At 46.5% G+C, this 72,089-nt stretch overlaps 3 protein-coding genes across 3 annotated transcripts; 2 read left to right on the forward strand and 1 right to left on the reverse strand.

Annotated features, from left to right (window-relative positions):
• Nucleotides 1–27,831: 27,831 nt before the first annotated feature.
• On the forward strand, nucleotides 27,832–31,105 carry LOC119267137 (protein usf-like). The gene is made up of 5 exons (XM_037548463.1): nucleotides 27,832–28,010; nucleotides 28,443–28,585; nucleotides 28,754–28,883; nucleotides 30,036–30,227; nucleotides 30,660–31,105. Exons 1-5 carry the CDS (start codon nucleotides 27,861–27,863, stop codon nucleotides 30,870–30,872), a joined length of 828 nt encoding a protein of 275 aa, XP_037404360.1. The 5' UTR covers nucleotides 27,832–27,860; the 3' UTR covers nucleotides 30,873–31,105.
• A 516-nt stretch (nucleotides 31,106–31,621) lies between these two features.
• Nucleotides 31,622–35,562, reverse strand: LOC119267138. The gene is made up of 2 exons (XM_037548465.1): nucleotides 32,116–35,562; nucleotides 31,622–32,008 (listed from the first exon to the last, which is right to left on the reverse strand). The coding sequence occupies exons 1-2, from the start codon at nucleotides 33,172–33,174 to the stop codon at nucleotides 31,928–31,930; spliced, it is 1,140 nt and encodes a 379-aa protein (XP_037404362.1). The 5' UTR covers nucleotides 33,175–35,562; the 3' UTR covers nucleotides 31,622–31,927.
• A 5,566-nt stretch (nucleotides 35,563–41,128) lies between these two features.
• On the forward strand, nucleotides 41,129–42,496 carry LOC119271943 (aspartic proteinase CDR1-like). The gene has a single exon (XM_037553574.1). The coding sequence runs from the start codon at nucleotides 41,129–41,131 to the stop codon at nucleotides 42,494–42,496; it is 1,368 nt and encodes a 455-aa protein (XP_037409471.1).
• Nucleotides 42,497–72,089: the final 29,593 nt, after the last annotated feature.

Consider the following 72,089-nt stretch of genomic DNA (forward strand, 5'->3'; position numbering starts at 1 on the left):
TCCATATTGAATTTCTTCAATATCTTATCAAGGTATGTGCTTTGTGAAAGACCTATGAGGCGTCTTGATCTATCTCTATAGATCTTGATGCCTAATATATATGCAGCTTCTCCAAGGTCCTTCATTGAAAAACTCTTATTCAAGTAGGCCTTAATGCTGTCCAAGAGTTCTATATCATTTCCCATCAAAAGTATGTCATCTACATATAATATGAGAAATGCTACAGAGCTCCCACTCACTTTCTTGTAAACACAGGCTTCTCCATAAGTCTGCGTAAACCCGAACGCTTTGATCATCTCATCAAAGCGAATGTTCCAACTCCGAGATGCTTGCACTAGCCCATAAATCGAGTGTTGGAGCTTGCACACCTTGTCAGCATTCTTAGGATCGACAAAACCTTCCGGCTGCATCATATACAATTCTTCCTTAAGGAAACCATTAATGAATGCCGTTTTGACGTCCATTTGCCATATTACATAATCATAGAATGCGGTAATTGCTAACATGATTCGGACGGACTTTAGCTTCGCTACCGGTGAGAAAGTCTCATGGTAGTCAACCCCTTGAACTTGTCGATAACCCTTAGCGACAAGCCGAGCTTTATAGATGGTCACATTACCATCCGCGTCTGTCTTCTTCTTGAAGATCCATTTATTTTCTATGGCTTGCCGCTCAACGGGCAAGTCAGTCAAAGTCCATACTTCGTTTTCATACATGGATCCTATCTCGGATTTCATGGCTTCTAGCCATTTGTCGGAATCCGGGCCCGCCATCGCTTCTTCATAGTTCGAAGGTTCACCGTTGTCTAACAACATGATTTCCAAGACAGGGTTGCCGTACCACTCTGGTGCGGAACGTGTCCTTGTGGACCTACGAATTTCAGTAGGAGCTTGATCAGAAGTATCTTGATCATCATCATTAACTTCCTCTCTAATCGGTGCAGGCACCTCAGGAACATTTTCTTGAGTTGCGCCTTTTTCCGGTTCAAGAGGTAATACTTCATCAAGTTCTACTTTCCTCCCACTTACTTCTTTCGAGAGAAACTCCTTCTCTAGAAATGATCCATTCTTGGCAACAAAGATCTTGCCTTCGGATCTGAGGTAGAAGGTATACCCAATAGTTTCTTTAGGGTATCCTATGAAGACGCATTTTTCCGACTTGGGTTCGAGCTTTTCAAGTTGAAGTTTCTTGACATAAGCATCGCATCCCCAAACTTTTAGAAACGACAACTTAGGTTTCTTCACAAACCATAATTCATACGGTGTCATCTCAACGGATTTCGACGGAGCCCTATTTAAAGCGAATGCGGCAGTCTCTAAAGCATAGCCCCAAAAAGATAGCGGTAAATCGGTAAGAGACATCATAGATTGCACCATATCTAATAGAGTGCGATTACGACGTTCGGACACACCATTACGCTGAGGTGTTCCAGGCGGCGTGAGTTGTGAAACTATTCCACATTTTCTTAAGTGTGTGCCAAAATCGTGACTCAAGTATTCTCCTTCACGATCTGATCGCAGGAACTTGATTTTCCTGTCACGTTGATTCTCAACCTCACTCTGAAATTCTTTGAACTTTTCAAAGGTCTCAGACTTGTGTTTCATTAAGTAGACATACCCATATCTACTCAAGTCATCAGTGAGGGTGAGAACATAACGATAGCCACCGCGAGTCTCAACACTCATTGGACCGCACACATCAGTATGTATGATTTCCAATAAGTTGGTTGCTCGCTCCATTGTTCCTGAGAACGGAGTCTTGGTCATTTTACCCATGAGGCATGGTTCGCACGTGTCAAATGATTCGTAATCAAGAGACTCTAAAAGTCCATCAGCATGGAGCTTCTTCATGCGTTTGACACCTATGTGACCAAGGCGGCAGTGCCACAAGTATGTGGGACTATCATTATCAATCTTACATCTTTTGGTACTCACACTATGAACATGTGTAGCATTACGCTCGAGATTCATTAAGAATAAACCATTCACCATCGGAGCATGACCATAAAACATATCTCTCATATAAATAGAACAACCATTATTCTCGGATTTAAATGAGTAGCCATCTCGTATTAAATGAGATCCTGATACAATGTTCATGCTCAAACTTGGCACTAAATAACAATTATTAAGGTTCAAAACTAATGTCGTAGGTAAATGTAGAGGTAGCGTGCCGACGGCGATCACATCGACCTTGGAACCATTCCCGACGCGCATTGTCACCTTGTCCTTTGCCAGTCTCCGCTTATTCCGCAGCTCCTGCTTTGAGTTACAAATGTGAGCAACCGCACCGGTATCAAATACCCAGGAGCTACTACGAGTACTGGTAAGGTACACATCAATTACATGTATATCACATATACCTTTCGTTTTGCCGGCCTTCTTGTCCGCTAAGTATTTGGGGCAGTTCCGCTTCCAGTGACCACTTTCCTTGCAATAAAAGCACTCAGTCTCGGGCTTGGGTCCATTCTTTGGCTTCTTCCCGGCAGCTTGCTTGCCGGGCGCGGCAACTCCCTTGCCGTCCTTCTTGAATGTTTTCTTACCCTTGCCTTTCTTGAACTTAGTGGTTTTATTCACCATCAACACTTGATGTTCCTTTTTGACTTCTACCTCTGCTAATTTCAGCATTGCAAATACTTCAGGAATGGTCTTTTCCATCCCCTGCATATTGAAGTTCATCACAAAGCTCTTGTAGCTCGGTGGAAGCGACTGAAGGATTCTATCAATGACCGCATCATCCGGGAGATTAACTCCCAGCTGAGTCAAGCGGTTATGCAACCCAGACATAGTGAGTATGTGCTCACTGACAGAACTGTTTTCCTCCATCTTACAGCTGAAGAACGTGTCGGAGACTTGATATCTCTCGACCCGGGCATGAGCTTGGAAAACCATTTTCAGCTCTTCGAACATCTCATATGCTCCGTGTCTCTCAAAACGCTTTTGGAGCCCCGGCTCTAAGCTGTAAAGCATGCCGCACTGAACGAGAGAGTAGTCATCGGTACGTGCCTGCCAAGCGTTCATAACATCTTGTTCTGCAGGGAGAACGGGTGCGTCACCCAGCGGTGCTTGTAGGACATAATCTTTCTTGGCAGCTATGAGGATGATCTTTAGGTTCCGGACCCAGTCCGTGTAGTTGCTGCCATCGTCTTTCAGCTTGGTTTTCTCTAGGAACGCGTTGAAGTTGAGGACTACGTTGGCTATTTGATCTACAAGACATATTGTAAAAAGTTTAGACTAAGTTCATGATAACTAGGCCGTGTCCGATCATCACGTGAGACATCCCTCCTGTAATCTTAGTATAACATGATCCGAGTTAACTAGGCCGTGTCCGATCATCACGTGAGACGGACTAGTCAACATCGGTGAACATCTTCATGTTGATCATATCTTCTATACGACTCATGCTCGACCTTTCGGTCTTCTGTGTTCCGAGGCCATGTCTGTACATGCTAGGATCGTCAAGTCAACCTAAGTGTTTGCATGTGTAAATCTGGCTTACACCCGTTGTATGTGAACGTTGGAATCTATCATACCCGATCATCATGTGGTTCTTCGAAACAACGAACTGTCGCAACGGTGCATAGTTAGGGGGAACACTTTCTTGAAATTATTATGAGGGATCATCTTATTTACTACCGTCGTTCTAAGTAAACAAGATGCAAAAACATGATAAACATCACATGCAATCAAATAATAATAGTGACATGATATGGCCAATATCACATAGCTCCTTTGATCTCCATGTTGGGGCTCCATGATCATCTTGTCACCGGCATGACACCATGATCTCCATCATCATGATCTCCATCATCGTGTCTCCATGAAGTTGCTCGCCAACTATTACTTCTACTACTAAGGCTAACGCGTTTAGCAATAAAGTAAAGTAATTTACATGGTGTTTCTCAATGACACGCAGGTCATACAAAAAATAAAGACAACTCCTATGGCTCCTGCCGGTTGTCATACTCATTGACATGCAAGTCGTGATTCCTATTACAATAGCATGAACATCTCATACATCACATATATATCATTCATCATTCATCACAACTTTGGCCATATCATATCACAAAGCACTTGCTGCAAAAACAAGTTAGACGTCCTCTAATTGTTGTTGCATGTTTTACGTGGCGGAAGTAGGGTTCTAGCAAGAACGTTTTCTTACCTACGTGAAAGCCACAACGTGATTTGTCAACTTCTATTTACCCTTCATAAGGACCTTTTTCATCAAATCCGCTCCAACTAAAGTGGGAGAGACAGACACCCGCCAGCCACCTTATGCAACTTGTGCATGTTAGTCGGTGGAACCGGTCTCACGTAAGCGTACGTGTAAGGTTGGTCCGGGCCACTTCATCCCACAATACCGTTGAAGCAAGATAAGACTAGTAGTGGCAAGAAAGTTGACAACATCAACGCCCACAACAAATTGTGTTCTACTCGTGCAAGAGAACTACGCATAGACCTAGCTCATGATGCCACTGTTGGGGAACATTGCAGAAAAAAAAATTCCTACGGTTTCACCAAGATCCATCTAGGAGTTCATCTAGCAACGAGTGATTGGATTGCATCTACATACCTTTGTAGATCACGCGCGGAAGCATTCAAAGAACGGGGATGAGGAAGTCGTACTCGACGTGATCCAAATCACCGGAGATCCTAGCGCCGAACGGACGGCACCTCCGCGTTCAACACACGTACGGTCAGCGTAACGTCTCCTTCTTCTTGATCCAGCAAGGGGAAAGGAGAGGTTGAGGAAGATGGCTCCAGCAGCAGCACGACGGCGTGGTGGTGGTGGAGCTGCAGTACTCCGGCAGGGCTTCGCCAAGCACTATGGAGGAGGAGGATGTGTTGGAGAGGGAGAGGGAGGCACCAAAGGCGTGGGTTGAGAGGCCCTCCTCCCCCCCCCACTATATATAGGGAGCCTAGGGGGGGCGCCGGCCCTAGAAGATCCAATCTCCTAGGGGGGGCGGCGGCCAAGGGAGGAATCCCTCCTCCCCAAGGCACCTAGGAGGTGCCTTCCCCCTTTGGGACTCTTCCCTTCCTTATCTCTTGGCGCATGGGCCTTTTGGGGCTGGTGCCCTTGGCCCATACAGGCCAAGGCGCACCCCCTACAGCCCATGTGTCCCCCCGGGGCAGGTGGCCCCACCCGGTGGACCCCCGGGATCCTTCCGGTGGTCACGGTACAATACCGGTGACCCCGAAACTTGTCCCGATGCCCGAAATAGCACTTCCTATATATAATTCTTTACCTCCGGACCATTCCGGAACTCCTCGTGACGTCCGGGATCTCATCCGGGACTCCGAACAACATTCGGGTTACTGCATATACATATCCCTACAACCCTAGCGTCACCGAACCTTAAGTGTGTAGACCCTACGGGTTCGGGAGACATGTAGACATGACCGAGCTGACTCTCCGGCCAATAACCAACAGCGGGGTCTGGATACCCATGTTGGCTCCCACATGCTCCTCGATGATCTCATCGGATGAACCACGATGTCGAGGATTCAATCAATCCCACATACAATTCCCTTTGTCAATCGGTATGTTACTTGCCCGAGATCCGATCGTCGGTATCCCAATACCTCGTTCAATCTCGTTACCGGCAAGTCACTTTACTCGTACTGTAATGCATGATCCCGTGACCAGACACTTGGTCACTTTGAGCCCATTATGATGATGCATTACCGAGTGGGCCATGGAGTGACAAATCCCAATCTTGATCCGTGTCAACCCAACAGTCACTTTCGGAGATACCCGTAGTATACCTTTATAGTCACCCAGTTACGTTTGTGACGTTTGGTACACCCAAAGCACTCCTACGGTATCTGGGAGTTACACGATCTCATGGTCTAAGGAAAAGATACTTGACATTGGAAAAACTCTAGCAAACGAACTATACGATCTTGTGCTATGTTTAGGATTGGGTCTTGTCCATCACATCATTCTCCTAATGATGTGATCTCGTTATCAATGACATCCAATGTCCATAGTCAGGAAACCATGACTATCCGTTGATCAACGAGCTAGTCAACTAGAGGCTTACTAGGGACATGTTGGTGTCTATTATTCACACATGTATTACGATTTCCGGATGACACAATTATAGCATGAATAAAAGACAATTATCATGAACAAGGAAATATAATAATAATCCTTTTATTATTGCCTCTAGGGCATATTTCCAACATAACTGGCATTATCCATGCACTTCTTAAGGTCTTCCCCCCTAAAGCCAGCATTTTGGAAGTTTGCATATATGTGTCTTAAGCAGAATCTTTGATGACTGTTAGGAAAAACTCTATCAACTGCAAACAGTAGCCCTTGGTGCACACAATTTAAACAACTAAGCTACTGTCTAATACACATGTAAACACATATTTAGCAGGCAATGCAAGGTGGATAGACATACCTTCTGTCTGTCTGACATTATAGTATATGGACCATACTGTCCAACTTCTCCTCCAAGACAAATTTTCAGTTGGTGTAGAAACCAGCACCAGTTTGCTTCGTCCTCTTGTCTAACAATGCCAAATGCCAGTGGGTATATGTTGTTATTGCCATCTCTACCAGTGGCAGCAAGGATTTGTGCACCAGTGGTTAGCTTGATAAAACATCCATCAATTACTAAAACAGGAAGTAAACATAACATGTTAAATGCATTTATATGTGCAAGCTATTGGAACTAACAACATCCAAGTAGTGTACAAGCTAAAATAAACTAACCAATGAATGGTCTACACCCCTGTAGAAATCTCTCCCTTGCTCCATTGATGCAGTAAAACATGGCATGGAATCTGGGTCCTGGATGTGGGATTTTTTCAGTGGCTCTTGGAGTTACAGTGCTGACTACAACTCTACTCCCAGGGTTTGTATCCATGACTGTCTGAGCATAGTCTCTCAGCCTTGGGTATTGCTTCTTATGATCTCCCAACACAGCCTCAACAGCTAGGTTTTTTGCCCTATATGCCATAGCCTTGGGCACATCCACACCATACTTTTTCATGCAGGCATCAATAAGTGTGTGTATGCTAGTAGTGACATCAGATATGAATAATGGCTCATATTACTTTGCAAGCCACTTGGCACTTACCCTGGTTGTTTCAGTAGAACTAGGGCAAGTGTGTTGTAATCTCATCTTCTTAATTGCAAATGTGTTTTCCCCTTTTATAACAGTTGCCACAATGCAGAACTTGCATTGTGAATTCTTGAAATGCACAATGATCCTCTTATCTGAGTTCTTGTGATACTTGAAGTCTCTAGACTGAGTGATGTGCAAGCTCAACAAAGCATCTCTGAATTGATGTTGATCTTTGAAACACATTTGCAGTTTTAGTTGTTGGTGTGGTTGCTCCAAATCCTCATTGTACCATACTCTAGGTGGCCTCTTCTTTGCCCTGCTCTTCCTTCTTTCAGGTAGCACAAATGCTAGTGGCTGAAACCCATCATCTTCACTGTCCTTCAGTAAACTATTATCTTCTTCATCTAATGATGGTTTCCAATCAGGTTGCACTTCTTCTAAAACACTGGAATGTGACCTTGTAGTTGGTCCCCTCCTTACTTGCAGCTTCTGCTTTTTCTTTGGTGGCATGGATATTTTTTCTTCCTCTTCTGGAACAACAGGGTCATCATCCTCCAAATCAAATAATTCCTCTACCTCTGTGTCACCCTCATAATGCACTTGTTCTTCCTCCTCTGTTTCTTCTTCTGATTCTTCATCCTCTGTTTCTTCCTCATATTGTTCTTGTACTTCTTCCTCTCTCTGTCTGTTTCCCTCTTCCATCTCCATGTCTTCAGCATCATTCATTTCCTCATTATAGTTAGGCCTTAAATCCCCAATATAATAACGCTTAGTGTCACTGTCATATTGCCCTTCAGATGAAGATGCATAACTGCCATCATAGCCATCTTGTTCTTCTTCCACAACTTCTTTTAACTTTGGATTTAAAACACTCCTGCTCTCTTGTGTTAAAACAGCAGGGCCTACAACTGCAATAGAGCAGCTATTCTGACCTTCATAAGCTACACATTGCTGATCAACAGCATACTCAGGAGGATCAGCCAGATCATAAACCATAGGCTCATAATAAACAATTGCAGCTAATTTTTGCTTCTCTACAAAACCCTTTTGTGGTACACTGACAGCTGGTGGACAAGCCCTAAATAGCAAGTTAAGAACCAAACTCTCCTCATTCTGCCTCTTGATCAACTGTAGTTTAACATTACTATCAACCAATTCCAAACCTTGCTCTCCTGGGGTCTCCATGTATAACAACAGTGAATTATCAATACTATATCACCCGCAAAAAAAATATCAATACTATAGCCTTGTGTTTCCATCAATGCAATCATATTCAGATATATCACATCTGAACAGATTAACTTCCTCTCTAACAGATCATTATTGTCAAAATTATCCTAACATTCCATATGTCTTCATATAAACTACAATTCACATGCAATTTGCCGAATCAGTACACTATAACCCTAATTAGCAAATAAATGAGAACAAGAAAAAGACAAAGACAGAAACAGAAACTTACAGGACGCCGCCGAGCCCGTGGGTCAGCTCGTGGCTACTACTAGGGTTCACCACCCATTGGTGTGACAGGCATACCCGCTGATCCATGGACAGTGCGGGCTCCATGAACTCGTCGTCGTCGCTGGAATACTCAGAGCTCGAGTAGCCGTCGCCGCCCTCGATTGGAAATCTCCCCTCGATTCCTCCTGCTGCGCCGCTGCCGAAGAGGGGAATGTTTGTGCCACCGCCAACACCGCCCGGGGTCGCCGCCGCCATCGCCGTACAGCCGCGCGACAGAGCTAGGGTTCGTCGACGAACAGAGGAAGAGAAGAAAGGAGGGGGAGAGACAGAGCACAGGCTGGTCCGGTTCGAGCCAGACCGCACGTATCAAGCGAGCGGTCGGGGGTCGTTTCACCAGCGTGGCAGCTGACGCGCGGGCCCGGGCGGTCAGTTCCAGCGTCAATACATAGAAATACGAAGTTTAGAGTGATTTGCAACAGTTCGCCCCAAACGTGGTACTAACACGTAAAAATTTTCAAAAGTGGTACCAATTCATCACCACCGCCCCAAATATGGTACTATCATGTAATTAGCTCATCTCTAGGCGACACAGAGCATGCCAGCGGGAAGGAACTTTTCTGGGCGGAGGTTGGCATCAACGTGCTGCTCATGGATGGATCGGGGTGCCCTCCGATTCATGATAGATGGGGGAGTTGGGGGAGAGAAACCGGGGCACGGAGATAATGGGGAGGATGACCGGGGCACTGCTGGAAATGTGTTTTTTTGCATTTCCCCCACAGGCGCTATGAACATGAACATGACGACCAGTTGGCGCCATAATGCTCTGTTTAATGGAGGGACCCAAAACTTGGATTCAGAGGTTAACACTACATAGAGGGTTGTGACAGATCATGAAAACGCAGGAATGGAGGTGGGGTCAACTTCTATGAACCTGTTGGGTAAGCGTTCATCATCTGATTCTTTGGCAGAAAAGTTGGGGCCAAACTCAACTCTTGCATTAATCCCGGTGGAAGGGCAGGCAATGCCAAAGCCCTCGGTGGTGACTGATCTTGTGGATCGAATTGAAAAAGATAGTTCGGGGGAGAATAAGGAGGAGAAGGCCATCACACCTCAATAGGAAGAAACTGAGGATTGTGGATGGTGGTGCAGTAGACAACTCTGATGGTGCTAAGACTCATGAGATATCGGCGTCCTCCCGCGAGGAGGATGTCCGGATGCAATGAAAATCATAGCTTGGAACTGCCGGGGGCTTGGGAACGCCCCGACGGTTCGAGCTTTGCTGGATGTCCAGCAAAGATACCTCCTCGATGTGATGTTCTTGTCGGAGACTCACCTCGATAGCTATCCGGCTGAGGGTTTACGAAGAAGACTGAAAATGGATCAGAAATTCGTCTGCATGAGTGATGGAAGGAAAGGAGGTTTGATCCTCTTCTGGAATAATAATGTGAAGGTCCATAAACTGGCCCTTGATGCGATGTTTATTGATGTAAGGATTGAGGACAGCAATAATTTGTCATGGAGACTGACTAGTATGTATGGAGAGTTTAAGTGGGCAAACAAACATCTAACATGGAGTCGGATGAGACAGCTCCATCAAAATAATAACCTCCCCTGGCTCTTGATAGGTGATCTCAATGAGATTCAGTTTGTGCATGAAAAGAAGGGGGTAACCCTTGTCCTATGCAATATATGCAAGCTTTCCAGAATGCTATAGAGGACTGTCAGCTTCATGATCTAGGTTTTCTTGGGGATAAGTTTACTTGGCGAAGAGGAAGAATACATGAGAGACTAGACAAAGGTCTTATTAATGATGCATGGGAGGATCTATTCCCTCACGCGGCCTTGGAGAACCTAGAATACAACCATTCAGATCACCGGCCACTCTTGGTTAACACAGATTACTATGACGGTATGGGGAACAGTAGTGGGAGAGCGTGCCCAAGGAGGTTTGAAGCGAGATGGTTTCGCGAAAAAGATTTCTGTAATCTTGTCACGGAAGCTTGGGCGGAAGTGGAGGAAATGCCGGGCTTGTCTGGTATAGCTGCAAAGTTAAATTTGATGCATGCTAAATTTCATGATTGGGATCAGCGGGTGCTGAAGAAGCCCAAGAAAAGATTACGACAAGCTCAAAAGGAGTTGGAAAACGTGATGGCTGGTCCGATGGATGATGAGTCAGACACAAAGCGGAAGGAGCTAGCGGAGCTGGTTGAATACCTACTAGAAATTGAAGAGATACAAACTATGCAGCGTTCAAGGGCAACATGGCTTTCTTGTGGTGACCGAAATACAAAGTTTTTTCAAGCCTTTGCATCTGCTAGGAGGAAAAGAAACTATGTTAAGAAACTGAAAGATGAAGGAGGAAGTCTGATCGAGGGTATTCCAGAGTTGAATTTGTTGGAAATATGCCCTAGAGGCAATAATAAAAGTATTATTATATTTCAATGTTCATGATAAATGTCTTTTATTCATGCTATAACTGTACTATCCGGAAATCGTAATACACGTGTGAATACTTAGACCACAATATGTCCCTGGTGAGCCTCTAGTTGACTAGCTCGTTGTGATCAACAGATAGTCATGGTTTCCTGACTATGGACATTGGATGTCGTTGATAACGGGATCACATCATTAGGAGAATGATGTGATGGACAAGACCCAATCCTAAGCATAGCATAAAAGATCGTGTAGTTCGTTTTGCTAGAGCTTTGCCAATGTCAAGTATCTCTTCCTTCGACCATGAGATCGTGTAACTCCCGGATACCGTAAGAGTGCCTTGGGTGTATCAAACGTCACAACGTAACTGGGTGACTATAAAGGTGCATTACAGGTATCTCCGAAAGTATCTGTTGGGTTGATACGGATCGAGACTGGGATTTGTCCCTCCGTATGACGGAGAGGTATCTCTGGGCCCACTCGGTAATGCATCATCATAATGAGCTCAATGTGACCAAGGTGTTGGACACGGGATCATGCATTACGGTACGAGTAAAGTGACTTGCCGGTAACGAGACTGAACAAGGTATTGGGATACCAACGATCGAGTCTCGGGCAAGTAACGTACCGATTGACAAAGGGAATTGTATACAGGGTTTGATCGAATCCTCGACATCATGGTTCATCCGATGACAACATCGAGGAGCATGTGGGAGCCATCATGGGTATCCAGATCCCGCTGTTGGTTATTGACCTGAGAGCGTCTCGGTCATGTCTGCATGTCTCCCGAACCCGTAGGGTCTACACACTTAAGGTTCGGTGACGCTAGGGTTATTAGGAAGACTAGTATGTGACTACCGAATGTTGTTCGGAGTCCCGGATGGGATCCTGGACGTCACGAGGAGCTCCGGAAGGGTCCGGAGGTAAAGATTTATATATGGGAAGTTGTCAAACGGGCACCGGGAAGTTTCGGGGTCATACTGGTATTGTACCGGGGCCACCGGAAGGGTTCCGGGGGTCCACCGGGAGGGGCCACCCCTCCCGGGGGGCCACATGGGCTGCGTGGGGCAGGGAGCCAGCCCCTGGTGGGCTGGGCGCACCCCCTCCCTTGGGCCCTTGCGCCTAGGGTTGAGGGGGGAACCCTAGAGGGGGCGCCCCCTTGGCTTGGGGGGCAAGGCACCCTCTCCCCCTCTCCCCTTGGCCGCCGCACCCCCCTAGATGGGTTCTAGGGGGGCCGGCCCCCTTCTCCCTTCCCCCTATAAATAGAGGGGTGAGGGGAGGGCAGCCGCACCACCCTCCAAGGCACAGCCCTCCCCTCCCCAACACCTCTCCTCCTCCGTTGTGTGCTTGGCGAAGCCCTGTCGGAGTACTGCCTTTCCACCATCACCACGCCGTCGTGCTGCCGGTGGAGCTGTCTTCCTCAACCTCTCCTTCCCCCTTGCTGGATCAAGAAGGAGGAGACGTCTCCCGTCCCGTACGTGTGTTGAACGCGGAGGTGCTGTCCGTTCAGCACTTGGTCATCGGTGATTCGAATCACGTCGAGTACGACTCCATCATCACCTTGCAAGCTTCCGCACGCGATCTACAAGTGGTATGTAGATGCAAACTCTCTCCCTTGACTCGTTGCTTAGATGAACTCATAGATGGATCTTGGTGAAACCGTAGGAAAAAATTTAATTTTCTGCAACGTTCCCCAACAGTGGCATCATGAGCCAGGTTTATGCGTAGTTCTCTTTGCACGAGTAGAACACAATTTTGTTGTGGGCGTGGATTTTGTCATCTTACTTGCCTCTACTAGTCTTTTCTTGCTCAACGGTATTGTGGGATGAAGCGGCCCGGACCAACCTTACACGTACGCTTACGTGAGACCGGTTCCACCGACTGACATGCACTAGTTGCATAAGGTGGCTGGCGGGTGTCTGTCTCTCCCACTTTAGTTGGAGCGGAATCGATGAACAGGGCCCTTATGAAGGGTAAATAGAAGTTGACAAAATCACGTTGTGGTGATTCGTAGGTAAGAAAACGTTCTTGCTAGAACCCAATTGCAGCCACGTAAAAGATGCAACAACAATTAGAGGACGTCTAACTTATTTTTGCAGCGATTGATCATGTGATGTGATATGGCCAGAAGTTGTGATGAATGATGAATTGTGATGTATGAGATCATGTTCTTTGTAATAGGATTCACGACTTGCATGTCGATGAGTATGACAACCGGCAGGAGCCATAGGAGTTGTCTTTATTTTTTGTATGACCTGCGTGTCATTGAATAACGCCATGTAAACTACTTTACTTTATTGCTAAACGTTAGTCATAGAAGTAGAAGTAGTCGTTGGCGTGACAACTTCATGAAGACACGATGATGGAGATCATGATGATGGAGATCATGGTGTCAAGCCGGTGACAAGATGATCATGGAGCCCCGAAGATGAAGATCAATGGAGCTATATGATATTGGCCATATCATGTCACAACTATATAATTGCATGTGATGTTTATTATGTTTATGCATCTTGTTTACTTAGGACGACGGTAGTAAATAAGATGATCCCTTACAAAAAATTTCAAGAAGTGTTCTCCCCTAACTGTGCACCGTTGCTACAGTTCGTCGTTCTAAGCACCACGTGATGATCGGGTGTGATGGATTCTTACGTTCACATACAACGGGTGTAAGACAGTTTTACACAGCGAAAACACTTAGGGTTAACTTGACGAGCCTAGCATGTGCAGACATGGCCTCGGAACACGGAGACCGAAAGGTCGAACACGAATCGTATGGAAGATACGATCAACATGAGAATGTTCACCGACGATGACTAGTCCGTCTCACGTGATGATCGGACACGGGCTAGTCGACTCGGATCATGTAACACTTAGATGACTAGAGGGATGTCTAATCTAAGTGGGAGTTCATAATTTGATTAGAACTTTATTATCATGAACTTAGTCTAAAACCTTTGCAAATATGTCTTGTAGATCAATGGCCAACGCTAATGTCAACATGAACTTCAACGCGTTCCTAGAGAAAACCAAGCTGAAAGATTATGGCAGCAACTATACGGACTGGGTCCGGAACCTGAGGATCATCCTCATAGCTGCCAGGAAACAATATGTCCTAGAAGGACCGCTAGGTGACGCTCCCGTCCCAGAGAACCAAGACATTATGAATGCTTGGCAGTCTCGTGCTGATGATTACTCCCTCGTTCAGTGCGGCATGCTTTACAGCTTAGAACCGGGGCTCCAAAAGCGTTTTGAGCATCACGGAGCATATGAGATGTTTGAAGAGCTGAAACTAGTTTTCCAAGCTCATGCCCGGGTCGAGAGATATGATGTCTCCGACAAGTTCTACAGTTGTAAGATGGAGGAAAACAGTTTTGTCAGTGAGCACATCCTAAAGATGTCTGGGTTGCACAACCGTATGACCCAGCTGAACATTAACCTCCCAGATGAGGCGGTCATTGACAGAATCCTCCAGTCGCTCCCACCAAGCTACAAGAGCTTTGTGATGAACTACAACATGCAGGGGATGGAAAAGACCATTCCTGAAGTGTTCTCGATGCTGAAGTCAGCAGAGGCTGAAATCAAGAAAGAACATCAAGTGTTGATGGTCAATAAGACCACTAAGTTCAAGAAGGGCAAGGGTAAGAAGAACTTCAAGAAGGACGGCAAGGAGGTTGCCGCGCCTGGTAAGCCAGTTACCGGGAAGAAGTCAAAGAATGGACCTAAGCCTGAGACTGAGTGCTTTTATTGCAAGGGGAAGGGTCACTGGAAGCGGAACTGCCCCAAATACTTAGCGGATAAGAAGGCCGGCAACACCAAGGGTATATTTGATATACATGTGATTGATGTGTACCTTACCAGTACTCGTAGTAACTCCTGGGTATTTGATACCGGTGCCGTTGCTCATATTTGTAACTCACAGCAGGAGCTGCGGAATAAACGGAGACTGGCGAAGGACGAGGTGACGATGCGCGTCGGGAATGGTTCCAGAGTCGATGTGATCGCCGTCGGCACGCTGCCTCTACATTTACCTACGGGATTAGTTTTGAACCTTAATAATTGTTATTTAGTGCCAAGTTTGAGCATGAACATTGTATCTGGATCTCGTTTAGTACGAGATGGCTACTCATTTAAGTCTGAGAATAATGGTTGTTCGATTTATATGAGAGATATGTTTTATGGTCATGCTCCGATGGTCAATGGTTTATTCTTAATGAATCTCGAGCGTAATATTACACATGTTCATAGTGTAGATGCCAAAAGATTTAAAGTTGATAACGATAGTCCCACATACTTGTGGCACTGCCGCCTTGGTCACATTGGTGTCAAGCGCATGAAGAAGCTCCATGCCGATGGACTTTTAGAGTCTCTTGATTATGAATCGTTTGACACGTGCGAACCATGCCTTTTGGGCAAAATGACCAAGACTCCGTTCTCCGGAACAATGGAGCGAGCAACCAACTTGTTGGAAATCATACATACCGATGTGTGCGGTCCAATGAGCATTGAGGCTCGCGGAGGATATCGTTATGTTCTCACTCTCACTGATGACTTGAGTAGATATGGGTATGTCTACTTAATGAAACACAAGTCTGAGACCTTTGAAAAGTTCAAGGAATTTCGGAATGAGGTAGAGAATCAACGTGACCGAAAGATAAAATTCTTACGATCAGATCGTGGAGGAGAATACTTAAGTCACGAATTTGGTACACACTTAAGGAAATGTGGAATTGTTTCACAGCTCACGCCGCCTGGAACACCTCAGCGAAACGGTGTGTCCGAACGTCATAATCGCACCCTATTGGATATGGTGCGGTCTATGATGTCTCTTACCGATTTACCGCTATCATTTTGGGGATACGCTCTAGAGACAGCTACATTCACTTTAAATAGGGCACCGTCTAAATCCGTTGAGATGACACCGTATGAATTATGGTTTGGAAAGAAACCTAAGCTGTCGTTTCTAAAAGTTTGGGGATGCGATGCTTATGTCAAGAAACTTCAACCTGAAAAGCTCGAACCCATGTCGGAAAAATGTGTATTCATAGGATACCCTAAGGAAACTGTAGGGTATACCTTCTACTTAAGATCCGAAGGCAAGATCTTTGTTGCCAAGAACGGATGCTTTTTGGAAAAAGAGTTTCTCTCGAAAGAAGTAAGTGGGAGGAAAGTAGAACTCGATGAAGTACTACCTCTTGAGCGGGAAAGTGGCGCAGCGCAGGAAACCGTTCCTGTGATGCCCACACCAACTGAAGAGGAAAACAATGATGATGATCAAGGTACTTCGGATCAAGTTACTGCTGAACTTCGTAGGTCCACAAGGACACGTTCCGCACCAGAGTGGTACGGCAACCCTGTCCTGGAAATCATGTTGTTAGACAACAATGAACCTTCGAACTATGAAGAAGCGATGGCGGGCCCGGATTCCAACAAATGGCTTGAAGCCATGAAATCCGAGATAGAATCCATGTATGAAAACAAAGTATGGACTTTGACAGACTTGCCCGATGATCGGCGAGCGATAGAAAACAAATGGATCTTTAAGAAGAAGACGGACGCGGATGGTAATGTTACCATCTATAAGGCTCGACTTGTCGCTAAGGGTTATCGACAAGTTCAAGGGATTGACTACGACGAGACATTCTCTCCCGTAGCAAAGCTGAAGTCCGTCCGAATCATGTTAGCAATTGCCGCATACTATGATTATGAGATATGGCAAATGGACGTCAAAACGGCATTCCTTAACGGACATCTTAAGGAAGAACTGTATATGATGCAGCCGGAAGGTTTTCTCGATCCTCGGAACGCTAACAAAGTATGCAAGCTCCAGCGATCCATTTATGGACTGGTGCAAGCATCTCGGAGTTGGAACATTCGCTTTGATGAGATGATCAAAGCGTTTGGGTTTATGCAGACTTATGGAGAAGCCTGCGTTTACAAGAAAGTGAGTGGGAGCTCTGTAGCATTTCTCATATTATATGTAGATGACATACTCTTGATGGGAAATAATATAGAATTTCTGGACAGCATTAAGGCCTACTTGAATAAGTGTTTTTCAATGAAGGACCTTGGAGAAGCTGCTTATATATTAGGCATCAAGATCTATAGAGATAGATCGAGACGCCTCATAGGTCTTTCACAAAGCACATACCTTGATAAGATTTTGAAGAGGTTCAAAATGGATCGGTCCAAGAAGGGGTTCTTGCCTATGTTACAAGGTGTGAGATTGAGCTCGGCTCAGTCACCGACCACGGCAAAAGATAAAGAAGAGATGAGTGTCATCCCCTATGCTTCAGCCATAGGATCTATTATGTATGCCATGCTGTGTACCAGACCCGATGTAAACCTTGCCGTAAGTTTGGTAGCAAGATACCAAAGTAATCCCGGCAAGGAACACTGGACAGCGGTCAAGAATATCCTGAAGTACCTGAAAAGGACGAAGGACATGTTTCTCGTTTATGGAGGAGACGAAGAGCTCGTCGTAAAGGGTTACGTCGACGCTAGCTTCGACTCAGATCTGGATGACTCTAAGTCACAAACCGGATATGTGTATATGTTGAATGGTGGAGCAGTAAGCTGGTGCAGCTGCAAGCAGAGCGTCGTGGCGGGATCTACGTGTGAAGCGGAGTACATGGCAGCCTCGGAGGCAGCGCATGAAGCGATTTGGGTGAAGGAGTTCATCACCGACCTAGGAGTCATACCCAATGAGTCGGGGCCGATCAAACTCTTCTGTGACAACACTGGAGCTATTGCCCTCACCAAGGAGCCCAGGTTTCACAAGAAGACCAGGCACATCAAGCGTCGTTTCAACTCCATCCGTGAAAATGTTCAAGATGGAGACATAGAGATTTGCAAAGTGCACACGGATCTGAATGTCGCAGATCCGCTGACTAAACCTCTCTCGCGTGCAAAACATGATCAACACCAGAACTCTATGGGTGTTCGATTCATCACAATGTAACTAGATTGGTGACTCTAGTGCAAGTGGGAGACTGTTGGAAATATGCCCTAGAGGCAATAATAAAAGTATTATTATATTTCAATGTTCATGATAAATGTCTTTTATTCATGCTATAATTGTATTATCCGGAAATCGTAATACACGTGTGAATACTTAGACCACAATATGTCCCTGGTGAGCCTCTAGTTGACTAGCTCGTTGTGATCAACAGATAGTCATGGTTTCCTGACTATGGACATTGGATGTCGTTGATAACGGGATCACATCATTAGGAGAATGATGTGATGGACAAGACCCAATCCTAAGCATAGCATAAAAGATCGTGTAGTTCGTTTTGCTAGAGCTTTGCCAATGTCAAGTATCTCTCCCTTCGACCATGAGATCGTGTAACTCCCGGATACCGTAAGAGTGCCTTGGGTGTATCAAACGTCACAACGTAACTGGGTGACTATAAAGGTGCATTACAGGTATCTCTGAAAGTATCTGTTGGGTTGACACGGATCGAGACTGGGATTTGTCACTCCGTATGACGGAGAGGTATCTCTGGGCCCACTCGGTAATGCATCATCATAATGAGCTCAATGTGACCAAGGTGTTGGACACGGGATCATGCATTACGGTACGAGTAAAGTGACTTGCCGGTAACGAGACTGAACAAGGTATTGGGATACCAACGATCGAGTCTCGGGCAAGTAACGTACCGATTGACAAAGGGAATTGTATACAGGGTTTGATCGAATCCTCGACATCGTGGTTCATCCGATGACAACATCGAGGAGCATGTGGGAGCCATCATGGGTATCCAGATCCCGCTGTTGGTTATTGACCTGAGAGCGTCTCGGTCATGTCTGCATGTCTCCCGAACCCGTAGGGTCTACACACTTAAGGTTCGGTGACGCTAGGGTTATTAGGAAGACTAGTATGTGACTACCGAATGTTGTTCGGAGTCCCGGATGGGATCCTGGACGTCACGAGGAGCTCCGGAAGGGTCCGGAGGTAAAGATTTATATATGGGAAGTTGTCAAATGGGCACCGGGAAGTTTCGGGGTCATACTGGTATTGTACCGGGGCCACCGGAAGGGTTCCGGGGGTCCACCGGGAGGGGCCACCCCTCCCGGGGGGCCACATGGGCTGCGTGGGGCAGGGAGCCAGCCCCTGGTGGGCTGGGCGCACCCCCTCCCTTGGGCCCTTGCGCCTAGGGTTGAGGGGGGAACCCTAGAGGGGGCGCCCCCTTGGCTTGGGGGGCAAGGCACCCTCTCCCCCTCTCCCCTTGGCCGCCGCACCCCCCTAGATGGGTTCTAGGGGGGCCGGCCCCCTTCTCCCTTCCCCCTATAAATAGAGGGGTGAGGGGAGGGCAGCCGCACCACCCTCCAAGGCGCAGCCCTCCCCTCCCCAACACCTCTCCTCCTTCGTTGTGTGCTTGGCGAAGCCCTATCGGAGTACTGCCTTTCCACCATCACCACGCCGTCGTGCTGCCGGTGAAGCTGTCTTCCTCAACCTCTCCTTCCCCCTTGCTGGATCAAGAAGGAGGAGACGTCTCCCGTCCCGTACGTGTGTTGAACGCGGAGGTGCTGTCCGTTCAGCACTTGGTCATCGGTGATTCGAATCACGTCGAGTACGACTCCATCATCACCTTGCAAGCTTCCGCACGCGATCTACAAGTGGTATGTAGATGCAAACTCTCTCCCTTGACTCGTTGCTTAGATGAACTCATAGATGGATCTTGGTGAAACCGTAGGAAAAATTTTAATTTTCTGCAACGTTCCCCAACAGAATTCCCATATTCATGACTACTTTTCGACCCTCTTTACATCTGAAGTGCAGCATACAAATCCCAGCTTATTGGAAAAAGTGCAGACCAAGGTCACCACCCAAATGAATGACTTTCTTTTGGCTCCTTTTTTGGCAGAGGATGTTAAAAAGGCAGTGTTTAGTATAGGGTATCTGAAAGCCCCTGGCCCGGATGGTATCCATGCTATCTTTTTCAAGAAGTTCTGGCACATCATTGGTCAGGATATATCGAATGAAGTGCTGCAAGCACTCAACTCCAGAAAGATACCTGATGACTGGAATAATACTGTCATTGTGATGACCCCGAAAGTTGAAACACCTGAGCTGGTGAGTCAATTTCATCCTATAAGCCTTTGTAATGTTCTCTATAAAATCATCTCTAAGATGTTAGCCTTGCGTTTGAAGAATATCCTGCCGGACATTATCTCTCCCACACAGAGCGCTTTTGTACCAGGAAGGATGATTACTGATAACATTTTAATTGCTTATGAATGTGTGCATAAGATCAAGAATAAGAGAGCTGGTAATGGTCTTTGTGCCGTAAAATTGGACATGCACAAAGCTTATGATAGAGTTGAATGGTCATTCTTGCATGATATGATGACCGCCCTGGGTTTTCATGAACACTGGATAGATATGATGATGGCATGTGTGACCTCTGTTAAGTACAAAGTAAGATTTAATTCTCAAGAGACAGAAGATGTTGTTCCCACCAAGGGTTTAAGGCAGGGAGACCCTATCTCCCCATACTTGTTCCTATTATGTGCGGAAGGTCTTTCTAGTTTACTGCAGTATGAAGAAGAAGCTGGTGGCATTGAAGGAATCAAAGTGTGCAGAAATGCATCGTCAGTATCACATCTCTTATTTGCTGACGATTCTTTGATTCTAGTGACAGCAGATACCTTAAATGCAGCTTCCTTACAGCATGCTCTAGATACCTATTGCCAAAGTTCGGGACAGATGGTGAGTTTAAACAAATCAAGTGTCTTTTTTAGCCCAAAACTTCGGCTGTGTCCAGAACTGAAATTTGCCAAATCCTTAATACTGATACTGAAGCATTATCCGATAAGTATCTTGGATTGCCTGCTATGGTGGGTGCAGACCGAAGTGATTACTTTAGACATTTCTGTGAAAGAATCAAGGAAAGGCTAAAAGGATGGATTGAAAAACAGCTTTCCACAGGAGGGAAGGAGATACTTATTAAATCTATTGCCCAAGCAATACCAGTTTTTGCAATGTCGGTATTTAGTATTCCTAAAGGGATATGCAAGGAGATCACAGACATGATTGCAGAGTTTTGGTGGGGAGATGATGAGGATCATAAAAGGATGCATTGGTACACGTGGTGGAAAATGTGCTACCCTAAAAATGAAGGTGGAATGGGTTTCAGGGACCTGTACTCTTTTAACTTGGCAATGCTTTCAAAGCAATGTTGGCGCCTAATTAATAATCCTGATTCCCTTTGCGCTCGGGTGTTAAAAGCTAAATATTATCCAAATGTTGATTTACTCCATGCAACACTTAAAAATGGGGCTTCGTTCACTAGGAACTGGAGACCTTCAAGCTTGGGTACATATGGCGCATTGGTACCGGAGAGAAAGTAAACATTTGGCAGGATCCATGGGTACCAGCAAGTCCAGACCGTAAGATAATCTCAAGCCGGGGTCAGTCTGTCCTAACTAAGGTGAGCGAACTGCTGGATCCTTATGAAGGAATATGGGATGAAGAGCTGTTAAGATCTATTTTTAACCCAGTTGATGTTCAAAGGATACTACAGATTCCAATTAATACTAGCTCTTTTGAGGACTTTATTGCATGGCACCCTGAACGTAATGGCATCTTCACGGTTCGATCAGCTTATACAGTTCAGTGGAATCGATCTTTCAGGGCACATGCAAATAGATCAGGGGTTCCAGCGGGCTCTGAAACTCCGGAGATTTGGAGGAAACTTTGGAAACTTACGATCCCACGTAAAATTTCAATATTCTGTTGGCGGGCGTTACATGGAATAATCCCCCTAAAATCGATTCTAGTTAATCGACATGTTGGAAGTGAAGACGGGTGCCCAATATGTCATGGAGCAGCTGAAGATATTAAACATCTTCTATTCGGTTGTACTCATGCGAAGGAACTATGGAGAAACTTGGGGATAATAGAAATTGTTGAACAGGCTATGGTGGGGCAGCGATCAGGTTCGGTGGTCCTGGAAAATCTGCTACTGATGGATGATCGACCTCTCGCTCTTAAGCCGGGCTTGGACGTCAAACAGGTGATAGCTGTGTGGGGGGTGGTACCTATGGTGGATCCGTCGTGAGTTAACACATAATGGTACACCTCCTCTACGCCCCAGATGGTCAATGTCTGTAATGGCTATCGCAAATAATTTTCAGGATGCAAATAAAAAACCCCGAGATAACCATATACAGAGATGGCTGAAACCTGATCCGAAGTTTGTAAAGGTGAATGTTGATGCAGCATTTTTTGAGAATGAGAGGGCGGGGGCAACAGCTGTTGTGATCAGAGATGAGAAAGGGAACTTCCTGGCAGCCCAATGTAAATTCTTACCCTATGTTGTTGATGTGGTATCTTCTGAAGCTCAAGCGATGAGGGATGGACTTGTGCTTGCAAATTCCTTGGGGTTCCCTAGAGTGGAAGCTGAATCAGACTCGACAACGGTGATTGAATAGTGCTCAGGCCAAAACAGATGGTGGGATGTGGCAGCAGTGATCTTCGCGGAGTGCGTGGAAGTGGCATCGCTGATTGGGAAGGTTAGCTTTAGGCATTGTGGTCGTGAAACGAACCAAGTAGCTCATGTGCTAGCAAATTATTCTTTTTGTAATAAGCTTAGTAGGAGTTGGGTTAACGATCCTCCTGATTGTGTTATCCCCAAACTCTTGGATGATGTAATTTCGATTTAATACGCAATAAAGCTAGCCATGATGGCCTTTCCTAAAAAAAACGATGTGGGACATAATTGGGTCACCTACAGGACTTGCCCTCATGGAGGGCGCCACATGCAAAGTCGTAGGAGGGGTAAATGCAGATAGTAGGAAATATAGTTCATAAAGAACTTCGTGCGACTAATTTGATGTTCTAGTCGTAAATATATTTTCTATAGACTTGGTCGAACTTAATATATTTTCAATAGACCTGGTCAAACTTAAACAAGTTTGACTTAGTACAAACCCAGAATTTCAATCAGTAGCTAATATTTTTCACTGCCAACTGGTAGCTAGCTCATGGTTAAACTAGTAGCCGGCCTCAGCCCTGGCTTTCTTGTACTTAGTGTTAGTTGCAGCGATTGGAACTTGCAGAGTAGCTAATTAACCAGGACACAACACCTCTAATCCCGTGGAAGATGGTAATTCCAACTAGTGGAACTTACAGAGTATTTACATCAGAATTAGGGCTTCCATTTGGGTTTGGGGCAAGCAAATGCCATGCATTGTAAGTTCTATTGCCTGATAAAAAAACAGCGGAATATGCCTTTCTGTTCTTCAATCACAGCGATTAACTAATAGTGTTGCTGCACGCATAGGCAAGAGGGCAAGCTTCGGATAACCTTCGCTGACGAAGTTGTAAAAGCAACTGAGTTCATCTACGAGCAAAAAAGCTATTGCTGTCACGTACTTCAACCCTTCAAGCCAATCAACCTACACCCAGCGACGATTTGGCAGTTTTAGGATAGGGGTTCTTTTAGATATGCCCTAAGAGTATTAAGAATGTGCAGCACTCTCTCGACCGACTCACCCAGTGCATACAAAGATTTACCCGTGGCAGAGCGCTCCGCCCGCAGCTTAGTAACCTTCTTCTCGCTGGAAGACACCCTTTCCTTGCACAGTTTCAACTTGCGCTTTGTCCTTCGAACACGGAGCTTGGCATCTTTGAGTTGAGCCCGAACATCCTTCAGCTCCTTTTGGGCCGCCATGCAGGATTCGCTCAACGACTCCACTTTCTTGATCAAAGAAGGAACCAGGTCGTCTTCCGCCGCCAATTTGTCCACCTAAAACAAAGGGAGCCCGAAATAAGAGAATGTGTATGTGTATGGCCTTTCGTGTTTCTAGCTTCCATGATTTTGGGGAGAGGATATGCCCAGACCAAAAGAATAGGGATGTCCACAAGCAAAGCCAAATGGTCATCAAAACTTAGTAGGACATAGTTAGTTTCTTTTACAATAACTGTTCTTTTACAATAACTGTTATTCACAAACATGAATCCCTAGCAGCACTATCGGAAAAAAAAATGTTTTGCATCTAAATTTAGTGCTGGCTTTTACAAGTAATTTCAGCACCAACTAAAATGCAGATACCCGTGGTACGAAATATACTTAAATTACTAACAGAAACATAACATAACCAAAAGTCAAATGGACCCAATTGCATTCGGACATCCTTGAGAAAGTCGAAGGATTCCTCTAGGTCCAAACTAATACACCCTCCGTTCAAAAATATAAGATGTTGGATGTTTTAATATGGACTGCATACGGATCAAAATGAGTGAACAAACACATTCAAATGTGTCTGTATACATCTGATTCAGAAAAATTAAGATCTTATTTTTGTGAACGGACGGAGTAGTTTTCAATTGCACAAATATCTTGCCTAAATTGACATTATTCTCGGGGAGCTATTTTGGATCTTATTATGAATTGGAGTAATGCATTCAGAATCTGAGAGACAAAAAGATTGACATACTCTAATATCAACACAGCAGCCATGTTGTTGTTTCAATGGCAGAAAAGAAGTTGCCTCTCAACGTCATATTTGACACGCTGGTAATGAACCATAAGCTTAGCAGTCAAGAAAATACAATATTCACAACCAATGATCATAAATTATTTTTTGCCACATCTCCCCTATATTCAGGAGATCCATTCAATTATTCTAGTTGTTTTTACTCAATGTTTACTTCACACAAAGCTGACGCTATAAAATTCGGTGGAAGATCCAACATTTTTGAATAACATGAGAATCAACATTCTAAACCAGGCTTCTCATTTTGTACCCCGATAAATAAGGAACCATCCCCATTTCTACAAATCGTTAACCAAACACATGAATCAGTAGAAACTAAACGTTGGCTTTGTATTACAAGTCATTAACCAAACACAAAGGAATTTTGGCGGCTGCTCCGGGAGGTGGCGGCGTCTGGTCAACTTGATCCTGGAGGAGTGGGGAGAGAGGGCGGCGAGCTCGAGCAGGAAGAAGAAGGGCGGCATCTGCCATCTGGTGGATGGCGGCGGCGGCTGCTCCTCCACCGAGCGGGACTGCGGGATGGGAGGAAAAGGAGAACGAGCCCGAACGGCAAAACCCAATCAATACGTGAGGCTGGGACCTCGCAGCATGCGGCGCTCAGGAGTATTTAACAAAAACTATCATATTTCGTGAAACCGTGTCTACAAACTACCACTTTATAAATTTGTACCGAAAATTATCATTTTTTGTCTAATCTTTGACTAAAAACTACCATGTCGGAAAAGTGCCCAATTTGCCTCTTCTAAACGCCTTTCTGACAGGATGGACCCATATGTCGGCATTAATCTTCTTCCTCCTCTCTCTGGCATTTCCTCAAACACTTCGTGTGCACTCCGCCGCTCTGCCCCGCCACCTGCACCACCCTCCCTCCTAGCCGAGCCACCTGCTCGCCTTGGCCATGGCGGCCGCCGTCGTGCCAAGGCCTCGCCACCCCCGCTCGGGCGCTCTGGCGACACGGTGGTCATCAAGAGGATCTCAAGCAACGGGTCGCAGGGGATGCGCGAGTTCGTCGCCAAGGTGGCGAGCCTCGGGCGCATGCGGCACCGGAACCTAGTCAAGCCGTGCGGGTGGTGCAAGTGCGGGCAAGACCTGCTTCTAGTCTACGACTTCATGCCCAACGGCAGCCTCGACGCGCACCTGTTCGGCAGTGCCCGTGCCGGTGCGGGCACTGGCGTCGGCGTGTCCCCGTCGCCGGCGTTGCTCACGTGGGAGCAGCGTGTGAGGATCCTCAAGGGCGTCGCGTCCGGGCTGGTGTACCTGCACGAGGGGTGGGAGCAGGTGGTGGTGCACCGTGACGTCAAGGCCAGCAACGTGCTGCTGGGCGCGGACATGAGCGCGCGGCTCGGCGACTTCGGCCTCGCGCGCCTCTACGAGCACGACGCGGAAACCAACCTGCCACGACCCGCGTCGTCGGGGCGTTGGGCTACATGGCGCTGGAGCTCACCCGTGACTGGCAAGGCCACCACGGCGAGCGACGCGTTCGGTTTCGGCGGCCTGCTTCTCGAGGTGGCGAGCGGGCACCGGCCCATCGACCCCATCACCGGCGTGAACCTAGTGCCCTGGGTCCGAGACCACGGCATCAGGCGGCAGGGCCGAGCGGCGGGTGGTGAGGCCTTGGCACGACGACGACCGCCATGGCCAAGGCAAGCAGACGGCTCGGCTAGGAGGGAGGGCGGCGCAAGTGGCGGAGCAGAGCGGCGGAGTGCACATGAAGTGTTTGACGAAATGCCAGAGAGAGAGGAGGAAGAAGATTAGTGCTGACAGGTGGGCCCATCCTGTTAGAAAGGTGTTTAGAAGAGGCGAATCGGGCACTTTCCTGACATGGTAGGTTTTAGTCAAAAATTAGACAAAAAATGATAGTTTTCGACACAAATTTATAAAGTGATAGTTTGTAGACATGGTTCCACGAAATATGGTAGTTTTTTGTTAAATACTCGGCACTCAGCGAGCAAACGTGCCCAGCTCGAGCTTTGAGCTGGGCCATGTGCGGAGTGGAGCGCCCCTGTTTTTTGTTTGTTTTGTTTTTGATTCTTAACTTCAAAAAAAATTTCTCCCAAAAAAAACTTAAGAACAAATGTTAACGATTCCCGATCCGATTGAGACGTTCGGGATTTCAAAATAATGTTCCGAAATTTCAAAAAATATAATGAATTTGAAACATGTTCCTGGGTTTCAAAAATGTTCTGAATTTTTGAAAATGTTCATGAATTTGAAAAAAAATGTTCATGGAGCTCGCTTTTGCAACAAATCTCGCTCTTGCAGTTGATCTTCAAGTGCGTAGCTGTTTTATTGCGTCTGACTGTTGAAGTAGTCAGTGCCATGAACAATGGTAGCCGCTCCCACTATTGCACTATTCTCTCAGAGATCAATCAACGAAAGATGGACTTCACTGAGGTTCGTTTCAACCACGAAGGACAGGCCTCGAATTCGCATGCTCGGAGCTATTTTTATTTAAAGTTAGGATGCCAGTTATGGGTCCTGAACTCTCCAGACATTTCTATTGTGTCCAAGTTTATTGCTCAATAAAACAAGCTAGATTACAACTGAAACAAGCTAGATTACAACTGAAACATGCTCGGAGGTTGTCAATGCTATGAAACAATGTTAGCCGCTCCCACCATTGCACCATTCCCTCAGAGATCAATCAACGAAAGATGGACTTCACTGAAGTTCGTTTCAACCAAGAAGGACAAGCCTCGAATTCGCATGCTCGAAAAAAAATCGAATGCTCGGAGCTGTTTCTATTGTGTCCAAGTTTATTGGTCAATAAAACGAGCTAGATTACAAGTTTACAACTAAAAAAATAGTGCGGGCTGGTCACCCAAAGAACGACCTAAAATTCAATTCTTGTGCTTTTGCTTGTGTGTGAACTCTTAATACTTAGGCCTCTTTTGGTTCATAGGATAGGATTATCATAAGAATAGGAATCTTGTAAGAAACGAGATGACATGTATCTCAAATCCTATGAGTAGGAATAGAAAACAAGACGTCATTTGGTTGACACCAAAGGAATTTTTTCATTGAGTCTAGGCTCTTTTTTATTTTCCTATAAAATGCGAAGGATAGGAATCAATCCTATGTAGGAATAGGAATCCATTCCTATGAACCAAAGGGCTCTAAAGAAAAAAATCCTATAAAAATTCTATCCTCTACAATTTCTATGAAATTCCTACCAAAGGAGGCCTTAACATGTTTTTTAGGGGCAACAACTCTTAATATTTACCTTTTTTTTTAGCTCTGCTCGCCTCACTGGGCCTGGGAAATAAGCGTATCGGCCTCATCATCTGGTCGGACCAAGCCCACTATGTCGTCATCCAGTACCGCAGTGGTGGCGACGGACCAGCAGACTCTAGAAAACGCAGGGTAAAGCGGAGCGCCGATGGCCACAGCGCGACTACTGCTCCGAAGCGCCTCCCTGCTCCCCCTCCGCCGCTCGCCCCTGCACTCGTCCCGCTTCCAGCCCCGAGCCGCCATGGCCTCCGATGCCGCCAGCCAGTTCCAGAAGATCCAGATCCAGCGCGAGGACACGGTGAGACCTCCACCTCCCTTCTCTCTGTTGTTGCGCGAGGGCGCGCATCGAGGGTTCGAGGATGCCTTATCCCTTCTAGGCGAGTAGCGGTTTTCATCTTATTTGCACCTTCTCGGTGGATTGTAATTTATTAGGCCACTCAGAGTCTCATAGATGTCGGGAAATGTAATGTAAGTACCATACGGAACATCTTGTCTTGGAGTAGATACCCAGATTTATGCCACTAATTGACTCTCTGCGTAACCAGACAGATTTTCTGGATGCAGTGCGCTCCAATTTCACCTCTCACAAAGTTGCCACTTAATGGCATGCCAAACACACGGGCTAGCCAATTTTTCTGTAGAAAATCAAGCATGCCCATAATGTCGGTGCTTTTGCTCTGTATCTTGGTACATCTTACTGATAAACTGATGTGATGTTGTGTTTCTTCAGACGTTTGATGCCTATGTTGTTGGCAAAGAAAACGCTCCTGGAGTTGTAGTGTTGCAAGAGTGGTGGGGTGTTGACTATGAGGTCAAGAATCATGCCATCCATATTTCCCAGATCGGCGATGGATACAGAGCACTTATTCCAGAGTATGATGATATAATGCGCTCCTTGCTTTGCACCATTTGTTCTGTTCAAGATAAAGTATTATGAAACGGATGCTTCATAGAGTGTCACTACTCACTACTTCCTCAGAATATTATTGCTCAGTCAACTGCTTTTTGTGTTTACATATTTATTTATTTATTTATTTTCAGTTTGTACCGTGGGAAGGTTGCTTTGGAGGTAGCTGAAGCACAACATCTGATGGAAGGACTAGACTGGCAGGGTGCAATCAAGGATATTCAGGCTTCAGTTAAATGGCTGAAGGAAAATGGATCACCCAAGGTACTCTTTTTTATCTAACTTTGTTTAAATTTCAAGATTTTCTCTGTATGATGTTCTTACTCAAATTGTGCTATTGTGGGTAACATGATAATCATTATGATTAGTAGGTAGAAAGTGTGATGTCTTCTGCCTATTTGCCATCTGATCCGAATATGTTGATTGAGCCTCTTGCAGTAGTAAACTCCAGTGTGTTAAATCAATTGATCAGTAACACAAGATCAGTGAAAATGCAAGTGCTGCTGTCTTTATCCTTTCGGTATATTTGTTGTGCTACCTCCATGCAGCAATATCTGACATGTGACATGTCAGTATACATTTTGTTTGTTGGTTGCACAAGTCTTGTTGCATGATTTTGGTAGTTAACTAAATTTGTTAGACATGCCTATTAACTATCTAAGATGTAATTTTCTGTTAAAAAATCAGATTATGTCAGATGTGAGTGTATGAGTGGCAATTTTCATCGAAGAAGCATCATAAAATCAATTATCGGTGAGAAGAACCTTGGGGCACTACTTTCACACTTGAGAAATTATATAAATTTTTATTAGCGTGTACTTTGATCTGATCAGTTCTAACATGACAATCGGATGGAGGCAGTCGTAAGCTTTGAATTTTCGGGAAGCATCAAAGAATCAATTAGTCGGTTAGAACTTAGAACCTTGGGGCATTTCTGTCACACTTGACATCTTGTTATAAATTTTTATTTGCGTATACAATTATACATTCATCTGATCAGTTCTAACATGACAAATCAAATGGAGGTAATAGTAAGATTTTATTTTTTAAACCTAGTTGTAATTGCCGTGTTGACTAAAATGGCAAAATCGTGGTATTACACATTAGTCAAATGTTTCATAGGCTGAATGTCTCTTTGGTGTGGATTATAGATTTCTTCGACCATTTAATTTGTGCTAATCTGTACCTTATGAAGAGTTGGACTGTCTAGTTTATAAATTTATTCCATGTGTGCCAATAAACTCTGACCAAGTAACTAGTACGAATGTAGGACAATAAATATGCTTGTGTACCATAATATTCTGTCGTTAATTTGTTATGGACAAATAGCAACATATATATGTCATTTTTATGTTCTGTTGAAAACAGTACACATTGTAATGATTTGCCTACCTTTTTCTTCTTCTATTGTGTTAGGTTGGTGTTACTGGTTATTGCATGGGAGGTGCTTTGGCAATTGCAAGTGGAGTTTTGGTCCCAGAGGTTGATGCTGTTGTTGCTTTCTACGGGACGCCATCTTCGGAGCTTGCTGATGCTTCCAAGGCCCAGGCTCCAATCCAGGCTCATTTTGGGGAGCTTGACAGTTTTGTTGGGTTTGCAGATGTTACCGTAAGGCCTTTCTTTACCTTTCCGTTTCTGTTCATTGCTACTTTCCATAGGTTCATGTTGCTTTTTCGGTCTCGTTGTTGTGAAACAGTATCCAGGTCTATTTGTTTTCTGTACGAAATCATAAACTGGAAAACAGGCTCTTAATTCCTTCCATGTGGCAAATGGCGAATCAGTTTACTTTTTGGTAGTTATTTTATCCATTGTGTTTCATACACATCGGTGTAACTATAATTCGAAAGATGCATAAATTAACCTACCTATGGTCCTGCTGTCTCACTATCTATTGATATGTGACATGTGACAGACCGGCTAATGGGTTTGTAGCAGCTGATTTAACCTTTATGTGCATATAGTACTTATTATCATTGGATAATTATAGTACTTAATTTTGAAGTAGAAATACATGACATTGCTATGTGTGTGATGTTTCAGGCGGCCAAGTCGTTGGAGGAGAAGCTCAAGGCTTCTGGAGTGGCACATGAAGTCCACATATACCCTGGATGCTCACATGCCTTCATGAACGCATCGCCTGAGGCCGTCAAGAGGAGGAAGGGCATGGGTTTGACTGATGAGAATCAGGGAGCCATTGACCTGGCATGGTCCCGCTTCTCCACTTGGATGGGTCGTTTCCTGGGATCTGCATGAGCCATTACCATATCTTCCATATGGTCTCTGAATGATGTATGGGCGTGTGTCGGCTCGGAAGAATAAAATGTTTGGGCGCAATATGTAGCCAGTGCCCAATCTAGACACGCAGTGTGTTTGTGTTAGTAGTACTATATTCCAACTCGTCATTGTTTTGCCAGAATATCTTGAGGTACTTGATTGGAGTGGAAATGAAGCACTTACACTTGCGACTTTGCGAGCATGTCATATGAGTTTGTTTTGTGTTTTAATAAGCTTCAGCCGGGTGTTTTCTGGCCGATGGGTGATTGCATGGATTTTTAATTTTGAGGCAAGGGTAAGTGCATGGGTATCGTTCACGCTTCTGCAAGTTGCTGATTTGGTTGATGGACCTTAATGTTACTATCGCTAACTTTGTTCAATTTATTTCGCTCTGTAAATTTCCATAGGACAATTTTTTTTGTCAGTTCAGCAAGAAAGGCTAGTCCACGCGGGTGTCGGCAAAAGCATTTGCACGTCTTATGGTAAATATCACCACACTAGTAATTTCGCGGTCGCCTATTGTGGCCTTGTTGTGTTGACAAGGTGAGCTATGCTAGGATGGGCATTGCCGAAATTACCCTGGCGTATGACATGTTTGTATGGTGAACCAAGCTGCAAGAATAAGCAACGCTTACACGACCTTCACATTCCCACGCACCTGCCATGGATGATTTTAGGCCTCCCAGTGGGCGCACAAGAGGAAATGAACCATGCTTGCTACACAGGTCGACACATACGAGATACGCATGAAAAAACATTTTGAGAACCAACAGAAGATGATACCCCTACCTGCGATGCAAACGCATACATCAAGCATCAACACATAAGTACTAGTACAACCTGGAGCAACTGATAACTTAAGCTGGACTACGAGCATCTAACTACTACCATAGTACCATCGGACACTTGACATTACCAAAAGATGCCACCGTTAGATAGTTCTGATGGCCGCACAAAAGATCAACCTAATTTAGCTAGACACATCGAGCTACTTTCCCATGTCGATGAGCATGTTAGGCGCAGGACCGTGCGTTTCAAGCGCTGCTGGGGGGCTTCAGGAAAACGTCGGTGAGCACGGTCTTGGACTGCAGCGACGCCTTGAGGATCTCCAGACCCTGCAAAATTTAGAGGAAATGCAACGTGACGATTGATTGATTGATGCACATGGTTAACGAAGACATATCGAATGGAGTATGATACTGCTGATGAGATTCATAATCACCTGGTCATAGCCGAGCTGCACGGTCTTCTCCTGGAGCGCGCTGAGGTCGCTGACGGCGAAGGTGTTGAGCAGGGTGATGCTGGAGATGGAGGACATGGGCGTCACCGTGAGGTCGTCCATCACCGTGTACGTCACGATGCCCTGCACGAACCCCTTCCCGCTGACGCCGCCCGCCGCCTGCGCCACCTCGCCTCCGGACGCGGCCGACGGCACGACCGTGAAGGCCGTGGTCATCTGGTTCTTACACGATGGACAGTAGGTGCCGTAACTCTCCGTCATGTAAGTCCGGCAGCTGTTGCATCTAGCCTGCTGGCTGCTGCTGCCGTCATATCCGTCGCTGTAGCAGTTGCACTGCCTGCTGCATCTGTAGAACGCCTTCGCCTGTGGGCACGGCGGCGGCGGCATGCCCAGGAGGGAGCTTTTGCTGCTGGCCGACGGCGAGAGGACGGCGGGGTGGAGCAGCGCGTCCTTGGCGGCGCCGGGCTGGACGTAGGTGCCGTCGAGCTTCTCCACGCTGCCGTAGAGGCTGCCGACGCAGCCGACCATGGCCTCCTTCCCGAGCAGCTTGACGGCGGTGCCGACGGGCAGCGCGAGGAGGGAGAAGAGGAAGTCCACCACGTCCTTGCTCGCCTCCGCGAACAGCACGCGCCGGGCCTGGGTGTCCACCAGGAGCTTCATGCTCAGCGCGGTGGTCGTGGTGGTCGCCATCCTGGTGCTGGGCGGGCGGCGACGGTGGTATCTAGCTCTTCCCTCACTCACTTGTGTGGTGGCGAGGACCGAGGAGAAATGAATAGGCTTGAGTGCTTGACACCGAGCGTGTGCTGTGGAGTAGAGTATTTGAAAGGGGAAGAAGAATAGCAAGAGCCGGCCCGCGGATTGGATTGAGGTGACGGGACGGGAGAGGAAGAGAGAGCGCGCGCATGGGCATGGCGTGTGCGCAGAGCGAAACGATCTGTGTTGGCAGGTGAGTGTGACCGCGGAGACAAAACACCGAGCAATTGACCGACGGCATGACTGCGCTCTCACGGCAGTCGAGTCGATAGGCACTACTCCCTCCATTCCACAACAATATAGTGTTGTATCCTCGTGCTTCAACTTTGACCGTAAATTTAACTATCAAGATCGATTGCGGCAAGAGCAAAAATTATATCAATGAATTCGTATTCGAAAGAAGTTTTTAATTATGTAACTTTTTCTCCCGCCGTAGTCGGTCTCATTCGTTAAATTTATGATCAAAGTTCGACCTCGGGAAGCGCGAGCGCACTATATTTTGAAATGGAGGGAGTACTATGAAATTCGACCAAGTTTTTAAAGACACTCCCTTCATTCTAAAATATAGTTTATGATGATATAAGTTTTTAGAGATACTCCCTCCATTCCAAAATACTATTTATAGCTATAATATCAAACATATAAAGTATGTATGAAAGTTCTAATGATATAAGTTTGGCGTTCTAGATGAATGTTTTTTCCATAAATTCGATCAAAGTTTATGATGTCTGACTTTTTAAAAATCTATATGCACAATATTATGAAACTAGCGAGTATTTTTTTTAAATGACGCCGTGACGGAGCCGGGCGTGGTGACCACGCCGCTGATCCCCTCCGCGCCGGACGCTTTCTACACGATCCTGCTCGCGTCAGTCAAGATCGGGAACTCGACCGTCGTGCCACCGAAGCGGTCCCCTGTCATCGGCGACTCCGTCCCGGTGCTGATGTACCTCGACAAGGGGCTGCTGGACCAGGTCGTGGCGGAGGTCGCCCGGAGCATCAAGCTCCCGCGGAAGCAGTCGCCGGAGAAGCTAGTGGATCTGTGCTACGACGTGGCCGGCGAGACCAAGGCATGGGCGAATCTTTTCCCATAGGTGACGCTGGGGTTTGGCGGCGGCGCCGTGATCACCCTGCCGGAGAGCCAAACGATTTGTGTTGGCAGATGAGTGTGACAAAACAAGGAGCGATCACTCGACCAGATAACTGCGCGCACGACGAAGGTATTTGTATTCTCTGTCGCCGTCGACTCCTCGTCTTACATGTCATGGACTCTCTGTATAAAATTTTCAGTTAGTTACCTGTTAGGCCATCTTTCGATATGCCTCAAGGGTAGGTGTTTATTATGTGTTGAAATGAATTATGAACTATGTCGGTGAATGTTTTAGAATATCTGTTAATGTTGAAACCTATAAAATATTCAGTTACTTATTTGATAGTTCATTGTTCTCATGTCTAATTAAATGTTTATATTGAGGGGAAGTTGTGGATGGTTTGAATCATTTTTTTTTTGAGGTAGGATGGTTAGAATCATTGTGCATAAAGAATCTTTCTATCAACCTGCAACCCAGCCATGCCTTGAAGACTCAATCACTATTCAAAATTTGAAGGAATAGTCGTTGCAGCATGGGTTAGGCCAAAATAATTTTATTTACTATCGAAGCAGGATGTGTTAGGATGATCTTCACCGTGTGGGCCCAACGGCCCACCGGGCCCTTAGATCCGCGCCCTGATCGGGGGTGCTCAACCCATTATGGGTGACGGGCCCCTGTCACCTGCACTATATAAAGAGGTGGGGGCCGGCGGCTCGCATCACGAGGTTCGTCGCAACGCCGTACTCCCACCACTTCACCCACGATCAACTCTCTGCCATCACCGGCCACCGTCACCATGGCCGGCACCGGGAGCTCCTCGAGCCAAAAGGAGAAGGTAGGACCACCGATCTAATCTAGCCTAATGATTCACAACATCTATCAATGGTTTCAGAGCATGTTAGGCTAAGATATTCGGTACAAAGCATATACAGAGAAAGAAAGATCCTCCTTTCCCCCCAAGAACTCTAGACAGGGCAAAGAAACTCACCGGGCAGGGCCTTGAGCTCGCCGACAAAGAGCGCCGCCACAAGGACGCGCCGTTCCTCTCGATCCGGACGCGCATCAGTAAGCCGAGGCGTCGGAAGAAGAAGAATAAAAAAAGGAAAAGGGGGCACCGCGGCCAAACCGTTCGACGGCGGCGCGCTCACCGCGAGGCTTAGACGCAACCGGCGAAGGGGATGGCAACGACGCGGATGGGAAGGGGGGCAGAGGGGGCGCAGCGGCGCCGCGACACTCTCCTTCTCTCGTTCTCTTTGCCACAGAAAAAGAAGGAAGAAAAGGAAAGGGGAGGTCGCTCGCGTGGCGCGGTGGTTTGCTGCCGACGCCGGCGACCGGCGCAACCGTGCCTCGCCGCTACTCCACCAGAGAAGGGCGCCGTCGAGCGCAAAGGGGAGCAGAGGAGGGCGCAATCGCGTCCCTCTCTCTCTCTCTGCCACACGAGGTTCGTTGCGGAAGGGAGAAATGGAGGGAGGAAAGGAAGGGAAAGAGGCCAGCGCGCAGCGGTGGAACTCGTCGCCGTCGCCGGTGTCCGATGCGGCGCGGTGGCTCGGCGTACGGGAGAGAGGCGCACAGAGGCGAGAGAAGAGGAAATGGATAGGGTTCTCTCGAGCGGCGCTGGATCGGGCATTTTGTTCAGCCGATCTGCGCGCTGGACCGTCGGATGGAATCCGACGGTCAGGCAGCAAACCCTAGCTCGCTGCTAGGCCCCTGGGCCGGAAAGGGAGCAGGCGAGCAGGCCGTGGGCCGGTTTCTCACCGCGGGGAACAAGCGACGCTCGCCAGCTAGCCATGGGCCAAGAGCAGTAGGCCGCAGAGCGACGCGCTGAGCGGGCTGTGGACCGCCGGCGTGAAAGAAACGGCCCACACACAGAGCACAATTTTGATGTTTTTTGTCCAGTTTTTGGGCAGATTTCAAACAGTTTTTCTATGCAAATTTTTTCCAACAAAAATATTTGTTTAGAAAATAGAAAAGTAAACAGAATGAGTTTCTGAAAATAAAAAAAAGGAAATTTTCAGAAAAAGAAATGTTCATGAATTTTACAAAGAAAATAATAAAGTTCATGCATTTTTTATTTGGTCAAAGAAATGTTTCTGTAAAGAATATAAAGTTCATGAGTTTTCTATTCATGCTTTTCCGCTGCAAATAAAAATAAAATTGCTCCTTTAAAAGTGAATAGAACTAAAGTAAAAGATTAAATTGTTGCTTCTCTAATGCTTTTTTGAACCAACCGGTTAAAATTGCTTCGAGAGTAAAAGAGTGGAGAATTGTTTCTGCATAGAATATTTAAAGTTTCCGCTGCGAAGAAGAAAATTTTATCCTCCAATTAAATTGGAACCAACGGGAAAATTTAATTGGAAGAACTGTTCTTATCAATGTTTTCCCCTGTGGGTGAAATAAGATGCAGATAGTTTCCGATATGATAAAAGAAAGATATTTCTTTTAAAGTTAAAATATGGCATTGTTATTTTCTGACCAACGTTGATGATAACAGTACTATAATTTTATGAGTCTAATGTTCAAAGCTTAAATCTCTGATAAATTTTGTATCAAAGTGATCATTTTTCAGAGAAGAGTTAAAGATGAAGAAATGCTCTTGAACTAGATAAATATATATTTCTTGTTTCCGCTGCAATAAAGTTGATGATGATAATTATTTCTTAGCAAAGTTGTTTAATAGAAATACTATCATCACATTGTTTATGAGTTATGTAGAAGAATAAGTTTTATTTTAATTCTACCACAACTGTGATTTAGAGTATAAAAAGGAAGTTTTGCAAAAGTTTAATGTGCATATTTTTTAACCAGACCAACGTAGGGTTATTTTTATGCTCATTATTGTTGATTATTGGCTAAGTTTTCTCAGACTAAAATTTTTCCATGCTTTCATTCGTGAAAGCGAATGGCTGGGTACTTGTGACCCGAAAGATGAAAGAAAGGTCTTAACATGAGGGAGTATGTTCTCCCTAAAGAATGGCTTCAAAAGAAAAGAATTCTTGGATATTAATCCAAGAGAAGAAAACAGATAGATCATTGAGAGTCTTGGTTGACGAATGTCTTTCATGTATTCTATATGAAGAAGATTTATCAGTCAACATGATTTGAGATAAAACAAGCAACATGCGTGTTTAATTTGACCAACGTCGGATCAAGCATGTGTGTCAAAGAGCATTCGGATTTATTTATAAGTTTGATGATTGTATATGCAGTCAAAAGAGCCAATTCTGGCATTTATGTTCCTTACAGAGAATTACCCGCATGGCGGGAAAGATGATTATGATGAAACCCGCATGGCAGAAATTTTTTGGGAAAATCCCTATGTAACCCGTATGGCGGCAGAAATTTTCTCAGACTTATCCTATATGACAGGAGAAAGACATGATGACTCATGTGCTTTTAATGTGTCCCACTCTGGGAGAAAAGTATGGAGTAGCTATTATGCTTTCCTAGTATCAACCATACATCTTATGTCTAACGGTCATTAAGCACTCAATAAATCCGAAAAGAATAAAAGTTACAGACGAAACTAAAGATAAGAATGATATGCAAGTGTGACTTGCAAAAGAACTAATGATAAAGAACTCTGTTGAGTTTCTGAAATGGAATGAGGAAAAAGTACTCCCATACCAGTTAACAGATAACTTCATTACGTATGAAGTAATCAGATAAATGAAGTAGATAATCAAAGTTTTCTCAATTCAGAAGAGTTATGAATGGGTTTTCAAAATTGTGACAGAAAAGTTCTTGCCACATTTCGAGGGGGAGAAATAAATAGTTGTATTTCTGGATCTTTTATAGTTCCGAAAGCAGAGTAAGGAATACTAAGACGGTGCTTAAAGTGCCATAAAGAAGAAAGTTTTAACAGAATAAACCCAAATTATAAAGTTTAAAGATACGCCATTTTTAGTGAAGATGGAGTAATCTGGGGGAGCATGTTGTTAGCTCTATAAAGGATGAATGAGTAAACATGGATCTTGTGATACAGGTCCTTGTAAAACCTATTGCCTCTCGGAAATGAAAGACTATAGAATTAGTTTGCCTGTTGCAATGACAGAGCAACAACATCCCCATATGAAAGAAGTGCTAGTACGTGAGACACTGATGGTCTCAAGGAATGAGAAAATCAGATACTTCTGATTACTATAAAGTCTATGTTAGTGAAATTCAAATGGAGGTTGATCCCACCTCATTTAAAGCGCTCATTCGAGCTTTGAGAAGTGTCTGCTTATCTAAATGATAAGAGACTATGTGAGATGAAATGAAACTGGTGAATCCCGACGATGTTTGGGACTGATGAGTAATTTCCAATGGAGCCAAAACAGTAGGCTGTAAAGAGTCTACAAGGACAATGTGACTCCAAAGGAAATGTGTAAAGGTGTAAAACACGACTTAAATCGAAAGGTTTTTGCGCGTTTTGCACTAAATAGATTACAATGAGTGTTGGTAGCACATCATGATCTGAGTTACATCAGATGAAAGATATTATGATCTGAGTTACATCAGATGAAAGTAAAGAACACAGGGGATACTGCCTGAAGAAGTCTTTTATGGACTAAAGCAATCAAATGTTGTTTTGGGTTAAAGAAAATGAGAGGACAATTGTATTCCTGCAAAGTTATAGAATGGGAAATTCATTTCCTAATCCTGTGCATGTGGATGACATCCTACTTGCTAGTGGTGATGTCAACCTACTGCAGGAGGAGAAAAGAAGTTCATGTCCTCAAAGTTCAAAAGAATGTTCTCGGTAGAGTGTCTCTCGTTATAAGTATCGAGATTCACGAAGAAAAGAATAAAATGGGTATTAGGGATGTTGAATGGACATGCTAAGAAAGGTATCTAAAGTATGCATGCGAGAAAACCTACGCCTGTTCTTATAGTCAAGGGTAATGGAAGTGGAAACTATGGTGTTCCAAAAGTTGACGAGAAAAGATTGAAACGGATATGGTACCATATGCTTCAGCTGTTGGAAGCTCAATATATTGCCCTGACACAGTTCACATATCCGGGTTGTTTTTGGCAATGTCCAGTCCATATATAGATCACTGGAATGGAGTCAAAGATATCGGCCTCATGCTGAAAGAAATAAGTGCTCTCAAAAGATTGTGAGTATAAAGACATGACTTGTGAAATGTATAGCGAAATCCACAATTGTCGCTAACTTTCATACTTGGAGGTTTTTGTGTGGAAAAGCTCCAAAGAATGAAACAATTATCATCAATGTGATGCAAAGATATTTTAGCTTGATATGAGGCCGAGGGACATGTAAAATGGTTAAGGAGACCTGTACCCGGAGTTGATAATGGTTGACAACAGCGATAACCATTTTAAGTTTTTCGCTCCTATGATAACGAGTCAAGTGTTGATGCCAAACACACTGACACAGTGTCATGCGTTGTAAAGGAGAAAGTCTGAAATTATGTAGAAATGCTTGAAGCATAAAAGCAACAGACAAGTGTTTGCAGGTCTGCTTATTAAAGGCTTACCGCCCAGTGTGTTCGAAGAACACACAGTCGACATGGTTTTTATGGTATAGTCTAACATTTCCGGACAATAAAAGGGCCCAGGGTTAAAGAATTTGTTTCAAAACAGAGAGGTACATTGTGGCTGTCTGATTCTATCGGCAATTGAGCTGTGACGATGAAACATATTCTATGTATTGATCTGTTATGAAACGAGTAAAGTAAAAGTATAAGGTCAAAAGTAAAAGTAGAGATCAAGGGGGCGAATGTTAGGATGATCTCCACCGTGTGGGCCCAACGGCCCACCGGGCCCTTAGATCTGTGCCCTGATCGGGGGCGCTCAACCCACTATGGTGACGGGTCCCTGTCACCTGCACTATATAAAGAGGTGGGGGCCGGCGGTTCGCATCACGAGGTTCGTCGCAACGCCGTACTCCCACCACTTCACCCACGATCTACTATTACCACCACTACTCTCTGCCATCATCGGCCACCGTCACCATGGCCGGCACCGGGAGCTCCTCGAGCCAAAAGGAGAAGGCAGGACCACCAATCTAATCTAGCCTAATGATCCACATCATCTATCAGGATGAAATCAAGTGACAAGATCAGGTGAAACTTGAAGTTACAGCAGGATGTTGAGATCAAGTAACAAGATGATGATGATGAACCCCACCCAGGTGCAGGACGATCTAGATAACCTAATCTTAGTCTAGGGCTTGAGGTAGAGCTCGGTCATCGACCGGTAGAGCACGTAAGCGAGCTCATGCCCCTCCTCGGCCGCCTCAAGCCACGTGGCGGCACCGTCTTCTCCGGCCATGACCGCCTCTTTCGTCTCATGGAGCTCGATCTCCGCCTCGCGGAGACCCTTGGTGATGGGCCAAAACGCCTCCCCGATCTCGTCGAACTGGCTCCACGCCTTCCGGTCGCCGCTGTGGGAGAGGGCGTCGCGCTCTCTGGCATGCATCGAGCGCCATGGCTGCGTGTGTGTGCGTGAGAAACGATCACCGAAGTAGGGGGTTTGCCGCCAGAGTGGATGGATTTGCGACGGAGGCGGGTGGGGAAATGCCGGATAGGAATCCTAAATTGGCCTCTATCCCGTAAATATAGTGGTGGAGTTGGGATTTTACGGGCCGCCAGTATATTTTTTTACGGGCCGGGCTTTTTTACTGGATCTGCTCGAGTAATTTTTTACCGGATCTTGTAAAATGGTCAGAATTATAAGGGCCAGCGAGGTTTTACATAATCTGCTAGACATGCTCTTAGAAGAGAAAGTGGGGCTTTTTTGCGAATAGAGAAAGTGGGGCTTTCTAAAGAAAAGTGGGTGAGCAAAAGAAAATACTAAAACGGGATTATTATTTTTATACCGTTGCGAGAGATTCTAATGTCATGACATATTTTTGGCGAAGAAAAAAAATCAATCAGCTGCCTGTCTTGCCGCTCGTGCTAAATTGGAGCAACCACTAACTACTAATCATCTTTTACTAGCAATGAACTTAATTGCCGACTTCAAAACCAGTAATCTCTCTCCAATTCGCCATTACGCATGCATATTGCGGGAAATCGGCAATTCATGCCAAATCCTTGCATACCGCATTCGCCTCCCTACTCCCCCTATTAATACGCACCGGCAGAAGACGCCATTAGCAAGCGATCAGCCGAGCTAGCCAGCAGTGATACGAAGAGTTTGGCGCGATGGCGGGTCGCGCTCTTTTGCTCGCTGTCGTCGTCCTGACAGCGCAGCTGTGCGGGTGCACGGCGTACGTCGGCGACGGCGGCGGGTTTAGCGTGGAGTTCATCCACCGGGACTCTCCCAAGTCGCCGTTCCACGACCCGTCGCTGACCTCGTACGACCGCGTGCTCGCCGCCGTGCGGCGCTCCAGGGCGCGCTCGCGCTCGTACGCAGGCGGCGGCTCTCCTGGCGGCGCCGTGTCCGAGGTGGTGTCCGCTCCGTTCGAGTACCTGATGTACGTCAACGTGGGCACGCCGCGCACCCGGATGCTCGCCCTGGTCGACACCGGCAGCGACGTGGTGTGGTTCAAATGCAGCAACGGGACCGCCGGCCCTGCGCCGCTGAGCGCCGTCTTCGACCCGTCCTCCTCGTCGTCCTACGGCCTCGTGGGCTGCCGGTCCGACTCGTGCCGCGCGATCTACGGCACCTCCTGCGGCGCCGACTCCTTCTGCCGGTACCGCTCCACGTACTCGGACGGGTCCACGACGGCCGGCATCCTCTCCACCGAGACATTCACCTTCGACGACGCTCCCGGCGGCTGCGTGGGATGCCGGGAACGCCCGCAGCTGCAGGTGCCCGGAGTCAGCTTCGGCTGCGCCACGAGCGTGACCGGCAAGGCGTTCCGCCTGACCGGCAACGTGGGCCTCGGCGCCGGGAGCGGCTCCCTGGTGAACCAGATCGGCGCCGCGACGTCGCTCGGGCGGAGGTTCTCGTACTGCCTCGCGCCCTTCTTCGTCGACGCGTCCTCCATCCTCAGTTTCGGCGCCCGCGCCGCCGTGACGGAGCCGGGCGCGGTGACCACGCCGCTGGTCCCGTCCGCGGTGGACGCCTTCTACACGATCCTGCTCGCGTCCGTCAAGGTCGGGAACTCGACCGTCGTGCCGCCGAGGCGGTCCCCCGTCATCGTCGACTCCGGCACGGTGCTGACGTACCTCGACAAGGGGCTGCTGGAGCAGGTCGTGGCGGAGGTCGCCCGGAGCATCAAGCTCCCGCGGAAGCAGTCGCCGGAGAAGCTGGTGGATCTGTGCTACGACGTGGCCGGTGAGTCGCCCGAGGCCTGGGCGAAGCTTCTCCCGGAGGTGACGCTGGGGTTTGGCGGCGGCGCCGCGATCACCCTGCCGGCGCGGAACGCGTTCGTGGAGGCGCGGAAGGGGACCGTGTGCCTGGCGATGTCGGCGGTGACGGATGATGGGCCGGCGGTGGCGACGATCGGGAGCATCGCGCAGCAGGGCTTCCACGTCGGCTTCGACCTGGACAAGCGCGCCATCACCTTCGCCGCTGCCGACTGCGCCAGCTCCTACTCCGCTCCTCCCGCCGCAGTCTCTTTGTAGCTAGCTAACTGATCATGATCACCATGTAATAATCGCTACGTCTAGTGTGTTAGAGAAAAGAAACATAAAACCACAGCGATTTCAGCGTTGAATACTGATCGAACGTATAATTTCATCTCCACGTCTCGAGTTGATTCGGATTTGGATCCCATTTCACCCCAATACTGATCGAACGTCAGATTTGGAGCGATCCAACGTCGAACATATCACTCCACTTGAAGGTCGGAACGAACGAACGATGGGAGCAACTAGTTAACGAGCGCTCCTTCGGGAGCCTCGCAACGATCAGCGCCACTTGGCGCGCTCTCAACCATTTGTCGCGTGTCGCGCTCTGGATGCTCTCTTCGGATTTTGTTTTTTTTTTTATTTTTCCGCACGTGTTTTCGGCTTTTTAAACGGTTTTTTTGGTTTTTTTTGACGTTTTGGTTTCCCCCCGTCCTTCTTAGCTTTTTGACCAAAAAAATTGAAATTTTTTTTTGCGCGAAAAAACGTGTTTTTTTTTCCTTTCACGAAAGTCACGGTTTTTCTTCCGCGAAAGGCACGGTCGTGACTCTTGTTAAAGCACAAACGCGTTTTTTGTTTTTTGTTCTTTCGGGAGAGTCACGGTTCTGCTTCCGCGAGAGGCATGGTTGTGGTTTCGCGAAAGTCATGGCCGTGCCTGTCGGAAAGGGAAAAAATACACGTTTTTTGTTTTTTTTCTTTCGTAAAAGTCACGATTTTGCTTTTGCGAGAGGCACGGTTGTGTTTTCGCGAGAGTCACGGCGTGCCTCTCGGAAACGAAAAAAAAACGCGTTTTCTGTTTTTTTTTCTTTCACGAGAGTCACGATTTTGCTTCCACGGGAGGCACGGTTGTGATTTCGCGAGAGGCACGGACGTGCCTCATTCGGAAAGGGAAAAAAACCATGCTTCCGGTGCGGTTTTTTCGCCCGGTTTATTTCATCCGGTTTTTTCGTGAAAAAAAATTCGTCAAAACCTATCAACATGGGATCTTGTTTTGAAGATCTCGACGCGGAGAATCCAACGATGAAAACGGTTCGAGATTTGGACGCACGGTTGAAAAGATAAATGTTTTGAATAAATGGATCTACGAAAAAAGGAAAATTTCCAGGTTACGACAAATGGCGTGCTACATGCACGCCACTTGTCACGACATGAAATAATAGAGTGCTCTTTGCAACAAGTATTCCTTAATTAGTGATTTCGACGAACGATTTCGGTCGATGTGATCAACCCCCAGCGCTAACAATTTCAGGCCGACCGCGAACCCTTGCAGGCCTTGGGCACGGCTATGTGTCGCCCGCAGCGGTTCCTGAGGCATCGTCTGAGCTGCTGCTTGGCCGGCCCAATTACATTTCTTTAATCTACAGGGAAAAAATATTTCACACTGATATCATTCATCCTTTCCCCTTTTTTCTTCACATTTTTTTCTCCTTTTTTCATTTAATTTATACTATTTATTTATATTATAAAAACGACTTTACATCAAAATAAAAATGTTAAATGTGTATAGAAAAATGTTAATCATGCATAAGAAAAATGCCTGTGACATTAAAAAATTCATCTGTATAATAAAAGTGCACGTGCCATTTAAAACAATATTCGTACAATGTACAAAAAACGTTTGCGTAATTCAAAAAAAAAAGGTTTGTACATTCAAAAAAGTTATATACATCGTAAAAAAGAAAATGTTTGCCTAATGTGAAAACATTCCATACCATTAAAAAAATATAAGTGACATTATAAAGAAAAATTCCGGTGATTCAACAATGTTCATGACATTTCTAAAATGTTTATAGAATATAAAAATATTTCCCCATAGGTTAAACAAATGTTTATTTCGATTAGAAAAATGTATGTGACATTTTGAAGAAATATTCAGGTGGTTCCAAAAAATGTCCGTATTTTTTTTTAAATATCTATACAATGTAAAAATATGTTCGTGCAGTTAAGAAAATTAGTGCCATTAAAAATGTACAACTTGTATTTGGAAAATGTTACTCTGTTTTTGGAAAAGTGTTCAAAACATGTATTTTAGAGAAATGTCCACCATTTATTCACGTGTGCCCTAAAAATGTACATTGTATACATAAAAAAAGTAGACATGAGTTAAAAAGGATAAAAACCAGAAAGAAACAAAAAAGAAAACAAAATGTAATGAAGAAAGAAAGGAAAACAGAGAAAAATAGAGGAGAATAAATTAAAAATGAAAAAAATACAAAAAAACCCATGGAAAACAAATAAACCCAACAAAAATTCAACAAGAAAATGAAAAATGAAGAAAATCAGCCAATCAAATGTACATCAATCATTACGAGCAGCAGCGACTACCGCGCCAAATGGGCCAACCAGCTAATGTGTCGTCCGTAGGGGATTCCTATTAGGAATCAGTATGGAGAGTCTGAGAAAGTGGTGAAAAGTCTAAAATGTCAAACGCTTGAAGATTACAAAGCCGTATATTCGGTGGCGGTCAATGAACATGGTAAAATGCGAATGAAAAATACATAAGAAGGCGAAGTGTTGTAGTTGTGGGACATGTGAGGAAGTATCTAGAAAAAGGGTGACACAGTTGTGAGTTTGACTTAGTGATACAGAGCGACAGTGAAATTCCTTCAAATTTCATACATTAGCCAAGAAAGAGCGAGAATGTTGAATCCGAGTAACTCTCATATGCGACGACCAATATGTGAGTAGTTCACTTTCAAGCAAATCTGTTAATGATGTGTGATGGCGTTGAACGTCACTTTATATTGCCACTTGTGACGTGGACCTTTATTATGCAGTATGTCGCTTTTATTTTTTCCACATCACAAGATTGTATAAAACTTATTTTTTTCACACTAATAAGTCATACATATTTAGAGAGCAATTTTTATTGCTTGCACCGATGACAACTTACTTGAAGGATCTTACTCAATCCATAGGTAGATATGGTGAACTCTCATGGCAAAACTGGGTTTAGGGATATTTGGAAGCACAAGTAGTATCTCTGCCTGGTGCAAAGAAATTGGCTAGCATGAGAGGGAAATACAAACTCAACATGTTGGATGATCCATGACAATATAATTTATCTCAGATGTAAAAAACATAACACATTACGTTGTCTTCCTTGTCCAACGTCAACTATTTAGCATGTCATACTTTAATGAGTGCTCACAATCATAAAAGATGTCCAAGATAGTATATTTATATGTGAATCTCTCTTTCTTTATTACTTCCTATTAATTGCAACGATGATCAAAACTATGTTTGTCAACTCTCAACAACTTTTATTCATCATACTCTATATATGTGAGCTCATTACTCTCCATAAGATCCATATGATCTTTTTATTTCTTTTTATTCTTTCTCTTTTATTTTATTCCCTTAAGATCATAGCAAGATAATCAAGCCCTTGACTCAACACTAATCTTTATTATATATAGCTCATGGCTTGATTATATAGAAGGATCATAAAGCAAAACTCACAACTAGATCATACTAAAACTTTATTCTACTAGATCAAGATATTATCAAAAAGATCGAACTAAGAAAAACGGTAAAGATAAAAGGTGTGATGGTGATACGATATCGGGGCACTCCCCCAAGCTTGGCAGTTGCCAAGGGGAGTGCCCATACCCATGTGTTTATGTCTCCTTCTTCGGGGGTGGTGATGTGATATTCTTGAGGATGATGCCCCTCAAGATACGATTCTCTTCTTCAAGCTTATTGACTTGCTGCTTGAGGCCCATTATTTCTTTTCGGGGCTTGCCAGTGACGGCTAAAGCTCCTTTCACCCATGGATGTTGCATAGCTGCGGGAGAACAAGTAACACTCTTCTTTATATTTTCATAAGAAAGAAATCTAACATTGGAAGGGACGACCGAGTTTGGGATGGCTGAGCTCTGTAGTTCCCCCATCGTGAATCCAGATCGGAAACGAGAAGTAACTTCTTGATCCTCTTCCATGACATCTATCATTTTCAAGTTGGCATCCATCTCTTCTTCCGTTGATGGCCCAAAGTGGTCAGCATCACTATTTGCTCTTGGTCCCGGTGTCGGATGAGACACCCGACTCTCCCCGCTTGGCTCTTGAGAAGACATCTTGCTTCGAATCTGCAGCAAAAACAGCTCGAAACAAGAACAGGAAATATTTGCGTGATACGGTGGTCAAATCCTTCGGGAGATTATATAATGAATTTTTACCGACCAAAAGAAGTATCGTGCAAGAAAACGGAGTCCGGAGAGCGTACGAGGTGCCCACGAGGCAGGGGGGCGCGCCCTCCACCCTCGTGGAAGCCTCGTGTCCTTTCCGGTCTGCTTCTTATTTATTTTCTTAAATATTCCAAAACGGAGAAAAATTGCCATTAGAACTGTTTTGGAGTCGGTTTACTTACCGTACCACGTACCTATTCCTTTTCGGAGTCTGAAACATTCTGGAAAGTGTCCCTTATGTATTCCTCCGGGGTTACGGTTTCAATAATATTAGTTTCAACATTTATGAGATTACCTGAGATATAATATTTGATTCTTTGACCGTTCACCACCTTCGGATTTGTGCCTTCGAAGTTGTTGATTTTTATGGCACCGGAACGATAGACCTCATCGATAACGTAAGGACCTTCCCATTTAGAGAGAAGTTTGACCGCAAAAAAAATCTTAAACAGGAGTTCTATAGCAACACATAATCACTTATATTAAACTCACACTTTTGTATCCTTTTCTCATGCCATCTTTTAACTTTTTCTTTAAACAGCTTGGCATTTTCATAAGCCTGGGTTCTCCATTCATCAAGTGAGATAATGTCAAAAAGCCTCTTCTCACCAGCAAGTTTAAAGTCATAGTTGAGCTCTTTAATAGCCCAATATGCCTTATGTCTAATACAAGAGGTAAGTGACATGCTTTACCATAAACCATTTTATACGGAGACATACCCATAGGATTTTTATATGCAGTTCTATATGCCCATAATGCATCATCAAGTTTCTTGGACCAATTCTTTCTAGATCTATTAACAGTCTTTTGCAAAATTAATTTTAGCTCTCTGTTACTCAATTCTACTTGACCTCTAGACTACGGGTGATAAGGAGATGCAATTCTATGATTAACATCATACTTAGCAAGCATTTTATGAAAGGCACCATGAATGAAATGTGAACCACCATCAGACATTAAATATGTAGGGACTCCAAACCTCGGAAAAATAACTTCTTTAAGCATCTTAATAGAGGTGTTATGATCAGCACTACTAGTTGAAATAGCTTCTACCCACTTAGTAACGTAATCAACAGCAACTAAAATATGTGTATACCCATTAGAGGAAGGAAACGGTCCCATATAATCGAAGCCCCAAACATCAAATGGTTCAATAACAAGTGAATAATTCATAGGCATTTCTTGGCGTCTACTAATATTACCAATTCTTTGACATTCATCACAAGATAAGAAAAACTTACAGGCATCCTTGAAGAGAGTAGGCCAATAAAAACCGGATTGCAATACCTTGTGTGCAGTTCTATCTCCATCGTGGTGTCCTCCATAAGCCTCGGAGTGACACTTGCGTAGGATCTGTTCCTGTTCATGCTCGGGTACACAACGTCTAATAATACCATCTACTCCTTCTTTATAAAGATGTGGGTCATCCCAGAAGTAATGTCTCAAATCATAGAATTTTTTTTCTTTTGCTGGTATGTGAAACTAGGTGGTATAAATTTAGCAACAATGTAATTAGCATAATCAGCATACCATGGAGCAGTACGAGAAGCATTTATGACATTTAATTGTTCATCAGGAAAGCTATCATCAATAGGTAGTGGATCATCAAGAACATTTTCTAACCAAGACAAGTTGTCTGCAATGGGGTTCTCAGCCCCCTTTCTATCAATAATATGCAAATCAAATTCTTGTAGTAGGAGAACCCATCTAATAAGTCTAGGTTTAGCATATTTCTTTTCCATAAGATATTTAATAGCAGCATGATCAGTGTGAATAGTTACTTTAGAATCAACAATATAAGGTCTGAACTTATCACATGCAAATACAACTGCTAAGAATTCTTTTTCAGTAGTAGCATAATTTCTTTGGGCATTGTCTACAGTTTTACTAGTATATTGAATAACATTTAATTTTTTATCAACTCTTTGTCCTAGAACAGCCTCTACAGCATAATCACTAGCATCACACATAATTTCAAAGGGTAAATTCCAGTCAGGTGGCTGAACAATAGGTGCAGAAATCAAGGCTTTCTGAAGTATTTTAAATGCTTATACACAATCATCATAAAAGACAAAAGGAATATCTTTTTGCAATAGGTTAGTCAGAGGCCGAGAAATTTTTGAGAAGTCCTTAATGAACCTCCTATAAAAACTGGCATGACCAAGGAAACTTTTTATACCTTTGATGTCCTTAGGACACGGCATCTTTTCAATAGCATCAACTTTAGCTTTATCAACTTCAATACCTCTTTCAGAAATTTTATGCCCCAAGACAATACCTTCATTAACCATAAAGTGGCACTTCTCCCAATTCAAGACAAGGTTAGTTTCTTCACATCTCTGCAAAACTCGATCAAGGTTGCTCAAGCAATCATCAAAAGAGGATCCATAAATGGAGAAATTGTACATGAAAACCTCACAAATCTTTTTACAAAAGTCAGAGAATATAGCCATCATGCATCTTTGAAACGTAGCAGGTGCATTACATAAACCAAAAGGCATATGTCTATAAGCAAAAGTACTGAAAGGGCAAGTAAAAGTGGTCTTTGCTTGATCATCAGCTGACACAAGTATTTGAGAGAAGCCAGAGTAACCATCTAGAAAGCAAAAATGTGTATGTTTGGATAATCTTTCTAGCATTTGATCAAGAAAAGGCAAAGGGTAATGATCTTTTTTAGTAGCTTTATTTAATTTGCGAAAATCAATTACCATCCTATAACCTATAATAATTATTTACGGGATCAATTCATCTTTATCATTAGGAACAACAGTAATACCTCCCTTCTTAGGGACACAATGGACAGGATTTACCCACTGACTATCAGCAACGGGATAAATTATACCTGCCTCAAGGAGCTTTAATATTTCCTTTCTTACTACTTCTTTCATCTTAGGATTCAGCCGTCGTTGGTGATCAATAACTGGTTTGGCATCTTTCTCCAAATTTATTTTGTGTTGACATAGAGTGGGACTAATGCCCTTAAGATCATCAAGAGTATATCCAATAGCAGCATGGTACTTCTTCAGAGTTTTCAATAATTTCTCTTCCTCCTTCTCTGAAAGGTTAGCACTAATAATAACAGAATATACCTTCTTTTCATCAAGATAAGCATATTTAAGAGTATCAGGCAATGGTTTAAGCTCAAACACGGGATCACCCTTGGGTGGAGGGGGATCCCCTACGATTTCAACAGGCAAGTTGTGTTTCAGAATAGGTCCCTGTTTAAAGAATACTTCATCTATTTCCCTTCTTTCGTTCATAAACATATCATTTTCATGGTCTAGCAAATATTGTTCTAAACGATCGGTAGGGGGCACAACAATAGAAGCAAGACCAATTATTTCATCTTTACTAGGCAATTCCTCATCATGGGGTTGTCTACTAAATTTAGAAAAATTAAACTCATGAGACATATCCCCTAAACCAACAGAAACAATATCCTTATTACAGTCTATCTTAGCATTAACAGTATTCAAGAAGGGTCTACCAAATATAATGGGTCAAAAGCTATCTTGTGGGGAACCAAGAACAAGAAAATCAGCAGGGTATTTAACCTTCCCACACAAGACTTCAACATATCTAACAATCCCAATGGGTGAAATAGTATCTCTATTGGCAAGCTTAATGGTAACATCGATATCTTCTATCTCAGCAGGTGCAATATCATGCATAATTTCTTTGTATAAGGAATGATGTATTGCACTTGCACTAGCACCCATATCACATAAGCCATGATAGCAACGATCTCCTATTTTAACAGAAATAACAGACATGCCTACAACAGGTCTATGTTTATTTTTAGTATCAGGTCTAACAATTCTAGCAGTCTCATCACAGAAGTAAATAACATGCCCATCAATATTATCGGCCAAGAGATCTTTAACCATAGCAATATTAGGTTCAACTTTAACTTTCTCAGGGGGTTTGTGTGTCCTAATATTATTTTTGTTGACTATAGTTGAAACTTTAGCATGATCCTTTATTCTAACAGGGAAAGGTGGTTTCTCAACATAAGCAGTAGGAACAACAGGATCATTATAAGTGATAGTCTTTTCTTCAACTTTAATAGGTGTAACTACTTTTACTTCAATAGGAGGATTATATTTAAACCACTTCTCCTTAGGGAGATCAACATGAGTAGCAAATGATTCACAGAAAGAAGCTACTATCTCAGAGTCAAGTCCATATTTAGTGCTAAATTCATGGAAAGCATCGGTATCCATAAAAGATTTAACACAATCAAACTTCGCTGTTATACCTGACTCCTTACCTTCATCGAGATCCCAATCTTCAGAGTTGTGTTTAATTATTTCCAATAAATCCCATTTGAATTCAATAGTCTTCATCATAAAAGATCCAGTACAAGAAGTATCGAGCATGGAGCAATTACTAAGAGAAAGCCGATCATAAAATTTTGAATAATCATTTCTCTTGAGAGCTCATGATTGGGGCATGAATATAACATTGACTTAAGCCTCCCCCATGCTTGAGCGATGCTTTCTCCTTTGCGAGGACAAAAATTATATATATAATTACGATCACGATGAACAATATGCATAGGATAAAACTTTTGGTGAAATTCCAATTTCAATCGCTTACAGTCCGATGATCCCATATCATCACATAGCCTATACCATGTCAATGCATCTCCCTTCAAAGATAAAGGTAAGACCTTCTTCTTGATAACATCATCGGGCATACCTGCAAGCTTAAATAATCCACAAACTTCATCCACATAGGTTAAGTGTAAATCGGGATGCAATGCTCCATCTCCTGCAAAAGGATTAGCTAGCAGTTTCTCTATCATACCCGAAGGAATTTCAAAGTAAACATTTTTAGTAGGTTCAGTAGATTGAGGAGCAACTCTTGGCTCTACTGGTCTGGGTGAAGATACCCCGAACAAGCCCCTCAAAGGATTATGTTCCATAGTAACAAGTGATAGTAAATTTCAGCACATTATATAAATTTTTCCCTACCAAAGGCGCTTCACTCCCCGGCAACGACGCCAGAAAAGATTCTTGATGACCCACAAGTGTAGGGGATCTATCGTAGCCTTTTCGATAAGTAAGAGTGTCGAACCCAACGAGGAGCAGAAGAAAATGATAAGCAGTTTTCAGTAAGGTATTCTCTGCAAGCACTGAAATTATCGGTAACATATAGTTTTGTGATAAGGTAATTTGTAACGAGCAACAAGTAATAAAAGTAAATAAGGTGCAGAAACATGGCCCAATCCTTTTTGTAGCAAAGGACAAGCCTGGACAAACTCTTATATGAAGGAAAGCGCTCCCGAGGACACATGGGAATTATCGTCAAGCTAGTTTTCATCATGTTCATATGATTTGCGTTCGGTACTTTGATAATTTGATATGTGGGTGGACCGGTGCTTGGGTGCTTGTTGGGGAACGTAGCAGAATTTTAAAATTTTCTACGCATCACCAAGATCAATCTATGGAGTCATCTAGCAACGAGGAAGAGGGGAGTGCATCTACATACCCTTGTAGATCACGAGCGGAAGCGTTCAAGAGAACGGGGTTGATGGAGTCGTACTCGTCGTGATCCAAATCACCGATGACCTAGCGCCGAGCGGACGGCACCTCCGCGTTCAACACACGTACGGTTGGGAAGACGTCTCCTCCTTCTTGATCCAACAAGGGGAAGGAGATGTTGATGGAGATCCAGCAGCACGACGACGTGGTGGTGGAAGCAACGGTGATCTCGGCAGGGCTTCGCCAAGCTCCAGCGAGAGAGAGAGAGAGAGGTGTTACATGGGGAGAGGGAGGCGCCAGAGACTTGGTGCGGCTGCCCTCCCTCCCGCCCCACTATATATATGGCCCCTAGGGGGGCGCCGGCCCTAGCAGATGGGATCTCCAAGGGGGGGGGCAAGGGGGGGGGGGACTTGCCCCCCAAGCCAAGTGGGGCGCCCCCACCCCTAGGGTTTCCAACCCTAGGCGCAGGGGGAGGCCCATGGGGGGCGCACCAGCCCACCAGGGGCTCGTTCCCCTCCCACTTAAGCCCATGGGGCCCTCCGGGATAGGTGGCCCCACCCGGTGGACCCCCGGGACCCTTCCGGTGGTCCCGGTACAATACCGATTACCCCCGAAACTTTCCCGATGGCCGAAACTGGACTTCCTATATATAAATCTTCACCTCCGGACCATTCCGGAACTCCTCGTGACGTCCGGGATCTCATCTGGGACTCCGAACAACTTTCGGGTTACCGCATACTAATATCTCTACAACCCTAGCGTCACTGAATCTTAAGTGTGTAGACCCTACGGGTTCAAGATGTTGGAAATATGCCCTAGAGGCAATAATAAAAGCATTATTATTATATTTCCTTGTTCATGATAATTTTCTTTATTCATTCTATAAATGTGTTATCCGGAAATCGTAATACATGTGTGAATAATAGACACCAACATGTCCCTAGTAAGCCTCTAGTTGACTAGCTCGTTGATCAACAGATAGTCATGGTTTCCTGACTATGGACATTGGATGTCATTGATAACGAGATCACATCATTAGGAGAATGATGTGATGGATAAGACCCAATCCTAAACATAGCTTAAAGATCATATAGTTCGTTTGCTAGAGTTTTTCCAATGTCAAAGTATCTTTTCCTTAGACCATGAGATCGTGTAACTCCCGGATACCGTAGGAGTGCTTTGGGTATACCAAACGTCACAACGTAACTGGGTGACTATAAAGGTATACTACGGGTATCTCCGAAAGTGTCTGTTGGGTTGACACGGATCAAGACTGGGATTTGTCACTCCGTATGACGGAGAGGTATCACTGGGCCCACTCGGTAATGCATCATCATTATGAGCTCAAAGTGACCAAGTGTTTGGTCACGGGATCATGCATTACGGTACGAGTAAAGTGACTTGCCGATAACGAGATTGAACGAGGTATTGGGATACCGACGATCGAATCTCGGGCAAGTAACATATCGATTGACAAAGGGAATTGTATACGGGGTTGCTTGAATCCTCGACATCGTGGTTCATCCGATGAGATCATCGTGGAGTATGTGGGAGCCAACATGGGTATCCAGATCCCGCTGTTGGTTATTGACCGGAGAGTCGTCTCGGTCATGTCTACATATCTCCCGAACCCGTAGGGTCTACACACTTAAGGTTCTGTGACGCTAGGGTTGTAGGAATATGTATATGCAATAACCCGAATGTTGTTCGGAGTCCCGGATGATATCCCGGACGTCACGAGGAGTTCCGGAATGGTCCGGAGGTAAAGAATTATATATAGGAAGTGCTATTTCGGCTATCGGGACAGGTTTCGGGGTTATCGGTATTGTACCGGGACCACCGGAAGGGTCCCGGGGGTCCACCGGGTGGGTCCACCTGCCCCGGGGGGCCACATGGGCTGTAGGGGGTGCGCCTTGGCCTACATGGGCCAAGGGCACCAGCCCCAAGAGGCCCATGCGCCTGGGGTTCACAAAAGGGAAGAGTCCCACTAGTGGAAGGCACCTCCTAGGTGCCTTGGGGCGGGAGGGAAACCTCCCTTGGCCGCCGCCCCCCTAGGAGATTGGATCTCCTAGGGCCGGCGCCCCCCCTTGGCCCTCCTATATATAGTGGGGGAAGGAGGGCTTTTCATCCACACCTTTGGTTGCCTCCTTCTCCCTCTCCAACACCTCCTCCTCCTCCATAGCGCTTGGCAAAGCCCTGCCGGAGTACTGCAGCTCCACCACCACCACGCCGTCGTGCTGCTGCTGGAGCCATCTTCCTCAACCACTCCTTCCCTATTGCTGGATCAAGAAGAAGGAGACGTTACGCTAACCGTACGTGTGTTGAACGCGGAGGTGCCGTCCGTTCGGTGCTAGGATCTCCGGTGATTTGGATCACGTCGTGTTCGACTACCTCATCCCCGTTCTTTGAACGCTTCCGCTCGTGATCTACAAAGGTATGTAGATGCATCCGATTACTCGTTGCTAGATGAACTCATAGATGGATCTTGGTGAAACCGTAGGAAATTTTTTGTTTTCTGCAACGTTCCCCAACAGTGGCATCATGAGCTAGGTCTATGCGTAGTTCTTCTTGCGCGAGTAGAACACAATTTGTTGTGGGCGTAGATGTTGTCAACTTTCTTGCCGATACTAGTCTTATCTTGCTTCAACAGTATTGTGGGATGAAGCGGCCCGGACCAACCTTACACGTACGCTTACGTGAGACCGGTTCCACCGACTAACATGCACAAGTTGCATAAAGGTGGCTGGCGGGTGTCTGTCTCTCCCACTTTAGCTGGAGCGGATTCGATGAAAAGGGTCCTTATGAAGGGTAAATAGAAGTTGACAAATCACGTTGTGGCTTTCACGTAGGTAAGCAAACGTTCTTGCTAGAACCCTACTTCAGCCACGTAAAACTTGCAACAACAATTAGAGGACGTCTAACTTGTTTTTGCAGCAAGTGCTTTGTGATATGATATGGCCAAAGTTGTGATGAATGATGAATGATCTATATGTGATGTATGAGATGTTCATGCTATTGTAATAGGAATCACGACTTGCATGTCGATGAGTATGACAACCGGCAGGAGCCATAGGAGTTGTCTTTATTTTTTATATGACCTGCGTGTCATTGAGAAACGCCATGTAAATTACTTTACTTTATTGCTAAACGCGTTAGCCATAGTAGTAGAAGTAATAGTTGGCGAGTAACTTCATGGAGACACAATGATGGAGATCATGATGATGGAGATATGGTGTCATGCCGGTGACAAGATGATCATGGAGCCCCAAGATGGAGATCAAAGGAGCTATGTGATATTGGCCATATCATGTCACTATTATTATTTGATTGCATGTGATGTTTATCATGTTTAACATCTCGTTTACTTAGAATGACGGTAGTAAATAAGATGATCCCTCATAATAATTTCAAGAAAGTGTTCCCCCTAACTGTGCACCGTTGCGACAGTTCGTTGTTTCAATGCACCACGTGATGATCGGGTGTTTGATTCAAACGTTCACATACAACGGGTGTAAGATAGATTTACACATGCAAACACTTAGGTTGACTTGACGAGCCTAGCATGTGTATAGACATGGCCTCGGAACACAGAAGACCGAAAGGTCGAGCATGAGTCGTATAGAAGATACGATCAACATGAAGATGTTCACCGACGTTGACTAGTCCGTCTCACGTGATGATCGGACACGGCCTAGTCGACTCGGATCATGTTATACTTAGATGACTAGAAGAGGGATGTCTATCTAAGTGGGAGTTCATTGAATAATTTGATTAGATGAACTCAATTATCATGAACTTAGTCTAAAAATCTTTGCAATATGTCTTATAGATCAAATGGCCAACGTAGTCCTCAACTTCAATGCGTTCCTAGAGAAAACCAAGCTGAAAGACGATGGCAGCAACTATACGGACTGGGTCCGGAACCTGAGGATCATCCTCATAGCTGCCAAGAAAGAATATGTCCTACAAGCACCGCTAGGTGATGCACCCGTCCCACAGAACCAAGACGTTATGAACGCTTGGCAGACACGTGTCGATGACTACTCCCTCGTTCAGTGCGGCATGCTTTACAGCCTAGAGCCGGGGCTCCAAAAGCGTTTTGAGAGACATGGAGCATATGAGATGTTCGAAGAGCTGAAAATGGTTTTCCAAGCTCATGCCCGGGTCGAGAGATATGAAGTCTCCGACAAATTCTTCAGTTGTAAGATGGAGGAAAATAGTTCTGTCAGTGAGCACATACTCACTATGTCTGGGTTACATAACCGCTTGACTCAGCTGGGAGTTAATCTCCCGGATGATGCGGTCATTGACAGAATCCTCCAGTCGCTTCCACCAAGCTACAAGAGCTTTGTGATCAACTTCAATATGCAGGGGATGGAAAAGACCATTCCTGAGGTATTTTCAATGCTGAAATCAGCAGAGGTAGAAGTCAAGAAGGAACATCAAGTGTTGATGGTGAATAAAACCACTAAGTTCAAGAAGGGCAAGGGTAAAAAGAACTTCAAGAAGGACGGCAAAGGAGTTGCCGTGCCCGGAAAGCAAGCTGCTGGGAAGAAGCCAAAGAATGGACCCAAGCCCGAGACTGAGTGCTTTTATTGCAAGGGAAGTGGTCACTGGAAGCGGAACTGCCCCAAATACTTAGCAGACAAGAAGGCCGGCAAAACGAAAGGTATATATGATATACATGTAATTGATGTGTACCTTACTAGTACCCGTAGTAGCTCCTGGGTATTTGATACCGGTGCAGTTGCTCACATTTGTAACTCAAAGCAGGGGCTGCGGAATAAGCAGAGACTGGCAAAGGACGAGGTGATGATGCGCGTCGGGAATGGTTCCAAGGTCAATGTGATCGCCGTCGGCACGCTACCTCTACATTTACCTTCGGGATTAGTATTAAACCTTAATAATTGTTATTTAGTGCCAGCTTTGAGCATGAACATTGTATCGGGATCTCGTTTAATTCGAGATGGCTACTCATTTAAATCCGAGAATAATGGTTGTTCTATTTATATGAGAGATATGTTTTATGGTCATGCTCCGATGGTGAATGGTTTATTCTTAATGAATCTCGAGCGTAATGCTACACATATTCATAGTGTGAGTACCAAAAGATGTAAGGTTGATAATGATAGTCCCACGTACTTGTGGCACTGCCGCCTTGGTCACATAGGTTTCAAACGAATGAAGAAGCTCCATGCAGATGGACTTTTAGAGTCTCTTGATTACGAATATTTGACACGTGCGAACCATGCCTCATGGGTAAAATGACCAAGACTCCGTTCACAGGAACAATGGAGCGAGCAACCAACTTATTGGAAATCATACATACTGATGTGTGTGGTCCAATGAGTGTTGAGGCTCGCGGTGGCTATCATTATGTTCTCACCCTCACTGATGACTTGAGTAGATATGGGTATGTCTACTTAATGAAACACAAGTCTGAAACCTTTGAAAAGTTCAAGGAATTTCAGAGTGAGGTTGAGAACCAACGTGACAGGAAAATCAAGTTTCTACGATCAGATCTTGGAGGAGAATACTTGAGTCACGAATTTGGCACACACTTAAGAAAATGTGGAATAGTTTCACAACTCACGCCGCCTGGAACACCTCAGCGTAATGGTGTGTCTGAACGTCGTAATCGCACTCTATTAGATATGGTACGATCTATGATGTCTCTTACCGATTTACCGCTATCTTTTTGGGGCTATGCTTTAGAGACTGCCGCATTCACTTTAAATAGGGCTCCGTCGAAATCCGTTGAGACGACACCGTTTGAATTATGGTTTGGTAAGAAACCTAAGTTGTCATTTCTAAAAGTTTGGGGATGCGATGCTTATGTCAAGAAACTTCAACCTGAAAAGCTCGAACCCAAGTCGGAAAAATGCGTCTTCATAGGATACCCTAAAGAAACTGTTGGGTATACCTTCTACCTCAGATCCGAAGGCAAGATCTTTGTTGCCAAGAATGGATCCTTTCTAGAGAAGGAGTTTCTCTCGAAAGAAGTAAGTGGGAGGAAAGTAGAACTTGATGAAGTATTACGTCTTGAACCGGAAAATGGCGCAACTCAAGAAAATGTTCCTGAGGTGCCTGCACCGACTAGAGAGGAAGTTAATGATAATGATCAAGATACTTCTGATCAAGCTCCTACTGAAATTCGAAGGTCCACAAGGACACGTTCCGCACCAGAGTGGTACGGCAACCCTGTCTTGGAAGTCATGTTGTTAGACAACGGTGAACCTTCAAACTATGAAGAAGCGATGGCGGGCCCGGATTCCGACAAATGGCTAGAAGCCATGAAATCCGAGATAGGATCCATGTATGAAAATGAAGTATGGACTTTGACTGACTTGCCCGTTGAACGGCGAGCCATAGAAAATAAATGGATCTTTAAGAAGAAGACAGACGTGGATGGTAATGTGACCATCTATAAAGCTCGGCTTGTCGCTATGGGTTATCGACAAGTTGAAGGGGTTGACTACGATGAGACTTTCTCACCGGTAGCGAAGCTAAAGTACGTCCGAATCATGTTAGCAATTGCCGCATTCTACGATTATGAGATATGGCAAATGGACGTCAAAACGGCATTCCTTAATGGTTTCCTTAAGGAAGAATTGTATATGATGCAGCCGGAAGGTTTTGTCGATCCTAAGGATGCTGACAAGGTGTCCAAGCTCCAATGCTCGATTTATGGGCTGGTGCAAGCATCTCGGAGTTGGAACATTCGCTTTGATGAGATGATCAAAGCGTTTGGGTTTACGCAGACTTATGGAGAAGCCTGCGTTTACAAGAAAGTGAGTGGGAGCTCTGTAGCATTTCTCATATTATATGTAGATGACATACTTTTGATGGGAAATGATATAGAACTCTTGGACAGCATAAAGGCCTACTTGAATAAGAGTTTTTCAATGAAGGACCTTGGAGAAGCTGCTTATATATTAGGCATCAAGATCTACAGAGATAGATCAAGACGCCTCATAGGTCTTTCACAAAGCACATACCTTGATAAGATATTGAAGAAGTTCAATATGGATCAGTCTAAGAAGGGTTTCTTCCCTGTATTACAAGGTGTGAAATTGAGCTCAGCTCAATGTCCGACCACGGCAGAAGATATAGAAGAGATGAGTGTCATCCCCTATGCGTCAGCCATAGGTTCTATTATGTATGCCATGCTGTGTACCAGACCTGATGTAAACCTTGCCGTAAGTTTGGTAGGAAGGTACCAAATTAATCCCGGCAAGGAACACTGGACAGCGGTCAAGAATATCCTAAAGTACCTGAAGAGGACTAAGGAAATGTTTCTCGTTTATGGAGGTGACGAAGAGCTCGTCGTAAAGGGTTACGTCGACGCTAGCTTTGACACAGATCTGGATGACTCTAAGTCACAGACCGGATACGTGTATATTTTGAATGGTGGGGCAGTAAGCTGGTGCAGTTGCAAGCAGAGCGTCGTGGCGGGATCTACATGTGAAGCGGAGTACATGGCAGCCTCGGAGGCAGCACATGAAGCAATATGGGTGAAGGAGTTCATCACCGACCTAGGAGTCATACCCAATGCGTCGGGGCCAATCAAACTCTTCTGTGACAACACTGGAGCTATTGCACTTGCCAAGGAGCCCAGGTTTCACAAGAAGACAAGGCACATCAAGCGTCGCTTCAACTCCATTCGTGAAAATGTTCAAGATGGAGACATAGATATTTGTAAAGTGCATACGGACCTGAATGTAGCAGATCCATTGACTAAACCTCTCCCTAGGGCAAAACATGATCAACACCAGAATTCCATGGGTGTTCGATTCATCACAATGTAACTAGATTATTGACTCTAGTGCAAGTGGGAGACTGTTGGAAATATGCCCTAGAGGCAATAATAAAAGCATTATTATTATATTTCCTTGCTCATGATAATTGTCTTTATTCATGCTATAATTGTGTTATCCGGAAATCGTAATACATGTGTGAATAACAGACACCAACATGTCCCTAGTAAGCCTCTAGTTGACTAGCTCGTTGATCAACAGATAGTCATGGTTTCCTGACTATGGACATTGGATGTCATTGATAACGAGATCACATCATTAGGAGAATGATGTGATGGACAAGACCCAATCCTAAACATAGCTTAAAGATCGTATAGTTCGTTTGCTAGAGTTTTTCCAATGTCAAAGTATCTTTTCCTTAGACCATGAGATCGTGTAACTCCCGGATACCGTAGGAGTGCTTTGGGTATAACAAACGTCACAACGTAACTGGGTGACTGTAAAGGTATACTACGGGTATCTCTGAAAGTGTCTGTTGGGTTGACACGGATCAAGACTGGGATTTGTCACTCCGTATGACGGAGAGGTATCACTGGGCCCACTCGGTAATGCATCATCATTATGAGCTCAAAGTGACCAAGTGTTTGGTCACGGGATCATGCATTACGGTACGAGTAAAGTGACTTGCCGGTAACGAGATTGAACGAGGTATTGGGATACCGACGATCGAATCTCGGGCAAGTAACATATCGATTGACAAAGGGAATTGTATACGGGGTTGCTTGAATCCTCGACATCGTGGTTCATCCGATGAGATCATCGTGGAGTATGTGGGAGCCAACATGGGTATCCAGATCCCGCTGTTGGTTATTGACCGGAGAGTCGTCTCGGTCATGTCCCAAGGGCACCAGCCCCAAGAGGCCCATGCGCCTAGGGTTCACAAAAGGGAAGAGTCCCACTAGTGGAAGGCACCTCCTAGGTGCCTTGGGGGGGAGGGAAACCTCCCTTGGCCGCCGCCCCCCTAGGAGATTGGATCTCCTAGGGCCGGCGCCCCCCCCTTGGGCCTCCTATATATAGTGGGGGAAGGAGGGCTTTTCATCCACGCCTTTGGTTGCCTCCTTCTCCCTCTCCAACACCTCCTCCTCCTCCATAGCGCTTGGCGAAGCCCTGCCGGAGTACTGCAGCTCCACCACCACCACGCCGTCGTGCTGCTGCTGGAGCCATCTTCCTCAACCTCTCCTTCCCTCTTGCTGGATCAAGAAGAAGGAGACGTTACGCTGACCGTACGTGTGTTGAACGCGGAGGTGCCGTCCGTTCGGTGCTAGGATCTCCGGTGATTTGGATCACGTCGTGTTCGACTACCTCATCCCCGTTCTTTGAACGCTTCCGCTCGTGATCTACAAAGGTATGTAGATGCATCCGATTACTCGTTGCTAGATGAACTCATAGATGGATCTTGGTGAAACCGTAGGAAAATTTTTGTTTTCTGCAATGTTCCTCAACACAAGAGACACGTAGACATGACCGAGACGACTCTCCGGTCAATAACCAACAGCGGGATCTGGATACCCATGTTGGCTCCCACATGTTCCACGATGATCTCATCGGATGAACCACGATGTCGAGGATTCAATCAATCCCGTATACAATTCCCTTTGTCAATCGGTACGTTACTTGCCCGAGATTCGATCGTCGGTATCCCAATACCTCGTTCAATCTCGTTACCGGCAAGTCACTTTACTCGTACCGTAATGCATGATCCCGTGACCAAACACTTGGTCACATTGAGCTCATTATGATGATGCATTACCGAGTGGGCCCAGAGATACCTCTCCATCATACGGAGTGACAAATTCCAGTCTCGATCCGTGTCAACCCAACAGATACTTTCAGGGATACCTGTAGTATACCTTTATAGTCACCGAGTTATGTTGTGACGTTTGGTACACCCAAAGCACTCCTACGGCATCCGAGAGTTACACGATCTCATGGTCTAAGGAAATGATATTTGACACTGGAAAAGCTCTAGCAAACGAACTACACGATCTTGTGCTATGCTTAGGATTGGGTCTTGTCCATCACATCATTCTCCTACTGATGTGATCCCGTTATCAATGACATCCAATGTCCACAGTCAGGAAACCGTGACTATCTATTGATAAACGAGCTAGTTAACTAGAGGCTTACTAGGGACATGTTATGGTCTATGTATTCACACATGCATTATGATTTCCGGATAACACAATTATAGCATGAACAATAGACAATTATCATGAACAAGGAAATATAATAATAATCATTTTATTATTGCCTCTAGGGCATATTTCCAACAGTCTCCCACTTGCACTAGAGTCAATAATCTAGTTACATTGTGATGAATTGAACACCCATAGAGTTTTGGTGTTGATCATGTTTTGCTCGAGGAAGAGGTTTAGTCAACGGATCTGCGACATTCAGGTCCGTATGCACATTGCAAATATCTATGTCTCCATTTTGAACATTTTCATGAATGGAGTTGAAGTGACGCTTGATATGCCTGGTCTTCCTGTGAAACCTGGGCTCCTTGGCAAGGGCAATAGCTCTAGTGTTGTCACAGAATAGAGTCATCGGGCCCGACGCGTTGGGAATAACTCCTAGGTCGGTAATGAACTCCTTCACCCAGATTGCTTCTTGTGCTGCCTCCGAGGCTGCCATGTACTCCGCTTCACATGTAGATCCCGCCACGACGCTTTGCTTGCAACTGCACCAGCTGATTGCCCCACCATTCAAAATATACACATATCCGGTTTGTGACTTAGATTCATCCAGATCTGTGTCGAAGCTAGCATCGACGTAACCCTTTACGACGAGCTCTTCGTCACCTCCATACACGAGAAACATATCCTTACTCCTTTTCAAGTACTTCAGGATATTCTTGACTGTTGTCCAGTGTTCCATGCCAGGATTACTTTGGTACCTTCCTACCAAACTTATGGCAAGGTTTACATCAGGTCTGGTACACAGCATGGCATACATGATAGACCCTATGGCCGAGGCATAGGGGACGACACTCATCTTTTCTCTATCTTCTGCCGTGGTCGGGTATTGAGCTGTGCTCAATCTCATACCTTGCAATACAGGCAAGAACCCCTTCTCGGACTGATCCATATTGAACTTCTTCAATATCTTGTCAAGGTATGTACTTTGTGAAAGACCAATGAGGCGTCTCAATCTATCTCTATAGATCTTGATGCCTAATATATAAGCATCTTCTCCAAGGTCCTTCATTGAAAAACACTTGTTCAAGTAGGCCTTTATGCTTTCCAGGAATTCTATATCATTTCCTATCAATAGTATGTCATCCACATACAATATGAGAAATGCTACGGAGCTCCCACTCACTTTCTTGTAAACGCAGGCTTCTCCATAAGTCTGCGTAAACCCAAACGCTTTGATCATCTCATCAAGACGAATGTTCCAACTCCGAGATTCTTGCACCAGCCCATAGATTGAGCGTTGGAGCTTGCACACCTTGTCAGCATTCTTAGGATCGACAAACCTTCCGGCTGCATCATATACAATTCTTCCTTAAGGAAACCATTAAGGAATGCCGTTTTGACGTCCATTTGCCATATCTCATGATCATAGAATGCGGAAATTGCTAACATGATTCGGACGGACTTCAGCTTCGCTACGGGTGAGAAAGTCTCATCATAGTCAACCCCTTGAACTTGTCGATAACCCTTAGCGACAAGCCGACCTTTATAGATGGTCACATTACCATCCGCGTTTGTCTTCTTCTTAAAGATCCATTTATTTTCTATGGCTCGCCGATCAACGGGCAAGTCAGTCAAAGTCCATACTTCGTTTTCATACATGGATCCTATCTCAGATTTCATGGCTTCCAGCCATTTGTCGGAATCTGGGCCAGCCATCGCTTCTTCATAGTTCGATGGTTCACTATTGTCCAACAACATGATTTCCAGGACAGGGTTGCCATACCACACTGGTGCGGAACGCGTCCTTGTGGACCTTCGAAGTTCAGTAGCAACTTGATCTGAAGTTTCATGATCATCATCATTAACTTCCTCCCTAGTCGGTGCAGACACCTCAGGAACAATTTCTTGAGCTACGCCACTCTCCGGTTCAAGAGGCTATACTTCATCAAGTTCTACTTTCCTCCCACTTACTTCTTTCGAGAGAAACTCTTTCTCTAGAAAGGATCCATTCTTGGCAACAAATGTCTTGCCTTCAGATCTAAGATAGAAGGTATACCCAATAGTTTCTTTAGGGTATCCTATGAAGACACATTTTTCCGATTTGGGTTCGAGCTTTTCAGGTTGAAGTTTCTTGACATAAGCATCGCATCCCCAAACTTTCAGAAACGACAGCTTAGGTTTCTTGACAAACCACAATTCATACGGTGTCATCTCAACGGATTTCGACGGAGCCCTATTTAAAGTGAATGCGGCAGTCTCTGTAGCATAACCCCAAAATGATAGTGGTAGATCGGTAAGAGACATCATAGATCGTACCTTATCCAATAGGGTGTGATTACGACGCTCGGACACACCATTACGCTGTGGTGTTCCAGGCGGCGTGAGTTGTGAAACTATTCCACATTTTCTTAAGTGCGTGCCAAATTCGTGACTCAAATATTCTCCCCCACGATCTGATCGTAAGAACTTGATTTTCCTCTCACGTTGATTCTCAACCTCACTCTGAAATTCCTTGAACTTTTCAAAGGTCTCAGACTTGTGTTTCATTAAGTAGACATACCGATATCTACTTAAGTCATTAGTGAGGGTGAGGACATAACGATAGCCACCGCGAGCCTCAATGCTCATTGGACCGCACACATCAGTATGTATGATTTCCAATAAGTTGTTTGCACGTGTCAAATGATTCATAATCAAGAGACTCCAAAAGTCCATCTGCATGGAGTTTCTTCATGCGTTTGACACCAATATGACCAAGGCGGCAGTGCCACAAGTATGTGGGACTATCATTATCAACCTTGCATCTTTTGGCATTCACACTATGAATGTGTGTAACATCACGTTCGAGATTAAATAAGAATAAACCATTGACCAGCGGGGCATGACCATAAAACATGTCTCTCATATAAATAGAACAACCATTATTCTCAGATTTAAATGAGTAGCCATCTCGCTTTAAACGAGACCCAGATATAATGTTCATGCTCAAAGCTAGTACTAAATAACAATTATTGAGGTTTAAAACTAATCCCGTAGGTAAATGCAGAGGTAGCGTGCCGACGACGATCACATCGACCTTGGAACCATTCCCAACGCGCATCGTCACCTCGTCCTTCGCCAGGCTCCGTTTATTCCGCAGTTCCTATTTTGAGTTACAAATATGAGCAACCGCACTGGTATCAAATACCCAGGAGCTACTACGAGCGCTGGTAAGGTACACATCAATAACATGTATATCACATATACCTTTGGTATTGCCGGCCTTCTTTTCCGCTAAGTACTTGGGGCAATTCCGCTTCCAGTGACCGTTTCCCTTGCAATAAAAGCACTCAGTCTCAGGCTTGGGTCCATTCTTTGACTTCTTCCCGACAGCTTGCTTACCGGGCGCGGCAACTCCCTTGCCGTCCTTCTTGAAGTTCTTTTTACCCTTGCCTTTCTTGAACTTAGTGGTTTTATTCACCATCAACACTTGATGTTCCTTTTTGATTTCCACCTCCGCTGATTTCAGCATTAAATATACCTTGGGAATGGTCTTTTCCATCCCTGCATATTGAAGTTCATCACAAAGCTCTTGTAGCTAGGTGGGAGCGACTGAAGGATTCTGTCAACGACCGCATCATCCGGGAGATTAACTCCTAGCTGAGACAAGCGGTTATGCAGCCTAGACATTTTGAGTATGTGCTCGCTGACAGAACTGTTCTCCTCCATCTTACAACTGTAGAACTTGTCGGAGACTTCATATCTCTCGACCCGGGCGTGAGCTTGGAAAACCATTTTCAGCTCTTGGAACATCTCATATGCTCCGTTGTCGGCGTTCTAGGAACGTGGGTCCCCAGACTTGCCTGCCTGCGGCCTGCGGCGTGGCTCAAAGGGGGGCCCAGCACGGCCCATCTTCACCAACACAGACCCAAGACCCTCGCGAGGGGCCAAGCCTCGCGGGGCGGACGACGCGGAGCTTCCTCAGGCACGGCCTCATCAGGCTGGCTCGCGAGGAGGCGGAGAGATCAAGGCGGGGTACCTCACGAGGTGCCCGTGACGCAAGCCATGACGACCATGGGTGCCAGGCGGGTGCCAGCCCGCGCAGTGTCCTCCTTTCCTCTTCGGTGCAAAGGGGGCAAGCGCAGCCGCGGAGTACCGAGGCATCAGGCAAAGGTTGCCATTTCAGTGCAACAAGACCAAGACCAGGAGGACTGCAAGATGGAGGTCATCGTGGAGCCCAAGACGGCGTCACCACCAGAGCTTTGTGCAGGCGAAGACTACTTTTGTCAGGATAGATGGTACTAGCTGTCCCCCTTCAAATTAGCCCGCCATTGTTGGCTCCCTTCCCGCTCGATATTTGGGAAGAGGACCAGGGCCTCTATAAATAGGACCAGCCACCCACAGGGTTGGGAGAGAGAAGTAGAGAGAGAGAGTTTTTAGGGAGATCGAGATCAATAACCAGGAAGAGGGAGAGAGAGAGAAGGGTGACTGAACCCCTCCCAGCAGTTCATCGCCCCAGCCAAGAATAGACCCTCGCGAGGCTGTTCTTCCTTGTATTGTTCATCATCACCAGCCCAAGAGGCAATCCACCACACTACACACTGGAGTAGGGTATTACACCACAACGGTGGCCCGAACCAGTATAAACCCTGTGTCTCTTGTGTTGTTCTTTCCATAGCTTAGATCTTAGCAAGGCGAAGGGGTGCAGGTAGGTAGGAGGCGAAATCTCCGCGCGCACCCCGGTGTTCGAACCTCAAGAGTCCGCCGGAACCCGAAATCCGACATTTGGCGCGCCAGGTAGGGGTGTGCCGGAATTCGTCTTCCACCACCCCGTTCTCCTTCGACCATCGTGCCCATGTCTGACGCTCGTCGGGCCCGCACCGAGCGCCAGGCCGCCCTCGCTTCCCGCGTCGCCCAAACGGGCCCTGTCGGCGGGCGTCCTCGCCGTTCCCCGTCACCTGCCATCAACGCCGCCACCGGCCCGGCGGGGGACGAGCAGCAAGCATCGCCTCAGCATCCGTTCGTGCGGCAAGACGGCCGCACCGCAACTCCCTCGCTCACCCCAGCTGGTTCTTCGTCCCACGTGCTCCGTGCGCCCATGGAGGCTCGAGCTGCGCTTATCGCGGCAAACGAGCTCCTGCGCTACCGTCCCATCGACGACGTCTACGAATAATGGCTCGACCGCGTCGCCGAGCTCGTCCACGCCGCAGGGGGCTCTCCTGCGCCGTCCGCTCCGCTGCACCGCACCCCGCCTCGCACGGGCGACGAAGCTCCGGCGGCACCCCGGACGCCTCCTCCTCAGGAAGGTGCCATGGCTCCAAGGCGCATGGTCCCTGGGCAGAACCCGCGCCGTCAGGTGCCAGCGCGGCAAGAGCAGAGCTGCCAAGAAGTCTCTCGCCCGCAAGAAGCTGCCCGGGCGCTCCCTGCTCCAGCACGTCACGACCATGCTCCTGCTCCCGCACATCAAGACCCCACGCTGCTCCCAGCTGCAGCGGGTGGGGACATGCAAGACCAAGCTCTCCGTCACCCAAGGCCTCCTATGGCCACAGCAGGCTGCCGCGCCTTCACCACCGAGCTACGCAGCGTCGCGTGGCCCGGCAAGTTTAAGCCAGACCTGCTTCCTTGTTACGACGGCACGCCGACCCTGCGGAGTTCCTCCAGCTCTACGAGCTGGGCATCGAAGCTGCCAACAGAGACGAGAAGGTCATGGCGAACTGGTTTCCCATGGCGCTCAAGGACGGGGCCCGCACGTGGCTCCTGAACCTGGCTCCAGGCACGATCTCCTCCTGGGACGAGATGCGCACCCGCTTCATCACCAACTTCCAAGGTACTCACGACCGGCCACCCGCCGTGAGCGACATGCGCCGCATCAAGCAACAACCCAGGAAGACCCTGCAGAAGTATATCCAGCGCTTCAACAACGCACACCTCAAGATTCCCAAGGTGACTAAGGAGGCCATCATCTCGGCCTTCTCCGACGGCGTGCGCGATGTCAAGATGAAGGAGGAGCTGGCGATGCATGAAGACCTGTGCATTTCCTTGGAGCTATTCAACTTGGCAACCAAGTGTGCCAGGGCTGAGGAAGGGCGTCTCTCCCTCCTCGAGCTGCCTGCCGCAGACCCAGAAGAGAAGAAGCCCAAGGCCAAGGATGTGAAGCGCAAGGGGGCTGCCGTGCTCGCGACAGAACCAGACACCAAGCGGGGCAGAGATCAGCCCGAACCCTCCAAGGGCAGTCGGTACTGTGTGTACCACGACCTCCACACCCACAACACCAACGAATGTCAAGAGCTCCGAGCCATGCGAGAAGGAAGGATCGGCCGTCGCCCCGACCGCGGTGACCGGGGCTACGGTCGAGGAGGAGGAAGGAATGCAGGACGCTGGGAAGACCGTGGCCCGCGCCAAGGGTGGCGCGATCAACCTCGCGAGGATCGCTGGCAAGACCCGCCTCGCGAGGGAGACTGGAGGGATCAGCCTCGCGAGGATTGCCCGCAAGGCAACGCAGGCCTCCCTCCGCTACCGCCACAGCCAAGGAGAAATGAGGACCGCCACCAGGACGAGGGGGCTGGGGGCTTCCAGGAGCCGCGTGCGATCGCCTGCATCCTGGGCGGGGCTCAAGCCCCAGCCTCTCAACGCATCTTCAAGCAGTTCGCCCGCGAAGTGAATGCAGTCCTCCCCAGGCTCGAAGCCGCGCGCCCTCTCGGGTGGTCGGCGTGCGCCATCACGTTCAGCTCAGCAGATCAGCTCAAGTGTGCGGCTACAGCCGGAGTCCTCCCGATGCTTTGTTCCCCAATCATCAGCAATGTGGTGGTCACCAGGACCCTCATCGATGGCGGGGCAGGGCTCAACGTCCTGTCCGTGGAAACATTCAACAATATCCAAGTGCCCTACAGCCAACTTCAGCCAACCAAGCCTTTCTCCGGAATCACCGACGGCTCCACGGTCCCAATTGGGCAGGTCTGCCTCCCTGTCACCTTCGGGGCGCGCGACAACTACCGCACCGAGCTCATCGACTTCGACGTCGCTCACATTTGCCTGCCGTACAACGCCATCCTTGGGTACCCAGCGCTAGCCAAGTTCATGGCCGTAACTCACCACGGCTACAACGTCCTCAAGATGCCAGGAAGCGGCGGAGTCATTACGATGCCCTGTGAAGAGAAGGACGCGGTGTGTTCCCTGGAACGAGCCTTTCAGGCCGCGTCACTGGAAGACCCGGATCGCGGAAGCAGGAGGCTTCCCGAGACCGCCCCCAAGAAGAAGAAGACATCGTCCTGCCCGGCCCCTCTGGGCCCGTGCCTGCCCAGGGGGAACCTCCTTCCATCGCATAGGAAAGCGCGCCCGGCGCCCTCCTCAGGCAGGGCTCGGGGGCTCTCCCCTGGAGGGCCACCGACCTAGCTAGGGTCACGAGGGAGGCGCTTGGGCACCACATGGGGGCGTGTTTCGAAGCACGTTTCCCTCAAGAAGGAGCAAGGCAAGGAAAGCCAGACCCTCAGGAGTTCGTCAGCAAGGCCATTCATGAGCTACAGGAGTCAAGAGTCATGAAAGGCGGCCGCCGCCTACCAGCAGCGGCTCCCCATCCAGGCGAGGATGGTGGGCTGCGCGTCTACGTCGACATACCGGGGCTCAACCGAGTCACCTCTCTGGAGCGCCTCTGGCCCTCGCGAGTGGGGCGCTGCGGAGGTCCACCCCACAGCTACGTTCGCATGCCTTACGACTTGCCGAACGCGGCTGCCACGTACCAGCGCCTCATGAGGGGCGCCATGGAGGCACAAGGGGCCAGGCATTCCGCATCCCTGGTGGAGGTGGAGATGGTCCGCGAGGAGCCGCTAGCGCCTCCGGAGCCTCCCGATGCCCCTGGGCCTGGGGGCTCGTGAGGATCGGCTTCCGCAGCCCACCGAGTCTGCTACACCAACACCCCTTCATCATCAACGTCATCAGGTGACATCTTTCAAGTTTCACTTCCAGCTGGGAGCGCCCCCCAGGGCTGCATTATTCCCAGGCCGCGTGGGTCCGTCCCTGCGGCGTGTATCTCTTTTATTTCATGTTGTTAGCTTACCTTGTTGGGGGCGCCCCTCGACCTGCATGATCCCCAAGTCGCTCGGGCCTGACCCAGTGATGTCCGCCTTCCCAGCATCTATTTGAATGAATACACTCCTTCGCGGCTAATGTGCTTGACCAAGTTGCCCGCTCAACTGACGGAACTGCTCCCAAATGGCACGACGCTTGCACATGGGTCCGTCCCTGCAACGCCGACAAACCTGGATGGCTGAGCTTTGGCCGTGACAGCCCCGCATGGCTCCACCTCGTCAAGCCTTCAGTGCCTCATTACCCCTCGGAAGCAACCAACGGCTGACTGTCAATTGTCATGGCAACCCCTTGTTCTTTCTCTGATGGGTCTACAGGATCTCTTAAAGGAGCTGCGTCAGGCGAGGCCCTTGCGGTGTCTCCTCCACTCTCATCCGCGCGAACCGCTTGCACGTTAAAGGGAGGGTGCCTGAGCATCGCGACTCAGGGCTCCTACCGGCTCTCCAGCCCTCACCCTCTGGCCTTGTCCACGGCATCGCGACCTGGCATACCAGCGACGGCTGAGACTCGCTCGAGGGACGGGACCCGAGGACGTAGAGCAGAAAGGGGAGCAATGGAGAGAGGGGAGGGACACACGAGGACCTCGCCGAGCAACCTCGTGCCTGCCGATGCACGGACCCGGCGACACACCAGAGAGCGGCTCTGATTCTCGAGATAAGTCACCACCCGGAAGCGCCAGCTACCGTGGCACCATCCCTGCACCTAATGCAATCCCGTGTTAGCGATGCCGCTCTCCTTTCTCACCGAACGACAGCTGCATGAGCGCCAAAGGGGACCTCCTGAGCATCGCGACTTAGGGGCTCTTACCGGACTCCGGGTCGCTCACCTCCTGGCCTTGACCACGGCATCGCGACCTGGCATACCAGCGACGGCTGAAGCCACCTTGGGACTGGGACCTGTCAGCGCAGAGCACCAAGCCCTCATGAGGTTCGAAAGGGAGGACTGAGCTAAGACGGAATGAGCAACTCGCACAATTCTACGGCAAGGCTTATATTAACAAAACAGGATCACAGGCACCTTACAAGCCCCCACGGGACGCGTCTTTGATTCATCGCAGGGAAACAGATCCTAAAGGGACACTAACTACGCGCGCCCCTGCAAAAGACGCCATCATCAACAGTGGGCCGTCAAGCACCGACGCCAACCCCATCCAGATCAGAGTCGGCAGCGGCCTGACGAGCCCGCCCTGCTCCAGGAGCGGCGCCGGCTCGGGGGCTCATAGCTGTCGTCGCTCGTCTCCGGAGTCGCGAAGAGCTCGCCGGAGTCGCTGGAACCTCCGACGCCTCCACCGCCTGAGGAGCCGCCAAGGGAGCGGTTGGCGGGACCAGTCCTCGCCGCAGCAGGGTCCTGGCCACCTCCCCCGGGGCAGCACTCCAGCCGGCGCCCGTTCGCATCGAAGACCTTGAAGAACACCACCGAAGCACCGTCGTACTCCAAGTGGATCGCGAAGGCGCCTCTTGTCCTGCAAACCCGGGCGATTTCGCCCCAGCCCGAGTCATGAAGACCTCGCCCGGGGCAACGACCGCGACCTCTGCCTCGGTCGCGAGGGTGCAGCAGCCGACGTGCTGTAGCCAAAGCTCCAGGAGTTCTTCCCGCGGGATGATGGAGGCGAAGAAGGGAGGAAGGCGAATCCAAGACTGAGGAGGCATGGCAACATGGAGCACGAACTCTCGGGAGGAGTCCGCGGTGTGGACCCCAGGGAGGACGACCCACACCTTCATGACCCGTCGGCACCGAGGGCGGCGCCGTCCGTGGCGATCAGCATCAGCTCCTTCAGGGCCCTCGATGTGGGCGTACAAGGGAAGAGGGAACCCCGGCGGTGCCCGCTCGCACCAAGGCCTCGACACCATCTGATGGACCCCCTAGTCCGGGCCATGGAGGACGAGCCGTTTCTTCGGCGG

This window comes from Triticum dicoccoides, chromosome 3A (assembly GCF_002162155.2).
Source record: "Triticum dicoccoides isolate Atlit2015 ecotype Zavitan chromosome 3A, WEW_v2.0, whole genome shotgun sequence".
NCBI classification, from domain to species: Eukaryota; Viridiplantae; Streptophyta; class Magnoliopsida; order Poales; family Poaceae; genus Triticum; species Triticum dicoccoides.

Coding starts and splice junctions, on each gene's coding strand:
- LOC119267137 (XM_037548463.1), top strand. CDS start 27,861: ATGGCCACAGCGCGACTACTGCTCCGAAGCGCCTCCCTGCTCCCCCTC. Junction 28,011..28,442: donor AGATCCAGCGCGAGGACACG/GTGAGACCTCCA, acceptor GTGTTTCTTCAG/ACGTTTGATGCCTATGTTGT. Junction 30,228..30,659: donor TTGGGTTTGCAGATGTTACC/GTAAGGCCTTTC, acceptor GTGATGTTTCAG/GCGGCCAAGTCGTTGGAGGA.
- LOC119267138 (XM_037548465.1), bottom strand. CDS start 33,174: ATGGAGGGAGTAGTGCCTATCGACTCGACTGCCGTGAGAGCGCAGTCA. Junction 32,009..32,115: donor TGCAGCTCGGCTATGACCAG/GTGATTATGAAT, acceptor TAAATTTTGCAG/GGTCTGGAGATCCTCAAGGC.
- LOC119271943 (XM_037553574.1), top strand. CDS start 41,129: ATGGCGGGTCGCGCTCTTTTGCTCGCTGTCGTCGTCCTGACAGCGCAG.